The following is a 72,089-nucleotide window of genomic DNA, read 5'->3' as shown; positions in this document are numbered from 1 at the left end:
ATATAGCTCTAGAAGAAACATTTTTGCAAAAATTGGAGTATCCCCATGAAATTTACCAATATGATAGTAATAGATATAAAATCTCAGATCCCAAAATTTGAATCTGATCCGATAAATAGAACACAAGTTACAGTCAATATAAATCGGTTCAAACGCTGCCGGCAGCGCTGCTTGCTGCCTACTACTGCCATCATCAAATCAACAGAGCACACGCATACACACACAGACGCAACGCTACATGAACTGTATGTGTATGCGTGCCGTGCTTTGCTTAGAAAATGATGGAAGAAGAAAAACTTGTGGTAAAAAGAGAAATAATATTTTGTTTGTGTATTGATGAATTGAGTTGCAGGGAAAGAAATTTCAAAAAGGAAAAATATTATTGCCAAGTATACTGCAAGGGTATATAAACTTCGGCATAGCCGAAGTTAGCTTCTTTGATATTTTATATATATTTTTTGTTAACCTATCTTTATGTACTATTGTTTTTTATTATTTTTATCTTTAATTAAAATGTTATCCCTATCGTCTATTGCTTCTATTGTATATGGGCCTAAATACTTAGGTTCTAACTTATGGCCCGTATAATTTCTTAATAAAACTTTATCTCCTATTTCTAATTCAATATTGTTTACTTTTCTATCATATACCTCTTTATTTTTAGCTTTATGCAGTTCAAACATATTTCTGGCTCTTTTATAGGCCTGTTCTAATCTAAATATTGATTCCTTATCATAATCTTCTATGTTATAAAGTGGGTTTATCCTGTCTATACTATTAAATTGTTAGGTAAATTTGACGTTTGACCAAGTACCAACTCATATGGACAAAATTCATGTGCCATAGACGGTGTTGTATTGAAACAACATACATCCCACATCCTACATCCCAGTCAGTTCTGTGAACTGAAATGTATGATCGTGAAAACTCGTTAAGTTTTCGGTGGCTTCGCTCCACAGTGCCTACAGTCTGGTTATGATTTGCAGTTCTGTTCCCATGTCCATAATGAACGTCTTCATTGGATCGTACCGCAGAATAAAATCTTCAAATATAGCTTTTTGCAAATATGATGAATTAACGATTATAACTGACTTCCTACTCCTTCCTATTCTGCCATAAAGTTACTAAAATGACTTCTACTTGATTTTATATTATATTTGACAAATTACTAGTATCGCCCAATGCTTAACACTTTCGGTTTCGGGATATCCACCCACTCCTGATGGGAATTCCTATACTACTATTACGATTTTACTAATTATATGGTGTAAACTTTAAGGACCAACTAATTCTACCTTTCAGTTTAAGCCAATGTGGCATTTGCTTCACTCTTTTGACACTTCGGTGATAGCTGAAGTTTGATGTTGTCTCTTTATGAACATTTTGCAATACCTGCTCTTTTTCTATGGTGTCTTTTACTGCACAATTCCTATACTACTATTACGATTTTACTAATTATATGGTGTAAACTTTAAGGACCAACTAATTCTACCTTTCAGTTTAAGCCAATGTGGCATTTGCTTCACTCTTTTGACACTTCGCTGATAGCTGAAGTTTGATGTTGTCTCTTTATGAACATTTTGCAATACCTGCTCTTTTTCTATGGTGTCTTTTACTGCACAATGAACAGACCATTTCATTAGTGCGTACTATATTGCCTGAATAGTTCAAGCATCTTGTTCTTATTCTGTTTAAATGTTGTCTCTTTATGAACATTTTGCAATACCTTGTGCAAAGATGTATTTTTTTGCCGTTTCATACCTTTCCGAAAGTGACAAACCTTGAAGCTTATAGCACCGATGTGCCTTATGCCCGGCGGATAGTTCGGATATTTATCTTCGAATACCGCAACCGACGTTTTTTGTAACGGTTTTATATTTTCTTTTTTCACAAGACACTTAGCGAGCAATATCTTTGCTCTAAGTACTCCATTACATTGGATAGCAATTGTATCTGGATTTTTATACCCTTGCAAAAAGGGTATATTAATTTTGGTCAGAAGTGTGCAACGCATAGAAGGAAGCAATACCGACCATATAAAGTATATATATTCTTGATCAGCACGACGAGACGAGTTCAAATAGCCATGTCCGTCCGTCCGTCCGTCCGTCTGTCCGTCCGTCCGTCTGGATCAACGCAAACTCCTCCCAGACCGTAAGAGCTACAGAGCTGAAATTTTGCACGTAGGCTTGTATATACTGCAGGCGTTGTATATCTCGGATTTAGCCGGATCGGATCACTATATCATATAGCTCCCATACAAATGACAAAGTCACGAACAGTGACTTTTCTTAATAACTTCGTTATTTTCTAAGCTATTGTCGTGAAATTTAATATTGGTGAGTTAATTACACATATAAACGACTATGCCAAATTTGATCAAGATCGGGTGACTATATCATATAGCTCCCATAGCAACGATCTTTCGAAAACAGTGACTTTTGTCAATAACTTCGTTACTTTTGACGCAATTGTCATAAAAATTTACATTTCTCAGTTTAGCATATCTATTAATGACTGTGCCAAATTTGATTAAGATCGGACGACTATATCATATAGCTCCCATAGGAACAATCGGTGGTGAAAAGTGACTTTGATCAATAACTTCGTTATTTCCTAAGCCGTTCTTTCGCAAGCATTAGACCTTTTGACTTTGACGTGGTCAAAGTTAGCCCCGGCCCTCTGGTTTTTCTTATTTGACTCTCATATAATTGTCAAATTTTCGAAGTATGTGTTGACTCAACACAGAAGTGCGGACAACTATCTTTAAACACTGCAACGTCCATGCCATCAGATAGCAATTGTATCTTCCTGGATTCCTAATCTGACTCTCATAAAATTGTAGAGCCTCTCTATCAAATTTTCGAAGTATGTGCTGAGCGAGTATTACGTCAACTTCATCGGACGAATTTGCTTTAATATTAATTAAGTGTATTGACTCAAAAATTATGTCAATCGCTCCGTTTACACTCTTTGCGGATTCATTGATCATCGGTAAATCAACGACTCGACTTAATTGTTCGGAAAATTCCCTCCGATTAATTTCATACCGCTTGGTTAAAAGTTCCCAAGCGGTACTATATTTGTCAGCTGAACCTGACAGTAAATGAGCTACCATGCTCCTTTCTTCGTCTTTTAACGCGGATTTTAAATAATTGCAGACTTAAGAGTCAGACTTAAATCCTCTCTTTTTCCAAATAATTCCGCAAATAATTCCACAAACAGGGACCATTCTCTAGGTTCTCCTTAAAATATGGGTACCTGTATTTTCGGCAATACCGGTATTTCGCCTCTCACGGTTATATTCGCAATTTCACAATTTTCTTTATTGCTCATTTTCATTTCTAGCATTGACAATGAATTTCGGACAACGAATTCTACATCATCATGTTAATACTTAGCATGCCTGTACCTTCTCCCATAAATTATTTATTTTATTAATATATATTATCCTTGTCCTATTGCCTGTCTACTACCTCCAAATATTCCTGGAGTTGTCGCGACTGTCCTTCGCTATCATCCAACTTTTCAAACATCCTTCTATCTGCTTCACTGGTTTCCGAATCGCCAGTGCCCTGCCTGCTTGACTCTCCTTTGGCTAGTAATATGGCTGCCATATCTAAACCTTCCTCCATTCCATCTGTGAAATAGAGGTGTTCGGTTACTCCACTCTTTAGCATTTGGCTATGGTAACTAATCCATTGCTTCTGTATTCGTTAAGAATTTTGCTAGTTCACTTACTAGCATCTAACGAATATAGAATACAGAATCTTCAATCTTTTATGCAATTCGTACTGCTTCGCTTACAACTTTTCAGTTTTGGTAGTGAACATTTTAACTGGTGTAGGTATGTGATATGGATGTGATATATATTGATATATACATGTCGGGGCGCCAAGACTTTGTTTGTTCCACTCATGTTTCTTTTGTATTTTCCACTTTAGACTTTTCACTTTAGACTTTTCACTTTAGACTTTTCACTTTAGACTTTTCACTTTAGACTTTTCACTTTAGAATTTTCACTTTAGACTTTTTACTTTCACTTTTTATTAGTATCTGTTTTGGCTAGTTCCCAGGGGGTTTGTGAACTGAGCTCTCTATCCCGAGGTCCCCCTTTATATAGGACCTGACCTGAAGACAGATTTGTTTATAAACATGTTACTAAAGCAAAGATGCTTGTCATCCTACAACGTCAACATTCCAGGTGTCAGTCTGTAAACTAACTAGTAGGCTTTGACTTATTAGTCACTTAATCAACACTATCCGACATACACAATAAATTGATTTTTTATAATATGTATTTACTTATATGAATTTTTATACCCTTGCAGAGGGTATTATAAAATTGGTCAGATGTTCGTAACGCACAGAAGGAGACGTTTCCGACCCCATAAAGTATATATATTCTTGATCAGCATGAGAAGCTGAGTTGATATAGCCATGTCCGTCCGTCCGTCCGTCTGTGCGTATGCGTTTTACTCAGCCGTCTTAAGAGCTATCGGGCTGAAATTTTTTTTTCGGGGTTTTTTATTACCCGGGAAAAATAAAGTATGAAAAGCATCATGATCGGACCACTATATCATATAGCTCTAGAAGAACTAGAAGAAACATTTTCATAACAATTGGAGTATGCTATGAAATTTACATATTGGATATAAAACCCCAGATCCCAAAATTTGAATGTGATCGGATAAATATAACACAAGTTACTGTCAATATAATAATTGGCTCTGCTCCCACCTCTGCCGGAAGCGCTGCTTGCTGTCTACTACGTCTTTCGTCATCAACAGAGTACATGCATACACACACAGACGCAACGCTACATAAACTGTATGTGTATGCGTGCGTTGCTTTGCTTTTGGAATGAGGGAAGAAGAAGAACAAATAGTAAAATAGAGAGTAAAATTGTTTTGTTTGTATATTGATGAATTGAGTTGCAGAAAACAAACATGTAAAATTATTATTACCAAGGACCGCAAAGCTATATAAACTTCGGCATAGTCGATGTTAGCTTCTTTTATATTTATACCCTTGCAGAGGGTATTATAAAATTGGTCAGAAGTGTGCAACGCATAGAAGGAAGCATCTCCGACCATATAGAGTATATATATTCTTGATCAGCACGAGGAGGCGAGTTCAAATAGCCATGTCCGTGCGTCCGTGCGTCCGTCCGTCTGGATCGACGCGAACTCCTCCTAGACCGTAGGAGCTAAAGAGCTGAAATTTTGCATGTAGGTTTGTTTATACTGCACAGTTTATATGTCTCGGATTCAGCAGGATCGGATCACTATATCATATAGCTCCCATACAAACGTCAAAGTCACGAAAAGTGACTTCTCTCAATAACTTCGTTATTTTCTGAGCTATTGTCGTGAAATTTAATATTGGTGAGTTAATTACACATAAAACGACTATGCCAAATTTGATCAAGATCGGGTGACTATATCATATAGCTCCCATATGAACGATCTTTCGAAAACAGTGACTTTTGTCAATAACTTCGTTACTTGTGACGCAATTGTCATAAAAATTTATATTTCTCAGTTTAGCATTGCTATTAATGACTGTGACGGTGGTGAACAGTGACTTTGATCACTATCTTCGTTATTTCCTAAGCCATTTTTTCGCAAACATTAGACCTTTTACACAAAAAACTTGCAAGGGTGTACAAACTTTGACGCGGTCAAAGTTAGTCCCGGCCCTCTGGTTTTGTATATATTTATATATATATTCTTATTTTTCTTCGTGTCTGCTGTCTGCTCTCTCGGTCTGCTGCTTCCACAGTAAACACTAGTTATCAATAACTTCTCCTCTGCTGTCTGCTCTCTCTTTTCCTCTCGAGTCACCACGGTTCTCGATCTGCTCTCAGCTTCAGCCGCCGACTTTTTTGCCTAAACTGCGCCAAAATTCTTAGTGCATAGGATCGATCGGTCGAAAACAGTGACTTTGGTCAATACCTTCGTTACTTTTAGAGCAATTGCCATAAAAATTTATATTTCTCAGTTTAGCATTGCTATTAATGACTGTGCCAAATTGCCATAGGAACAATCGTTGGTGAACAGTGACTTTGATCACTATCTTCGTTATTTCCTAAGCCGTTTTTTCGCAAACATTAGACCTTTTACACAAAAAACTTGCAAGGGTGTACAAACTTTGACGCGGTCAAAGTTAGTCCCGGCCCTCTGGTTTCTTCGTGGCCTCTGTCTGCTCTCTCGGTCTGTCTGATTCCACAGTAAACATTAGTTATCATCCACTTCGTGTCTGCTATCTGGTCTCTCGGTCTGCTGCTTCCACAGTAAACTCTAGTTATCAATAACTTCGCGTCTGCTGTCTGCTCTCTCTTTTCCTCTCGAGTCACCACGGTTCTCGATCTGCTCTCAGCTTCAGCCGCCGACTTTTTTGCCTAAACTGCGCCAAAATTCTTAGTGCATAGGATCGATCGGTCGAAAACAGTGACTTTGGTCAATACCTTCGTTACTTTTAGAGCAATTGCCATAAAAATTTATATTTCTCAGTTTAGCATTGCTATTAATGACTGTGCCAAATTGCCATAGGAACAATCGTTGGTGAACAGTGACTTTGATCACTATCTTCGTTATTTCCTAAGCCGTTTTTTCGCAAACATTAGACCTTTTACACAAAAAACTTGCAAGGGTGTACAAACTTTGACGCGGTCAAAGTTAGTCCCGGCCCTCTGGTTTCTTCGTGGCCTCTGTCTGCTCTCTCGGTCTGTCTGATTCCACAGTAAACATTAGTTATCATCCACTTCGTGTCTGCTATCTGGTCTCTCGGTCTGCTGCTTCCACAGTAAACTCTAGTTATCAATAACTTCGCGTCTGCTGTCTGCTCTCTCTTTTCCTCTCGAGTCACCACGGTTCTCGATCTGCTCTCAGCTTCAGCCGCCGACTTTTTTGCCTAAACTGCGCCAAAATTCTTAGTGCATAGGATCGATCGGTCGAAAACAGTGACTTTGGTCAATACCTTCGTTACTTTTAGAGCAATTGCCATAAAAATTTATATTTCTCAGTTTAGCATTGCTATTAATGACTGTGCCAAATTGCCATAGGAACAATCGTTGGTGAACAGTGACTTTGATCACTATCTTCGTTATTTCCTAAGCCGTTTTTTCGCAAACATTGAACCTTTTACACAAAAAACTTGCAAGGGTGTACAAACTTTGACGCGGTCAAAGTTAGTCCCGGCCCTCTGGTTTCTTCGTGGCCTCTGTCTGCTCTCTCGGTCTGTCTGATTCCACAGTAAACATTAGTTATCATCCACTTCGTGTCTGCTATCTGGTCTCTCGGTCTGCTGCTTCCACAGTAAACTCTAGTTATCAATAACTTCGCGTCTGCTGTCTGCTCTCTCTTTTCCCCTCGAGTCACCACGGTTCTCGATCTGCTCTCAGCTTCAGCTTCTTCAATATCTCGGTTGAGCCCCCAGTATCTATCAGTATCAGTATCAACAAAAATAACAAAAATAACATAACAAAAATCCATAAATATACTTAACTTTAAAAAAAAAATTAATCACAAAATTTAGAGAATCGAGAACTTGAAACGCACCTTCCTTGATCAGCTACGATACGTTTTGGTATCACGAATTGGGCAATGCCAGCTTTTAAGGCCTTAACGCAGCTTTCTGTGTCTATTTTAAGGGTGTGATAAAGGTGTACAAATTTCGTGAAGCCATCAATCTGAACGATGACATATTCTTTTAGGTCGCTTTTACCGCTCAACTTTCGGGAAATGTCTATGTAAACAGTGAGCCAAGAGATGTTCACCTTCGCGATTGGAGGGAGCTCAGCTTGTATTTTCCCAGAAGGCGACTTGGAAGTCCTACAAGTTATGCAATTGTTTACAAACTTGCGAACATATTTATTAAATGTAGATTTTGTTTTTTTGTTTTTTAATTTTATTTTACTTCTTCGTTTACAACTAAATGCTTAGTTTCATGTTATGAAACCAATAATTTTGGTGAACCTTGTCAAGAGTTTTCTGCCAACCAAGGTGCATAACTGACTCGTGTACCTGGTTTACCACGGACCATCTAAATGTTCGTGGCACTACCGGTAGACAACGTGTTCTGCTGTTTCTTTGAATCTTCCGATGTAAAATACCTTTCCTTAAATCATAGGATTTAATTAAATCATCTTGTTGCTCGTTGGAATTGAGCTTACGAACTATTTCTACAATCTCTGGATCTAATTTCTGTTCCGTAAGAAGCCATTCACTTAAAATCTCAGCTAAGTTTACTCGCTTCTCGGTGATTTTTTCTAACACGAGTTGTGGCTTAGAAGGAACTAGATTCCTGGAATACGGAGAACAACTTGGGCGGATAATGTTACATCTAAGTAACTCTCTTAACCTCTCACGCACTATCTCTCTCTCTTCTGGACTGAGCCTATACGGCCGAGGTTGCACAGTTTTGTTGGGGTCAATTAGTCGAATCCTTATTTCACCTGTATTAACTCGTGTGTTTAAGATCCCTTTAGAAAATGCAGAGGTATAATTTTTAATTAAATTTATAAATTTGCTTTTATCAGCATCAGCCATTTCAGTATCAATTTCACTGAATCCATATCACTGATGCCAGTTCCTGTGGATATGGTGCAATACTCCTACACCGTATTAATGGTAGTCCTCATGTGGTGGAATATTTTAGCAAAACAACTTCGCCCTCTGAGGCTAGATATCACTCATACGAGTTGGAAACATTGGCTATTGTTGCTTATGTAAAACACTTTAGTCAAGATTAATTGGACAATCAATACCGGCACAAATATTTACGGACTTGGATTTTACAAATTTAAACGCATTTGGTGAAAGCACAACATTGTAACCCTGATTAAGGAGTTAACGTCCAATGATAACATCGTTCTTCAAGTCCTCATCTCAAACAACGTGAAATAATATTTCTATCATGTTATCATTAATGGTAACCTGACTGAGAATTTGAATAGTACTATAAATACCGGCATCGCCGATACTTTTTAGCATTACTTTATTATTCATGCGCTTCCCGGACAATCAGCCACTTATCTTTTCTCTTATCAAGGAACACTCGGCACCAGAGTCGAAGAAAATTAGGTAGCTCTCACCTCGATGTAACATGACTCCTGTTGGCTCACAAGGGGAACTTCAGGTATGCGAATCACCGATTTGGATGAATTTTGGATATGTTGTAGAATACCCCGTCATTTGAAGCTGTGTGAAATATTTCGGCGCACTATTCTATATTTTCCTAATAAATCGGCTTTAAAGTTATAGCTTTGGTGACTTATAAGTAAAACGCCGAGTGGTCTACAAGCAGCTCGACGGTGTAAGGGGTAGAGGTCCTGCCTAAAATCGACGGAACTCTGGTTCAACCCCCGCCCGAAACTAGTTAGTTTGGTTTTTCATTTTTTTTTTTGCTTTTTCAATAATTATTTTTGTCTAATAGCGAAATAGGTCTTTTGATGATATTCTGCCATAAAGTTACTAAAATGACTTCTACTTGATTTTATATTATATTTGACAAATTACTAGTATCGCCCAATGCTTAACACTTTCGGTTTCGGGATATCCACCCACTCCTGATGGGAATTCCTATACTACTATTACGATTTTACTAATTATATGGTGTAAACTTTAAGGACCAACTAATTCTACCTTTCAGTTTAAGCCAATGTGGCATTTGCTTCACTCTTTTGACACTTCGGTGATAGCTGAAGTTTGATGTTGTCTCTTTATGAACATTTTGCAATACCTGCTCTTTTTCTATGGTGTCTTTTACTGCACAATTCCTATACTACTATTACGATTTTACTAATTATATGGTGTAAACTTTAAGGACCAACTAATTCTACCTTTCAGTTTAAGCCAATGTGGCATTTGCTTCACTCTTTTGACACTTCGCTGATAGCTGAAGTTTGATGTTGTCTCTTTATGAACATTTTGCAATACCTGCTCTTTTTCTATGGTGTCTTTTACTGCACAATGAACAGACCATTTCATTAGTGCGTACTATATTGCCTGAATAGTTCAAGCATCTTGTTCTTATTCTGTTTAAATGTTGTCTCTTTATGAACATTTTGCAATACCTTGTGCAAAGATGTATTTTTTTGCCGTTTCATACCTTTCCGAAAGTGACAAACCTTGAAGCTTATAGCACCGATGTGCCTTATGCCCGGCGGATAGTTCGGATATTTATCTTCGAATACCGCAACCGACGTTTTTTGTAACGGTTTTATATTTTCTTTTTTCACAAGACACTTAGCGAGCAATATCTTTGCTCTAAGTACTCCATTACATTGGATAGCAATTGTATCTGGATTTTTATACCCTTGCAAAAAGGGTATATTAATTTTGGTCAGAAGTGTGCAACGCATAGAAGGAAGCAATACCGACCATATAAAGTATATATATTCTTGATCAGCACGACGAGACGAGTTCAAATAGCCATGTCCGTCCGTCCGTCCGTCCGTCTGTCCGTCCGTCCGTCTGGATCAACGCAAACTCCTCCCAGACCGTAAGAGCTACAGAGCTGAAATTTTGCACGTAGGCTTGTATATACTGCAGGCGTTGTATATCTCGGATTTAGCCGGATCGGATCACTATATCATATAGCTCCCATACAAATGACAAAGTCACGAACAGTGACTTTTCTTAATAACTTCGTTATTTTCTGAGCTATTGTCGTGAAATTTAATATTGGTGAGTTAATTACACATATAAACGACTATGCCAAATTTGATCAAGATCGGGTGACTATATCATATAGCTCCCATAGCAACGATCTTTCGAAAACAGTGACTTTTGTCAATAACTTCGTTACTTTTAACGCAAATGTCATAAAAATTTATATTTCTCAGTTTAGCATATCTATTAATGACTGTGCCAAATTTGATTAAGATCGGACGACTATATCATATAGCTCCCATAGGAACAATCGGTGGTGAAAAGTGACTTTGATCAATAACTTCGTTATTTCCTAAGCCGTTCTTTCGCAAGCATTAGACCTTTTGACTTTGACGTGGTCAAAGTTAGCCCCGGCCCTCTGGTTTTTTCTTATTTGACTCTCATATAATTGTCAAATTTTCGAAGTATGTGTTGACTCAACACAGAAGTGCGGACAACTATCTTTAAACACTGCAACGTCCATGCCATCAGATAGCAATTGTATCTTCCTGGATTCCTAATCTGACTCTCATAAAATTGTAGAGCCTCTCTATCAAATTTTCGAAGTATGTGCTGAGCGAGTATTACGTCAACTTCATCGGACGAATTTGCTTTAATATTAATTAAGTGTATTGACTCAAAAATTATGTCAATCGCTCCGTTTACACTCTTTGCGGATTCATTGATCATCGGTAAATCAACGACTCGACTTAATTGTTCGGAAAATTCCCTCCGATTAATTTCATACCGCTTGGTTAAAAGTTCCCAAGCGGTACTATATTTGTCAGCTGAACCTGACAGTAAATGAGCTACCATGCTCCTTTCTTCGTCTTTTAACGCGGATTTTAAATAATTGCAGACTTAAGAGTCAGACTTAAATCCTCTCTTTTTCCAAATAATTCCGCAAATAATTCCACAAACAGGGACCATTCTCTAGGTTCTCCTTAAAATATGGGTACCTGTATTTTCGGCAATACCGGTATTTCGCCTCTCACGGTTATATTCGCAATTTCACAATTTTCTTTATTGCTCATTTTCATTTCTAGCATTGACAATGAATTTCGGACAACGAATTCTACATCATCATGTTAATACTTAGCATGCCTGTACCTTCTCCCATAAATTATTTATTTTATTAATATATATTATCCTTGTCCTATTGCCTGTCTACTACCTCCAAATATTCCTGGAGTTGTCGCGACTGTCCTTCGCTATCATCCAACTTTTCAAACATCCTTCTATCTGCTTCACTGGTTTCCGAATCGCCAGTGCCCTGCCTGCTTGACTCTCCTTTGGCTAGTAATATGGCTGCCATATCTAAACCTTCCTCCATTCCATCTGTGAAATAGAGGTGTTCGGTTACTCCACTCTTTAGCATTTGGCTATGGTAACTAATCCATTGCTTCTGTATTCGTTAAGAATTTTGCTAGTTCACTTACTAGCATCTAACGAATATAGAATACAGAATCTTCAATCTTTTATGCAATTCGTACTGCTTCGCTTACAACTTTTCAGTTTTGGTAGTGAACATTTTAACTGGTGTAGGTATGTGATATGGATGTGATATATATTGATATATACATGTCGGGGCGCCAAGACTTTTGTTTGTTCCACTCATGTTTCTTTTGTATTTTCCACTTTAGACTTTTCACTTTAGACTTTTCACTTTAGACTTTTCACTTTAGACTTTTCACTTTAGACTTTTCACTTTAGAATTTTCACTTTAGACTTTTTACTTTCACTTTTTATTAGTATCTGTTTTGGCTAGTTCCCAGGGGGTTTGTGAACTGAGCTCTCTATCCCGAGGTCCCCCTTTATATAGGACCTGACCTGAAGACAGATTTGTTTATAAACATGTTACTAAAGCAAAGATGCTTGTCATCCTACAACGTCAACATTCCAGGTGTCAGTCTGTAAACTAACTAGTAGGCTTTGACTTATTAGTCACTTAATCAACACTATCCGACATACACAATAAATTGATTTTTTATAATATGTATTTACTTATATGAATTTTTATACCCTTGCAGAGGGTATTATAAAATTGGTCAGATGTTCGTAACGCACAGAAGGAGACGTTTCCGACCCCATAAAGTATATATATTCTTGATCAGCATGAGAAGCTGAGTTGATATAGCCATGTCCGTCCGTCCGTCCGTATGTGCGTATGCGTTTTACTCAGCCGTCTTAAGAGCTATCGGGCTGAAATTTTTTCTTCGGGGTTTTTTATTACCCGGGAAAAATAAAGTATGAAAAGCATCATGATCGGACCACTATATCATATAGCTCTAGAAGAACTAGAAGAAACATTTTCATAACAATTGGAGTATGCTATGAAATTTACATATTGGATATAAAACCCCAGATCCCAAAATTTGAATGTGATCGGATAAATATAACACAAGTTACTGTCAATATAATAATTGGCTCTGCTCCCAGCTCTGCCGGAAGCGCTGCTTGCTGTCTACTACGTCTTTCGTCATCAACAGAGTACATGCATACACACACAGACGCAACGCTACATAAACTGTATGTGTATGCGTGCGTTGCTTTGCTTTTGGAATGAGGGAAGAAGAAGAACAAATAGTAAAATAGAGAGTAAAATTGTTTTGTTTGTATATTGATGAATTGAGTTGCAGAAAACAAACATGTAAAATTATTATTACCAAGGACCGCAAAGCTATATAAACTTCGGCATAGTCGATGTTAGCTTCTTTTATATTTATACCCTTGCAGAGGGTATTATAAAATTGGTCAGAAGTGTGCAACGCATAGAAGGAAGCATCTCCGACCATATAGAGTATATATATTCTTGATCAGCACGAGGAGGCGAGTTCAAATAGCCATGTCCGTGCGTCCGTGCGTCCGTCCGTCTGGATCGACGCGAACTCCTCCTAGACCGTAGGAGCTAAAGAGCTGAAATTTTGCATGTAGGTTTGTTTATACTGCACAGTTTATATGTCTCGGATTCAGCAGGATCGGATCACTATATCATATAGCTCCCATACAAACGTCAAAGTCACGAACAGTGACTTCTCTCAATAACTTCGTTATTTTCTGAGCTATTGGCGTGAAATTTAATATTGGTGAGTTAATTACACATAAAACGACTATGCCAAATTTGATCAAGATCGGGTGACTATATCATATAGCTCCCATATGAACGATCTTTCGAAAACAGTGACTTTTGTCAATAACTTCGTTACTTGTGACGCAATTGTCATAAAAATTTATATTTCTCAGTTTAGCATTGCTATTAATGACTGTGACGGTGGTGAACAGTGACTTTGATCACTATCTTCGTTATTTCCTAAGCCATTTTTTCGCAAACATTAGACCTTTTACACAAAAACTTGCAAGGGTGTACAAACTTTGACGCGGTCAAAGTTAGTCCCGGCCCTCTGGTTTTGTATATATTTATATATATATTCTTATTTTTCTTCGTGTCTGCTGTCTGCTCTCTCGGTCTGCTGCTTCCACAGTAAACACTAGTTATCAATAACTTCTCCTCTGCTGTCTGCTCTCTCTTTTCCTCTCGAGTCACCACGGTTCTCGATCTGCTCTCAGCTTCAGCCGCCGACTTTTTTGCCTAAACTGCGCCAAAATTCTTAGTGCATAGGATCGATCGGTCGAAAACAGTGACTTTGGTCAATACCTTCGTTACTTTTAGAGCAATTGCCATAAAAATTTATATTTCTCAGTTTAGCATTGCTATTAATGACTGTGCCAAATTGCCATAGGAACAATCGTTGGTGAACAGTGACTTTGATCACTATCTTCGTTATTTCCTAAGCCGTTTTTTCGCAAACATTAGACCTTTTACACAAAAAACTTGCAAGGGTGTACAAACTTTGACGCGGTCAAAGTTAGTCCCGGCCCTCTGGTTTCTTCGTGGCCTCTGTCTGCTCTCTCGGTCTGTCTGATTCCACAGTAAACATTAGTTATCATCCACTTCGTGTCTGCTATCTGGTCTCTCGGTCTGCTGCTTCCACAGTAAACTCTAGTTATCAATAACTTCGCGTCTGCTGTCTGCTCTCTCTTTTCCTCTCGAGTCACCACGGTTCTCGATCTGCTCTCAGCTTCAGCCGCCGACTTTTTGCCTAAACTGCGCCAAAATTCTTAGTGCATAGGATCGATCGGTCGAAAACAGTGACTTTGGTCAATACCTTCGTTACTTTTAGAGCAATTGCCATAAAAATTTATATTTCTCAGTTTAGCATTGCTATTAATGACTGTGCCAAATTGCCATAGGAACAATCGTTGGTGAACAGTGACTTTGATCACTATCTTCGTTATTTCCTAAGCCGTTTTTTCGCAAACATTAGACCTTTTACACAAAAAACTTGCAAGGGTGTACAAACTTTGACGCGGTCAAAGTTAGTCCCGGCCCTCTGGTTTCTTCGTGGCCTCTGTCTGCTCTCTCGGTCTGTCTGATTCCACAGTAAACATTAGTTATCATCCACTTCGTGTCTGCTATCTGGTCTCTCGGTCTGCTGCTTCCACAGTAAACTCTAGTTATCAATAACTTCGCGTCTGCTGTCTGCTCTCTCTTTTCCTCTCGAGTCACCACGGTTCTCGATCTGCTCTCAGCTTCAGCCGCCGACTTTTTTGCCTAAACTGCGCCAAAATTCTTAGTGCATAGGATCGATCGGTCGAAAACAGTGACTTTGGTCAATACCTTCGTTACTTTTAGAGCAATTGCCATAAAAATTTATATTTCTCAGTTTAGCATTGCTATTAATGACTGTGCCAAATTGCCATAGGAACAATCGTTGGTGAACAGTGACTTTGATCACTATCTTCGTTATTTCCTAAGCCGTTTTTTCGCAAACATTAGACCTTTTACACAAAAAACTTGCAAGGGTGTACAAACTTTGACGCGGTCAAAGTTAGTCCCGGCCCTCTGGTTTCTTCGTGGCCTCTGTCTGCTCTCTCGGTCTGTCTGATTCCACAGTAAACATTAGTTATCATCCACTTCGTGTCTGCTATCTGGTCTCTCGGTCTGCTGCTTCCACAGTAAACTCTAGTTATCAATAACTTCGCGTCTGCTGTCTGCTCTCTCTTTTCCTCTCGAGTCACCACGGTTCTCGATCTGCTCTCAGCTTCAGCCGCCGACTTTTTTGCCTAAACTGCGCCAAAATTCTTAGTGCATAGGATCGATCGGTCGAAAACAGTGACTTTGGTCAATACCTTCGTTACTTTTAGAGCAATTGCCATAAAAATTTATATTTCTCAGTTTAGCATTGCTATTAATGACTGTGCCAAATTGCCATAGGAACAATCGTTGGTGAACAGTGACTTTGATCACTATCTTCGTTATTTCCTAAGCCGTTTTTTCGCAAACATTGAACCTTTTACACAAAAAACTTGCAAGGGTGTACAAACTTTGACGCGGTCAAAGTTAGTCCCGGCCCTCTGGTTTCTTCGTGGCCTCTGTCTGCTCTCTCGGTCTGTCTGATTCCACAGTAAACATTAGTTATCATCCACTTCGTGTCTGCTATCTGGTCTCTCGGTCTGCTGCTTCCACAGTAAACTCTAGTTATCAATAACTTCGCGTCTGCTGTCTGCTCTCTCTTTTCCCCTCGAGTCACCACGGTTCTCGATCTGCTCTCAGCTTCAGCTTCTTCAATATCTCGGTTGAGCCCCCAGTATCTATCAGTATCAGTATCAACAAAAATAACAAAAATAACATAACAAAAATCCATAAATATACTTAACTTTAAAAAAAAAATTAATCACAAAATTTAGAGAATCGAGAACTTGAAACGCACCTTCCTTGATCAGCTACGATACGTTTTGGTATCACGAATTGGGCAATGCCAGCTTTTAAGGCCTTAACGCAGCTTTCTGTGTCTATTTTAAGGGTGTGATAAAGGTGTACAAATTTCGTGAAGCCATCAATCTGAACGATGACATATTCTTTTAGGTCGCTTTTACCGCTCAACTTTCGGGAAATGTCTATGTAAACAGTGAGCCAAGAGATGTTCACCTTCGCGATTGAAGGGAGCTCAGCTTGTATTTTCCCAGAAGGCGACTTGGAAGTCCTACAAGTTATGCAATTGTTTACAAACTTGCGAACATATTTATTAAATGTAGATTTTGTTTTTTTGTTTTTAATTTTATTTTACTTCTTCGTTTACAACTAAATGCTTAGTTTCATGTTATGAAACCAATAATTTTGGTGAACCTTGTCAAGAGTTTTCTGCCAACCAAGGTGCATAACTGACTCGTGTACCTGGTTTACCACGGACCATCTAAATGTTCGTGGCACTACCGGTAGACAACGTGTTCTGCTGTTTCTTTGAATCTTCCGATGTAAAATACCTTTCCTTAAATCATAGGATTTAATTAAATCATCTTGTTGCTCGTTGGAATTGAGCTTACGAACTATTTCTACAATCTCTGGATCTAATTTCTGTTCCGTAAGAAGCCATTCACTTAAAAATCTCAGCTAAGTTTACTCGCTTCTCGGTGATTTTTTCTAACACGAGTTGTGGCTTAGAAGGAACTAGATTCCTGGAATACGGAGAACAACTTGGGCGGATAATGTTACATCTAAGTAACTCTCTTAACCTCTCACGCACTATCTCTCTCTCTTCTGGACTGAGCCTATACGGCCGAGGTTGCACAGTTTTGTTGGGGTCAATTAGTCGAATCCTTATTTCACCTGTATTAACTCGTGTGTTTAAGATCCCTTTAGAAAATGCAGAGGTATAATTTTTAATTAAATTTATAAATTTGCTTTTATCAGCATCAGCCATTTCAGTATCAATTTCACTGAATCCATATCACTGATGCCAGTTCCTGTGGATATGGTGCAATACTCCTACACCGTATTAATGGTAGTCCTCATGTGGTGGAATATTTTAGCAAAACAACTTCGCCCTCTGAGGCTAGATATCACTCATACGAGTTGGAAACATTGGCTATTGTTGCTTATGTAAAACACTTTAGTCAAGATTAATTGGACAATCAATACCGGCACAAATATTTACGGACTTGGATTTTACAAATTTAAACGCATTTGGTGAAAGCACAACATTGTAACCCTGATTAAGGAGTTAACGTCCAATGATAACATCGTTCTTCAAGTCCTCATCTCAAACAACGTGAAATAATATTTCTATCATGTTATCATTAATGGTAACCTGACTGAGAATTTGAATAGTACTATAAATACCGGCATCGCCGATACTTTTTAGCATTACTTTATTATTCATGCGCTTCCCGGACAATCAGCCACTTATCTTTTCTCTTATCAAGGAACACTCGGCACCAGAGTCGAAGAAAATTAGGTAGCTCTCACCTCGATGTAACATGACTCCTGTTGGCTCACAAGGGGAACTTCAGGTATGCGAATCACCGATTTGGATGAATTTTGGATATGTTGTAGAATACCCCGTCATTTGAAGCTGTGTGAAATATTTCGGCGCACTATTCTATATTTTCCTAATAAATCGGCTTTAAAGTTATAGCTTTGGTGACTTATAAGTAAAACGCCGAGTGGTCTACAAGCAGCTCGACGGTGTAAGGGGTAGAGGTCCTGCCTAAAATCGACGGAACTCTGGTTCAACCCCCGCCCGAAACTAGTTAGTTTGGTTTTTCATTTTTTTTTTTGCTTTTTCAATAATTATTTTTGTCTAATAGCGAAATAGGTCTTTTGATGATTTGTAATTCGAAACATTTTTATGTATGTTAAAATTATTGTAGATGCATATTATTATTATTAACTATTATTAACTTGTACGCTTAAGGTAGTACCAGCTATACGCACGCCATTATGTACTGTATTTTTTAGGTAAGTTTAAAATATGATAAAGAGAATGCAAAACTCCTTAACGCTTATAGAAGAAAATCGAGAAATTTCATCAAAAGAAGACTGCACTAAAGTAAAATCCCCGTCAAAGACGGCGCAATTCCACGTGTCATCTCTGATATTGAAGGGAATGCTCAAGTATGCATGGTTCGCTTCAGATTAGAAAGTGGTTTTCCCAAATTTTTATTTCGTTTGTTTCCTTAAAATTGTTTTAAAGTTGGTATGTTCTTGCACAAAAGCTAATTTAAACATGTTCATAGTCTTGAGAAATATACATACGGGTATCATGTTTTTATGATTTATATCACAACAAAAAATGTGAAGGCAGAAGTTAATTAGTCTATTTTGCGTCTATATTATATATATGTTTTTGTAAAGGCATAAAAAATGAATCCAATCAAAAATCATCAAAAGACCTATATCGCTATTAGACAAAATAATTATTGAAAAAGCAAAAAAAAAAAAATGAAAACCCAAAACTAACTAGTTTTGGGCGGGGGTTGAACCAGAGTTCCGTCGATTTTAGGCAGGACCTCTACCCCTTACACCGTCGAGCTGCTTGTAGACCACTCGGCGTTTTACTTATAAGTCACCAAAGCTATAACTTTAAAGCCGATTTATTAGGAAAATATAGAATAGTGCGCCGAAATATTTCACACAGCTTCAAATGACGGGGTATTCTACAACATATCCAAAATTCATCCAAATCGGTGATTCGCATACCTGAAGTTCAACTTGTCAGACACAAAACACTGGTTTACACTCTTTTGTATTATCGTCATTTCCAGGGCATCGGTTCGCAAAATGCCCGGGTTGGCCACACTTGAAGCAGGTAACACGGGTCTTTTCTCGTTGGGTCTCGGTCTCGGCCTCGGTCTCTTGTCGCGCGTTTTTTCTGCATTCTGCTATTTTGTGTCCAACTTGTCCGCAGAAATGGCACAGAGTGGTTGACATTTTTCGCCTTTTATTGTCAGGACCAGGGCTGATATCACGGCCGGTATCACGTTGCTTTTGAAAGTTTTAAGCCTTCAACTCCGATTGCAGATCACTTCTTGTTTGCACCCTTGAAGTGAATACAATTCGTTCTAAACGGCGGTCCATATTTACCATATGTGCAAACGCAACAGAAACGGCGATCTCCTCTATGTTTTTGTCCTTCCAAGCCGCAGTTAGCGATGAGAACAGGCGGCTAGCATATACTGCCAAGCACTCTTCATTACCCGGACGACTGCTTAACAAATTCAAAACGCTGCTGGTGTTTCATCGCTTTTGTATCGATGAAGGAACAATTCTTTAAACTCGCTCCACTTCATGCCAGGGTAGGAGATTTATGTTAGCCATTGAGATTGTAACATATAACCTGCTACAATTGTACTGCGAGCTGTTGGAAACTGGTTAGACCTATCAGTAGTACGCGCTGGTTTCGGCTCAATTAGTCGGTGAGAAATGGGGGGGATGGGGAAATGGGTAGACTACCGCTCTACTAGTTACAATTTTATTAATGAATTCGCGTACTGACACTATTTATCCTCGGGTTAACGCTTTGTACTTGCAAAAGAAAAAAAAAAATAGAGAAAAGGATGAGAAAAGAAAAGAAATACCGTCGTTTTGTTGGCGCAGCTGCTGAACAATAAAGGGGTCGGAGGTCAGGGACGCCCAAAAAAAAAATTCGCCCACCCTAACATGATCGCTGTACTAAAGCCAACAAAAATTACCCAGCGTCCCTATGCCAAACCAATTTTTAACCTAACTTACTTCGCATGATCCCCCCTTTGTAAACGGCTCAGCCTAAATTCATTTTAAAAACTTATATTTAATAAAAGTAACAAATAAGGCATTTCAAAATTAAAATTATAGATTATGGTATAAATATATATAGGTGTTGAGGAACGGTTGCTGAATTCCTAACTTTAATTTATTTGAATGTAAACGATCTTTCTATTTTATTATTTTTAACTTTAAGTTGCATGGTCACACCGTTTTTGGCTGATGCAATATCAAGCGTGTGGTGAAAACAAAAAATGTATGTTGCGTTAGATAATTGCTTATTGGTCAACAGAAACCATCACAGGGAATAAAATAAAAACCTATTTTATAATACAAAACGAACCAGCAAAGTTAATTTATGCATCACTTGGTCCTTCGAGCCGGATTTGGATTCTGTTGGGATAAGCAATTCTACTCAAGTTTAAGATGGAAAAACTAAAGGCAACACGCACCAAGTTAAAGTCCAACCTCACGCGGCTGCTGACACTTTCGGAGAATCCGCCTGAGAACTGCACAGCGAATGTGGTGGATACTATGATGACCAGACTCGACAACGTGTGGAAGGAGTTTGATCGGTCCACTGATGATAGTTTGTTTTTCAAGAATCGCAAGGGTACGTCGACCCCATAGGTGACTACGGAGACTATGAGACTATGGGAAAATTGGTTAACCCAGTAAAAGCAACTAAGGTCGTGGACTCCAGTGAGGGAGTTAACGAAGTAGTGTCGCAGTTACTACACAACCATCTCCAATTATTAAGGATTTTCTTAGATTTCTCGGAGAACGTTGCGATGAGTTCGAATTAAGCCGCTGCGAACAAGTCGCACAATCAAACGTTAAGAAATATACTCGGATACTGATTTCCACAGACTCAAGAGGGTGTCTTAAATGTGAGTCTAAGGAGCATAATGTATACAACTGTGACCAGTTCTTGGCCCTCTCCGTAGAGAGGCGCTACTCATTTGCTAAGGAGAAACGTTTGTGTTTCAGCGGTTTGCGCCCCTTTCCATCCTTAAGAAGGATTGGACCAGCATAGTCACATCCAGTGTTTACAAATGGAAGTGCCTGAGTGACACGAATGCTGGGTAGATCACCCATCATTTGTTGTGATGTATGATGCCGCTGTCGAAAACAAGCCAAACAGTCGTGTGTGACTTTCCTTATCAAGTTCCTTGCGCGAAATATCCAGAATGTTTGACGTACCATAACAAAGAGTGATGGGACGCCAGGGTGCAGGTTGACCCTGTGTTCGTATTCAAGTATCAGCTTGGTGATGCGATGAGATTTCGGTAGCAAAACTGGATGTTTCGCCTCTGTGGACAATTGCGAGTGGTGCAAGCGTCCTCCAACCCTGAGTAGTCCGTCCTTGTCGATCATTGGCGAGAGTTTAGCCAGCTGAGATCGACTTCGCAATGGTTTATTTGCGAGTAGCAATTGATAGTCATCCTGAAAGCAGGTTTGCGCGTGGCGCAAGCATACAATGCGTGCCGCGGTGATTTCCTCAAACGTAAGACAGTTTGAGCCCTTGTCCCCAAATGGACCCTTCGTGCGCCGTAGAAAGCGAAGGACATAGCCAACCGCGTGAACGAGCGTCAACCATGAAGATACTCGTTGAACAAGATGATCAAGTGGATGATCAGGAGTTGCCTCTACTAATGCAGTCAGACAATTGCTTTTGACTTCCTTTTCTATGTTCTTTTCTGAAATATTCAAACAGACTTGTGAGTTGTTTAACCTTACCATAAACTGATCCACGTCACGTATCCATGACGGGCCATTCCACCACAACTGAAAGTCCTTTAGGTCTGCAGCCATGAGACCTCTGGATGCGCAATCAGCTGGATTTGATTTGGAGTCCACATGACGCCAATAATGCCTTGGAATGGTGTCCAGAATTTCCGAAGTTCGGTTCCCAACAAATGTCTTTAGTCGAGAAGGTGCGTATGATAGCCAATAGAGAACGATTGTGGAATCGCACCATGCAAAAACCGTGACCTTTTGATGTCGAAGTGCCGCCTTTATCGAACGTATGAGTTGACTTAGGAGAAGTGCCGCGCAAAGCTCTAGGCGGGGCAGAGATTGCTGCTTTAGCGGAGCCATCCTAGACTTCGCAGCCATAATCGATGTAGAAATCGAGCCATCCTTGTTGATTACTCTGCTGTACACTACAGCAGCGGATGCCTTCGTAGATGCATCGGAGAATCCATGCAATTCAATGTTGTCGGTGTCGTTGACAACCAACCGGGTTATTTGAATGTGTTGTAGCATATCCAAATCTGCTCGCCATTTGAGCCAAGTATCCGATAGTTGCTTAGGGAGTTTGTCATCACATCCCAAATTGAGAAGCCATAATTGTTGATAGAGTATTTTGAATTCGACCACAATTGGTGCCAAAAGCACCGATAAAACTTGTCGTTTTGTACAATCGACATTTCCTTTTAGACCAACATTATAAGACAATGTATCAAGACCAAGTTGCAGTAAAGTCCAAGAACCTTGACTGGAGATGATTGTGTAGAATCAGTTCCTTCTGTTGGTATGCGAGGTGTGTTTGATACCCATTTCCTAAGCTCCAATTTAGCACAGGACATAAGTTGAATAAGTTCCTTTCGATTTTGTATCAGTTCCTCCTCACTGTTTGACCCAGTGAGCACATCGTCGACATAAAAATCCTCTTGTAAGATTCTTGCAGCATTCGGGAATTCCTGCTGATGATCAGTAGCCAGTTGCTCTAATACCCTAACAGCCAGGAATGTGCACATGAGGTGCCATAAGTGACGGTGCATAGTTGATAGTGTTTGATTGGATCCGATGGCCTTTCTCTCCAGACAATTCTCTGGAAGTCGCGGTGTTTGTTGTTCACCCAAATCTGCCGAAACATCTTGACTATGTCGGCTGAGAATACAAATTTATACATCCGAAAGCGCAAGCAGACAGCAAAGAGATCGCGTTGAATGCTAGGCCCTGTAAAGAGATAATCGTTAAGTGATTTGCCTTTGGTGTCGCAAAATGATCCTTCGAAAACTACTCTCAGTTTCCGTGCCAAAACCCGGTGATGTGGTAGATAAAACCGTTGGTCATTATTGACTTCATCTGGTGGCAGTTCGCGCATATGCCCCAAATCGAAGTATTCCCCCATAAAGTTGACATATTTTGCTCTTAGATTTGCATCTTGTTGTAAGCGTCGTTCCACCGATTGGAAACGATTAAGAGCTCCTTGTAGAGTATCCCCCAATTCAGGATTAGTGACCTTGAATGGAAGTTCCACGATGTACTTCCCCTTTTCATCTCGAGTGTGCGTAGCGAGAAAGTGTTTCTCCACCTGCTCATCATCAGGTTCCAATTTGGTTGTGGAACTGATGTCCTCTAGCTCCCAAAACCTCTGGAGCGAAGCGTTAACATCGATGTATGATGTCAAAGCGAAAGCGTTGTTAGCTTGGGGCATCGTTATAGAGCTGATGACCCATCCGAAAACCGATGATATTGCAATGAGTTTGCCCGTATTGTCATACAACTTTTTCCCTGTGATTGTAGACCAAACGTGTTCACCGCCCAAAAGAACATCAATTGGAGCGCTTGTGGTGAATTCCGAGTCAGCGAGTTGAAGATCGCTAAAGACATCAGTGTTTCCAGTGTTGATGTGATTTTGCCAAGAACATGAGCCTGTACCATTAAGTGATTGTTTGAATACCTTGACTTTATCTGAAGCGTGCTTCCCCTTGTGGTGTCAGCCTGAACCGAAGAGATTCCTGTGACCAAAATGGATGATGCCGACCGTGGCAATCCAAGTGCTTGTATGCATCGTTCTGATACATATGAAAGTTCCGACCCAGTATCTAGTAAGATACGACATGTAATGTAGTCTCCATTTACCTTTTGAACATAAACCGTTGCAGTAGGCAATATGCTTCGATTTAAACCTTTTCCTGTTTTCAATTTTGCAGAGCTTTGTGAACAAACCGTTGCTGGTGCACTCCCATTATGAGCCACTAGACTTGTTGTAGAAAAATCGTGATGAGAAGCGTTTGGACTACGCTGATTCTCCCTTTTTCCTTGTTGCAAGTTCCTTAAAGCCATTGAGTTACCTGGATCATGGATCAGAGAATGGTGCTTACCTTTACAATATTTGCATGAGAATGATGATGGACAGTTTTTGACCATATGCCCTGATTTCAGGCAATTATAACATAAAGACTTTTCCCTGATGAACATACGACGTTCTGCAAGTGTTAAATCCGTGAATTGTTGACAGCCATACAACTTATGATCCGTCGCCTGACATTTGGTGCAGCTGCCAGCTTGAACTGCAACCATCGAATGTGTGACCCGTTTTGTGTGTGTGATTTGCGCCGGCATTTTGCCTCCAAACGCAATCTCCCGTTTGCTGAGTTCTAATTCCTCACAACGATCATCTAAGAACTTGAAGAATTCCTCCAGTGTGGGCGCCTCGTTGCCCATGCTGCGCTCAATCCACCTGCGCCGTGTATCAGCGTCAAGCTTTCCAATACCAGATATTGTATCCAGCAGTCCCGTCCTGTATGATTGATCGCATCCAGACCGCGAACAATCTCATTTGTGCCATCTGATACCTTGCGTAAGATGGACACATCAATTTTGTTTGTCGTTGGTAGACCCATAAATTTCTCCAAAAATGAGTTCACAATATGGCGTGGCCTATTGTATCTTTCCTTTAAGCGTTCCCAAGCAGTGTTGTAAGCCGTGTCAGTTATCGCCAGGTGCCGCACCAAGTTGGCAGCATCATCGACGAGCAGTGTTTTTAAATGATGGACTTTTGAGTGTTGGCTAACTCCCTTTTGTTGTGTATCGTGCTCTCATAGATATCTTGAAAAGCTGGCCACTCTGTGTAGAGTCCAGCGAACCGTTTTATTTGAATTTTTGGCAATTCGCCGCCATGCACGAATGCCGTCGTGCCGTTTCTCGAAGTCGAACCAGAAGCAGCCATCTCATTGCGAGCGGGCATCGACAAGTGAACTGCTCTGATTTGCAGCTAACTGTTCAAAGAGTTGTTGTTGTTGTTGCAGCAGATGAACGATGTCGTCGTTATATGCGTGCAGACCCATGGCGCCATCGCCGTCGCCAGACAATGATGCTTGTTGTTGAACTAGCCGTTTTTTTCCCAGAAGTAAAGAATATGCCTTCAAGTACTTCTCTTCGTAGGTCACGTGATCGATCTCTGAATCCACCCACCCGTCGACCCACCAATGCCTTTAGTTCTTCCATTTTACAGAACTATTCCAGAGTAATAATCCTCCAAACTTTCCAATAGATCCAAGAAATTCGAACGAAAAGCACTTTATTCGATCGAAAACCGATTCCCTTACTCGGCTCGAATGACCAAATTATGATTTGATCTAGCAGTGGACTGTACCTTGAAATTAAGTTGGATAACTTCACTTTGTATTTCTTCGCTACTGAATCAGTTGAGCGCCAATTTATTACTAAACCAAAGAGAAAAAGCGCTGTCGCAGCAGCGCACAAATATGTGTGTGTGTACAATGCTTATGTATGTGTCGATTCTTACAACCACATCTGACTTATCGATAAACGCAATCCGTTCCTGAACACCCACAGTAGCCTTGATTGCCGAAACTAAGCAACTAAAGGAAGTCCAATCTATAGAATCACAGAGTTATTTAGCACTTTCTGCGGTAAATCTACAGCCGCGAGGAAAACCAAGGAGTGTGTGTTTTCCCACAGCTCTAGTTTTGGCATTAAATTCAAAGGGATCATACACCACTTGTCGTGTTCTCTTTGATAGTGGATCAGAACTATCATACATATCGGAGCATTGCATGCGATCACTGGGCCTCTTACGCTTACCATCTCGAATACTTGTCTCAGGAATTTCGTCAATCAAGGCCGATACTACAAGAGGGGTCAGCGCAGTACATTTGAAATCAAGGTTCTCGAAGCATACACTAGATATTACAGCTCATGTCTTAGGTAAGATAACCACTCTATTGCCAAAGGATGAAGTCGACCCGGCCGTTTTGAAAGTTTTCGATGGGTTAGAACTGGCTGATCAACCGGAAACCAGCGCTAAGCATGTGGACATTTTGGGTAGCGACTACGTGTGGTCCGTATTCACAGGAGAGAAGGTATTAGATAAGCATGGAAACATAATTGCAATATCCACAATATTCGGGTGGGTGGTCACCTCAATTGCAGCTAAACAAGGATCAACTACAGCATCTCTGTTATCAACGATCGAAATAAATACATCGCTCCAAAGGTTTTGAGAATTGGAAGAATTAAGTGGCAGTTTGCCGCCCACTGCTGATGACTTAAAGGTCGAGAATCATTTTCGCTCTACACACTTTCGTGACTCAAATGGGAGGTATAGTGTTGAGCTTCCATTTAAGAACTCGGATGTTAAGTTTGCAGATACTCTTCAGGGAGCAACATCACGATTTTATTCAGTAAAACGTCGACTTCAGAAAGATAAAAGGTTAAAGGAAGAGTATACCAAGTTCATGCGCGAATACATCGCTTTGGGACACATGCGAATCCTTGATGAGTCAGAGAAGACGAGTGCACCGAAAGAACACATGTTCTATATGCCTCACCATCCGGTTATTGGTACGAAATTGAGAATTGTATTTGATGGATCTTATAAAGATAAGAGTAGCAGATCACTAAACAATGAGTTACTAGTGGGCCCAAGTATTCAGCGTAACCTAATGGATGTGTGTTTACGCTTTCGACTTTATAAGTTTGTGTTTTGCGCAGACATCATTAATATGTTTAGGCAAATATGGATTTCTCAAAATCACCGAAATTATCAACGAATTGTATGGAGAGAAAACCCAACTGAAGAGATGCAACATTTCCAGCTTTGTACTGTAACTTATGGAACAGCCTGTGCACCGTTTTTAGCTGTACGTGTGTTAGAACAACTTGCCATCGAACTAAAGCATAAATATCCAACAGTTGCCAAGATTCTATTGGAAGATTTCTATGTGGACGACCAACTTATACGTAACAAGGATGAACTTATTCATCTATCAGCTGGAGCTTGGGAAATGGGTATCCAATACCTACGGAATCGGCCCTTTAGAAGAAGCAGCAGCGACAAGTGTGACTGGAGATGCCTCCTCCGTCAAGGTATTAGGAATACATTGGGAACCAAAGTCTGACATCTTCACATATGGTATAAGGTTGAGCGAATGCACAGAAAGTTCAAAAAGACAAGTTGTTTGATCTGCCCAGTTGCAGATGGTACAAAACTCCAATGCTCAATAGCATGTGGAGTGGAGTGAGGAAAATTAAGTCTTCTCCTCTTCGAATTCCAGAAAGAAGTCATTTTTATATTTCGTTTTCATGAGTTAGAAGCTCTTCATGAGCCATGTAACAGAAGCTTTTAGAACATGTTAATGTAAATACAGTGGTAGAAATTCCGATAATCTTAAACAAATAATATAAGAAATTTTAATATATACAAATCTAAGTTAACAATGACGTCTCCTCCAACACAAGTATTATCAGACGTATCACGCATATTTGACCCGCTTGGTCTACTGGCGCCGGTCATTGTTCAATTCAAGATCCTTTTCCAAGAGCTCTGGCTTCTTAATCTTGATTGGGATTCACCGCTTCCAACTAAGCTGGCAGACCGATGGCGTAAGCATCGCGAAGACATTAACAACATAAGGCAGTTAAAGATACGGCGTCATATTCAATAAAGGCATCAATAAAAGCATACGCAGCAGTCGTATACTCTCGGATCGTGAACCAGGATGGCAGCATAGAGGTTTCACTGATTGCGGCGAAAACATGGGTCGCTCCACTTTAGCAGCAATGATTCCTTCGTTTGGAATTATGTGGCGCACTTCTGCTAAGTCGGCTGATCGCATCAATTAAATTAGCTTGGAAGGATCTAGAAAGCACCGTATATGCTTGGTGTGATTCGACAATTGTGTTGGCATGGCTGAATCACTTGCCAGCTAGTTTAAAGACGTTCATTGGAAATCGTACTGCCGAAATATTGGAAGTAATACCAAGGGACTCGTGGCGCCATGTTAATATCAAGCAGAACCCTGCAGATTGCGCTTCTAGAGGAATGCTGGCTGAGGACTTACTCCCGTTTACTCTCTGATGGAAGGGTCCCGATTGGCTGGCTGAGACACATCTTAACTTAGGTAACGAAGATGATATACAAATCTCTAACTTAATTTTAGATGACGAGTACCAAAAGGAGTTGAAGGGTACAGTATTAGATACTCTCGCGGAAACCATGAACGAGTCATCTCCCCTCGAAGAACTTATTGGTCATGTTTCTTCCTGGCCAAGACTTGTGCGCATTGTGGCAAACATTTTACGATTCATCCGACACATGAAAAACCCCCAAGAAAGGTCAGACACTTTCGCCGTAACCTGTGACGAGTACAAGGCAGCCAGGAACCTATGTTTGCAGCAAGCTCAAGACGAATGGCATAAAGAACGAAAAGCGCTACGAAATGAAGGATGCGTACCAAAAGGCTCTAAGCTGTGTACCCTGACGCCGATTCTAGATGACAGTGGGCTTCTACGTGTAGGAGGTCGCCTCAATAATTCAGAGTTATCATATTCAGCCAAGCATCCGCTCATCTTGCCGAGGAAGCATCGCATATCTCACCTGATTTTAGAACACGAGCATCAACATAATCTACACCCAGGAGTTTCGGCCCTCTTTATCATAGTTCGTCAACGTTTCTCGATAATGGGAGCCAGAAATCTGATTCGTAAAGTTACTCACAACTGTATGAAGTGCTTCAGACAGCGAGCACATACCAGCAACCAACTAAAGGCCGCACTACCGGCAGTGAGAGTTCGGCAAGCATTTCCGTTCGAAAATACAGGCTGTGATTATGCTGGCCCAATCATGATGAAGACACATAAAGGAAGGACCGCTCGAAAGGGAAAGGGATACATATGTCTCTTCGTATGCATGGCAACCTCAGCTTTACACTTGGAGCTGGCAACAGATCTTAGCACTGATACAGTTTTTGCTGCTCTTAGACGTTTCATTTCAATCAACAATTAGTTCAATCTCAGCTGCACAATAACAAGATATCAGAGGCGTTATCGATCGAAGGCATCAACTGGAAGTTCATACCGCCACATGCGCCTCACTGGGAGGCAAATGGGAATCGGCTTTGCGCTCTGTGAAGCTTCATTTACACCGAGTAATCGGCCACGCCGTTCTTACATTCGAACAAATGCATACGTTGTTAACACAGGTGGAAGATGAGGTGGTGATCAACTCACGGCCTCTTTGTGTCACTTCTGATACAGACGTTGGATATCTTTCGCCCGCTCACATGCTGATCGGTCGTCCTTACACCACAGTGCCAGATGGAGATTTGGACCAAGTGCCGGCAAACCGATTGGATTACTGGTAGCAATCTCAGGCCATGTTGCAAGGCTTTTGGAAAAGGTGGCATCTTGAATACCTTACGTCGTTGCAGCAGAGGCCAAAATGGTTAATGAAATCGGCAAACCCGAAGCCTGATGATCTCGTGGTAAGGGACTCTCATACTCCTCCGGCTTCATGGATCCTGGCCCGCATCCCGGTCTAGTACGAGCCCTTAAGTTAAAGACAGCTACAGGAGAGATGACCCGTCCCATAACCAAGGTGGCTCCCCTGCCAGTTTCAGAAACATTGTTTCAGGGAACGGCGGTATGTTGAGGAACGGTTGCTGAATTCTTAAACTTTAATTTATTTGAATGTAAACGATCTTTCTATTTTATTATTTTTAACTTTAAGTTGCATGGTCACACCGTTTTTGGCTGATGCAATATCAAGCGTGTGGTGAAAACAAAAAATGTATGTTCAGTTAGTTAATTGCTTATTGGTCAACAGAAACCACCACAGGGAATAAAATAAAAACCTATTTTATAGTACAAAACGAACCAGCAAAGTTAATTTATGCATCATCAATAGGTATGACAAAATTTATATGAAAAGCATATTAAAATTCAAAGAAAGAAACAAATTTTTTTTGTGCATAAGTTAAACTTCTGATGACCAAAATTCAATTTTACATGTTATTTAAACGAGAGCAACGAAAACTGCTTTAACTCTCTCTTTACTCCACTTGGTCAATCATATACCAAAAACAAAAAAATGATATTAAAACAAAAGAGTACTGACTTAAGTGACCACTTTCTGGTGACCGCTGTAAGTAATTGTGTAAAAAAATAGGGAGAGTGTATGTTATTGGCTCGAGAGAGAATTAAATCATGCTAAGCTTTCGCCAGTGGCGTGCCAAAAAAAAGGGGGTGAACCAAAATGTTCAAATTTTCACAAAAAAAGTTCACTCATGACCAAAAAAATTACATTTGAAATTATAAAAGTAAAGTAAAAAAATTACAAAAAAATTAACTTGGCTTTAATGTACCCCAAAGACTCAGAATTTTACAATTTAAAAGTTAGCTTTAAGGCAAAAGTATTAGAGAAAACAAATTAAAGGCATAAATTATTTTCGCCCAACATTAGTTTAACCCATGCAATATTAGGGCCGAAGATATTTAGTTTCTTGGCTGAAGGCTATGCAGCGAATAAAACAACCAAAACCGAGCGCCAGACAAGCGGCTACACATATAAAAGCTCCGCTGGTTGATAGTTATTACAAAAAAGCTTTTACTTATCAGAGTTTGCTTGCGGGGGGAGTCTCTCCTTTAGCCTAGAGAATCATATACTCTTCTTTTGTTTTACTCTTTCATGCCCGTCTCAGATCTTTTCTGACCAATACTCTGCATTTGCTGCTCCAGGGGCTTCGGTCCGTTTTGACGGCTTGTCCCTCATAGGCCTTTCCTTAGTCGGCTGACCGGCTTAGACCATTGCATCTAGTCTGTGAACTTGGTGCTAATTCTATATATAAAACAAAACTTTCTTACTACACACATTAAAAGGCGCCTTTTTTTCTATTTACCATTTGATTTGGCGCCGAATTAAAAGAATATGCCCATATGCCTAAAAGACAAACATTTTTCCTAAATATTGCTTCATTTACTCATACTAATTATGCGCGTTTATAGCGCTGTACTTATATTTATTTTGAAATAAAACACTATCACTCACTGAAGGAAGAAAACTGCTTCGAATTCACAATTCAAATTTCACAATCGGACTTTTTCCGAAAAAAAAATCCGCACTAGTTGAAGATGATTTGGAAAAGAAAAGTCATTCCCATGGGGGCCGACATACTTGGCTAAATCTCTATCCCTTAGTCCTCTTTGGACCCCTCTCTTCGCCTCGATTACCCCTAAACTTCCCTGATCCCAACTCTAGAGGAGCCTAGGGGGCGCCACAAAAAAACCCAAGAGAAGGTAATCGGATTGAAAAATTCAAAGAAAATTTTCTGAACCAAAAATGAATCTCAAAATCGCAGTTCCTATTTTTTCCCAAATTTTACAATGTTAGTCCAAATTCTGTTAGTTAGCATAACGCTAACTAACAATACAAGCAGCGCAAGCAGTGCAAGAAGTGAAAGCAGCGAACGTATGTGAAACCTATATTGCTCGCTTTTAGGGATAAAACGTTTATATATCGTTTTAGGTATAAAGAAGAAAAATCATTCCTACTCTCTTTTTCGTTTTCTTTCTAAATACAAACGGTTACAAGCGCTACTACAAAACCCCCCACTAAAATCACACTTACCTAATGGAAAGGGTGATACTCGCTTGAAACCGGGTAAAAAAAAAAATTATTGCTTAATATCTTTTGCATGGAATTTGCCTACCAAATGGCCTTGTAGATTCTCTAACTCATAGTACGCGTTGCCGAGCTTGCGTCTCACTCTCGCCCTCACGAACGGTGGCGCTAACTTGGAGTTAAATCCTTTTGAGAAATTACTTTGCTGGAAGTTCCTACGAAATACATCTTGTCCCACTGAAAAAGACCCCTCGCGACTACGTAAATTATACAGATTCTCATTCCGCTCATGCTGTTTTCGTGACTCCTCTTTAGCTTTAGTTCCCATTATTTCGAAAGAGTCGTCCCTAGTAAACCTTACAGCCCGATCCTCTAACAATTCTTAGTTCCGTAGCACTTGGTAAAAGGACTCGTCGGTTACCATATGCTGACCAAATGTCATCCTATAGGGTGTTGTGTTTATCGCCGAATGAATAGTAGACCTCAAGGCACAAGCGATACTACTTAACTTTCGTCCCAATAAGACTGGCTTGGAAGCCTTCACTGCTGCCAATACCGACCGGTTTACTTTCTCCGACACGTTAGCCTGCGGAGCATATGCAGCCGTATATGTGTGACGCACTTTATACCTATGCAACAGCTCATTAAAATGGTGTGCTCTAAATTGGGGCCCATTATCGGATACTATAATCTCAGGTACCCCAAAACAATGAAAAAGATCCTCTTCTAGAAACTGGGTAACCACTTCCGCGGTAAACTTTTTTACCCTCTTTAGGTACGCGGGTAAGGACCCAACAAATCCACATACAGATTCTCGAAGAATCTTGACGTTTCACCCGAATTGCCTAATGGTGGCCTTAACGTATAATTCGGGTGTTTAGTGGCTTTACAAACATCACATCTGTTTATAAACTCTTTAACTTCTGACACTAGATTTGGTCAGTAATAGTAGCGCCTGAGTTTTTCCAATGTCTTATTAATAAAACTGTAACTGAGTAGTTTCTTTGTGCCTGGTTTGTGCCTCAGTTTTTTTGACATAAACGCAATGGGTACTTCGTCCTTATCCTCTGTTAACTGGGTTAGCACACCGCCAACTCCTGTATGACTGACGTCACAGTTTATGGAGAAAGGTTTTCTAAAATCGGGACTATGTAAAACTGGTGCCTTGCTTAAACGTGTTTTCAAGTCCTCAAATGCTGACTGAGCTTCTGATGTCCATATGAATTTACGCTTATGCTTTAAAGTATCGGTAATTGGAGATAGAGGTGGGAAACTATCGATAGTCGGCACCATCGATAGCGGCGATAGTTTTTTACCAAACCATCGATAGTGCCTCGATAGTGCCTTCGATAGTGCCTCGATAGTGACCTACATAAAACAACTAAAATTAATTTTTCAAATACATAGTTTAATGTTTTTAATTATTTATATGTATATATATATGTTTTAAGTCGCTTATTCGGTGGTTTCCGAGGAAGTAAGCCAAAGATTTTGGTCTAAAAATAACAAAATGTTCACATTCTCCTCCTTTAGACGTGTTCTGCGGTCTGATACTATTTGCCCTGCCTTGCTGAATACCCGCTCTGACTGGACAGAAGTGGCCGGAATGCAAAAGTATTTTAACATCAACGTTTTTATTGCAGGAAAGTCCGTCTGGTTAACCTAAGAAAAATATTAATGAGAACAAATTAATTTTTGGATATTGATATTTAAAATTTTATAATTTACTTTCATCCATAATAGGGGATCAACATCTTGTTGGCTTAAGGGCCTTTCCAAATACTGCCTCTTCGCAATGATAGCATCCGATCGCGTGTTTCTAGCCATGGAACGGGCTTTGTTCCCAATGTAGTCGAAAAGCGGGTCCTTATTTGTTGAGATGGGTTCCACATTTGTGTCATTTGAACTATCTTTGTTCATTAAAGCCGTCAACTCGTTTTCGAAACAATGTGCAGCTTGTTCGGCATTTGACATATGTTGAAACCCAATCTTTTTAAATCGGGGATCTAAAATTGTCGCCATTCTCGTCGCAGTTTTTTTTTCATATGGCGATAAACGTTTTACGATTGAATCTAATAAAACAGTGACCATTTTTTGTCCAACTTCAGTGTGCACATCCGAAGAAATAGTATGCGTTTTACGAATAAGTACATCTGTCAAGGGAATTATAAGCGAAATCGTAGCATATTTCCCACCAGATATTCTTTTGCTAACTTCTTCAAATACTGTAAGAATTTTTTCCAAGTCCTTCAAAACATCAATTTCCTCCGCTTGAAATGGGAGTGGTGCATTGGATGTAGACAATAGTACTACTGCAATTTCATCATGGGTCGCCAGTATTCGTTGAATCATATAAAAGAAACTATTCCATCTAGTTGGAGTTTCTTGTAAAAGTGAATACCCAAACTTTTCTTGCGCCATCTTAAACTTTTCATTAGCAATAGTGTTTTTTTTGAAAAATTTTACAATTGCTTTACAATTTGAAATTATTGCCATTGTTTTTTCGTCATCGTCGAAATTTAGACCGTCTTGAACAACCAAATTTAACGTGTGAGCAAAGCAGGGAATGTTACGAATTTTTAACAGCTCGCAAGCTTCGATCATGGAGCTGGCATTGTCCGTGACAATACACTCAGTTTTGTCAAACAAACCCCAAGAATTTAAAACTTCTTGCAAAGTATTCGCAATATTTTGAGCTGAATGGTTCGTGGCATCCAATAGCTTTCTTGTTGCCAATGAAGCTGTTTTAAGAGTGAACTCATGAATAAAGTGGCTAGTCACTTTAAAAAAACTTATGTTGGCACGTGACGACCATATGTCACACGTAACAGCAACACTAGAAACTTCTTCTAGAATGGTTGAAAGCTTTGCCGAAGTTTCTTTAAATAAATCCATCATCCATTTGTATATGACGGCGACTTGGCAGCTTGTACCTGGCATCCACAATTTTGCTGTACTTGATGAATCCACGATCCTCTACTATGCTATCCAAGGCGACCATCTCCGCTAAAGTTTTATCAACAATGTTTTTTCGCGATGAGTTGGAATCGTACAGGACAGAGTTTTTAATGTATGAATCTAAAGATCTCATACTTGATCGGCAGTTGCTGCTGGTGGATAATATGCTGTCGCCCTGATCTCCATAATTAGCGGAGTTCCTTTCATCGTCCCTTAAACTAGGATGAAACCGTTTCAGGTGATCCCGCAAGTTGGACGTATTTTCGGTTGCTTTGAAATTGCTTCAACTACTCTTATTTTTATTACCCACTTGGAGAAAGCGATCCATTTCTTTAAAATTATGTTTTTGTTTTGTAATTGAAAGCAAGAAAATTTTTCACCAGCCAAGCGACGCCACTTTTTCAAAACGCGGAATTTATTTCACAACTATTGGTGACACTATCGAGGCACTATCGATACACTATCGGTACTGCATGACCATCGATAGTGAGTCGACTCGATAGTGCTCAACCATCGATAGTGTCGATAGTGCCATCGATAGTTTCCCACCTCTAGCGCAGAATGCTCGTTAGTCAAAGAGAGCATAGCACACAAACTGTCTGGGAAAAGAACAAATAACGTAATATCATTTAGTGGAATTGGTAATGTTAGTGTAGTTTCGTCAATTCAAATCACAAGTAATGTAATGATAAATGGAAATTGTATCGATGTAGTATTTCATGTAGTCCAAGATAATAATATGAAAAATAATATTGTAATTGGTCGCGAAATTTTAGCACAAGGATACTCTGCTATAGTATCAACAGAAGGTGTGGAAATAATTAAAGACAAAACAGTTAACGTTTGTTCTGTAAAAAGTTACGAACATGATTTTAATAACTTAGCAACATAAGCACAGGGAGAAGATAAAAATCAATTGTTAAGATTGTTAAGAAAGCATTCAAAATCATTCATTCGCGGAACTCCTTTAACTCGCGTAACTACTGGTGTAATGTCAATTCAACACCAAGACTGTGCAAAGACGCCCTTACAGATTCAGTCCCAGTGAAAGAGAATTACTCCGGTCAAAAGTTCAAGAGCTAATAGATTATAATGTAATAAGGCCGAGCAGTTTACCTTATGCCAGTCCAGCACTTTTGGTAAAAAAGAAAAACGGATCTGTAAGACTCTGTGTCGATTATAGGGAATTAAATAGAAATACCATTGCAGATAAGTTTCCCCTACCATTAATTTCAGATCAGATAGCTAGATTGCGTGGAGCAAGATACTTTACTTGCTTGGACATGGCTTGCGGGTATTATCAGGTCCCAGAACTCCATTGAGTACACTGCATTCGTCACTCCCGACGGACAATTTAAGTTTTTAGCGATGCCGTTTGGTCTAAAGAACGCACCGTCGGTTTTTCAAAGAGCAGTGATGAAAGCAGTGTGTGATTTGGCATTTTCGTACGTTATCATCTATATGGATGATATAATGATCGTGGCGTCAACTAAGGAAGAAGCTATTGAAAGATTAGAGATCGTCTTGAATATTTTGACTAAGGCAGGCTTTTCGTTTAATGTAGAAAAATGCTAATTTTTGAGGGATTCTGTTCAGTATCTAGGATACGAAGTACAGGCGGGTGAGATTGGTCCAAATTTGCGTAAAATTGAAGCATTAAGCGCATTGCCACCACCCAGGTCAATTACAACATTGAGGCAATTTATAGGATTGGCTTCGTATTTTCGCCAATTTGTACCAGGATTCTCCCAGCTATTGAAACCTCTTTACTCTCTTACATCTATTAAAATTAATTTTGATTGGACGAATGAACATGAGAAGCTTCGCAAACAGATTATTGATATCCTTACAAGCAAACCAGTCTTGGTAATATTCGATCCTAAATACCCCATAGAACTGCATACAGATGCAAGTGCCATTGGCTATGGAGCCATACTTTTGCATCGAATTGAAAATAAACCGTATGTGGTTGAATATTTCAGTAAAACTACTAGTGTGTGTGAATCGAAATTCACGTCTTATGAGTTAGAAACACTCGCGGTAGTTAATGCAGTAAAACACTTTAGACATTATCTACATGGTAATAGGTTTGTCATTTTTACTGATTGTAATTCGTTAAAGGCTTCTAGAACAAAAATTGAGCTATCACCTAGAGTGTATCGCTGGTGGGCATTCCTTCAAGCATTCGATTTTGATATTCAATATCACGAAGGCAAACGTATGGCCCATGTAGATTTTCTGTCAAGGAATCCCTTGCCTGATAAAAAAAAAGAGAATCAATATAAAGTTGTAGAAAAACATGTACAGTTGAAGGAAATTTCTGAAAATTGGATTCAAGCCGAACAACAACGTGATCAGGATATTTTGCAAACAATTAACAAGTTGAGTGAGGGTGAACTTTCTAAAGATTTAGCTGCAACTTATGATATGAGAGCTAATGTGCTTTACAGAAAAATTCAAAGAAATTGTAGGACTCGTTGTTTGCCAGTCATTCCTAGAAACTTTAGATGGTGTGTAATAAACCAAGTACATGAATCGATCTTACACTTAGGTTAGGAAAAGACCCTAGATAAAGTATACGAACATTACTAGTTTACGGGAATGTCGAAGGACGTTCGAAAGTTTGTAGAGAATTGCATCACTTGTAGGGTGACAAAATCAGCGTCCGGAAAAGTCCAAGTGGAACTGCATTCGATTCCGAAGATTAGCATACCTTGGCACACGTTGCATATAGATATCACTGGAAAACTAAGTGGGAAGAACGATCGTAAAGAGTAAGTCATTGTTCAAATCGATGGTTTTACAAAATATGTTTATTTGTACCACACTTATAAGCTTGACGCAGTTAGTTGTATTGACGCATTAACGTCATCGATTCCGCTTTTGGAGTACCTGCTCGATTAGTGGCTGATCAAGGCAGAAGTTTTACGGGATCGAAATTTTTCGAATTCTGTGCTTCTCAGAAAATTCAGCTTCACCTGATAGCGACAGGTGCTAGCCGGGCAAATGGACAGGTCGAAAGAGTGATGAGCACTTTAAAAAATCTATTAACTATCGTTGAATCCAGTGAACGTTCATGGCAAGATGCTATAGGGGACGTTCAATTAGCATTAAACTGTTACAGTTACAAAATCGAGTCCGTTAGAATTATTAATCGGTAAGAGTGCTCGACCATTAGGATTAGTTCCCATTGATGATGATGGGAGAGCGATAGACTTAAATGAACAAAGAAATAAGGCTACAAGAAATATGGATAATGCAGCAAGCTATGACAAACTTCGATTTGATAAAGACAAGGCAAAAGTAGTCAGATTCAATAAGGGAGATTATTGTCTGATCAAAAAAAGGGAGCGACAACAGACTAAGTTGGACCCTAAGTTTCGTGGACCTTTTATGGTCATAGAAGTATTAGAAGTATGTACATGTCAAGTAAAAGACAGTATAAGTACCCACATGATAGTTTACGGAGAATGCCAGAGGTGCAGGTACCAAGCGAGCTGGATATCGACGGAGATGAGTATGATTCATCTGGTGAAACGGGTGAAGCGGGTAAAACAAACCGTAATGGCACAGTTGGAAGAGACTGTGGTGAAACGAGTGAAACAGACCGTATGGCACAGTTGGAATAGACTGTGGTGAAACGGGTGAAACAGACCGTATGGAAACAGTTGGAAAGGACTGTTATGAAGAGACGGGTGAAACAGACTGTATGAAAACAGTTGGAAAAGACTGTGATAAAGAGACGGGTGAAACAGACCGTATGGACTAGTGAATGAGGCACTAGGGGAATAATGTTTTTAGAAAGAGTGTTGTTGTCTTGGATTCTTGAAACGTAAATGAGAACATAAAAAAAGAGAATGTTTGTAAAACTAAAATCGAAAATGTTGTTTGATAAGAATGAAAATGTGGAGGTTATAAAATAAGAAAATATTGAAAACATTGTAATGTTTAATGAATTGTAAAAGAAATATGAACAAACAAATGTTAAAATAGGCAAGTAGAAAAATATGAAATAAGAATTTTTAGTTACGAAATATGTTATAGCAAATATGAGAGTTTTTGAATTAACATTAAACTGGATTTGTCAAACTGCATAAAACAGAATGTTTGTGGTTCAGTTAGTTAAAACAAAGATGTGAAAATGATGTTTTGTAAAAGTGGTTTATATTCCTGCTACACGAGGACGTGTAATTTATCAGGATGACGGTGTCGGAGATTGTAAAGGTGGTTTATACTCCTGCTACACGAGGACGTGTAATTTGTCAGGATGACCGTGTCTGAGATTGAATTAGGCATTTCTAATAATTTGAATTGTGCGCCTACTGATCAGTGTTAAGTAATGAATATCTTGACTGATTTATAACTGTTTAACACTAGACATGTGCGATGACAGCAAAGGCTGTCATCGAGTGTGGCTCGGTGTGCGGTTGAGAGAATTCAGTCTCTTTTTCCTTCTGGAAGTCAACCGTAAAGCACGTCGAGACTCGCTGCACAAAATTAGTGAAAAAATGGAATCCAACAACGGAATCAACGATTCAGGAAACCCTGAATTCTTCTCTTCGCCGATATATATATATAAATCGATGTATACATATGTATGTAAGTCAGTAGAAATTATTTGTGTTGTGTGCAATTGTTTTACTTTTTTTTGTGATTTTTTGTGTTTTCTACATTTTTATTTTACTGCTCCAGAGCTTTACTATTTGACTAACGATTATTGTTTTACATTAATTAAAAATTTGACAATAAATCCATATGAAAGATGAATAATAAAAGAAGAAGACCAACACAAAATCATGGTTACTCCAAATTCAGTAAATTTTGCAGAATCCATTTAAAAAATTTTCTCGAATTTTATTCTGCAAAACATTAAAATACAAAATTTCAGCGTATATGATAATTATATGATTTACAATCGGAATGTCATGGAAAACTGACTGAATTCAAATATACGGGGAAACGGAAATCGAAACAACTTTAATAAATATAATTTTTGAAACAAAAAACAAAAAAAATAAATAAAATCTACATACACGGCAAATCATGCTTTAAATACATTAAACGGAAAGAAAATTCTATAAATTCATTAAAATTCTGGACTCTTCTCAGAAGTTGATCCTTTAAATGTCCTCTAAATCAGACATGTTTTTGTATTAGGAAACGCCTTTCATTAACAAAAGACCCATCAGCTAAAAGTTGTAAAATGCATTTTATATACAAAAATTCATAGGGAAGTGGTAAGATGAGGCGTAAGCATTAATAAGAGTTTGGCGGTAAGTTTCAAAAACTTTTAAAAATTCTGAATATATCTACTATAAAGGTGTATTTTTACACAATTGCACACACGCTTTTTCTGCTTTATGATTTGGGTCTATGTTTATACAAGGTGTAAAATAAAAACACCTGTTACCTCAAAAGTGAGTTGCATTGAACAGAAACAGCTGTTGAGTATATAAAAATTTGTTATACTTTTTAAAGATTTATCAAGTGAGATTTATATATACATACTACCAACTGTACTGAAAATTTGAAAACACAGTTAAAACTTTCAGTACCTACCTATACTTAAATCTGATTATGACAGTTTAAACTAAAATAAATTTTACTACTTAGTATAGACAGAATCCTTTTAAAAAAATTAAGTAATTTCATCAAGTTTATTAAAAAATAACTTACATTTTAACATTTGTTGAGAAATTTTCATCATTTATATATATAAAAGGAAGTCGTATTAGTTACGCCACTTATAACTCGAGATCTGCTGAACCGATCTTCGTGGTTATTGATCCCTTCGGATTTGTTTCATATGCAGAGAGATGCATCATTGACAATCAAACGGATCAATGGCTGAAGGATGGCATAATTGAAATATCAGAGTCTGAGTATACAAGCCCAGTCGTGCTTGTTAAAAAACAGGACGGATCAAATCGGTTATGCATCGATTACAAACGTATTAATAATGTAATCATTAGAGATAATTTTCCACTTCCCTTTATAGAAGATCAGTTAGACAGGCTTCAAAATGAACGTATTTTCAGTTCCATAGATTTAAAAAATTGTTTTTTTCATGTTAGCATTGAAAAAGGGAGCCGCAAGTATACCTCTTTGTAACACATAATGGACAATTCCAGTTTCTTCGAGTTCCATTTGGTCTTTCGAACTCTCCCAGCGTCTTTCAACGGCATGTCAATGCTATATTCAGAGATCTAACCAGGAAAGGAGTAGCCATACATATGTTGATGATATAATAATACCAGCAAAAACTGAAGACGAAGCTGTAGCCAATTTAAAAGAAGTACTCAAACAATGCGAAGAATATGGGCTTGTGATTAATTTCAAAAAATGTCAGTTCCTTAAAACGAAAATTGAGTATTTAGGACACGTAATTGAGAACCAAAGTATAAGTCCATCCACATCGAAAACGCTAGCCGTGTCGTCGTTTCCTATTCCGTCTAATCTAAAACAATTACAGGTTTCTTGGGATTAGTTGGATACTTTCGAAAGTTTATATTAAATTTTTCTCTGATTGCAAAGCCTCTAACGGATATGACAACACATGATGCATTGATTATTTTTGGTGAGAAACCTGCGTTTAACAAGTTAAAGAAGCTTATTACAGAGAAGCCAGTTTTGAAAATTTTTCATCAGCTACACGAAACGGAGCTTCATACGGACGCTTCAATCGACGGATTTGGCGCAGTCCTTCTCCAGAATCGCCAGAAAACATGCACTTTCATCCAGTGTATTACATGAGCAAGAAAACGACAGATGCCGAAAAACAGTTCACCAGTTACGAGTTAGAAATCTTAGCTGTTGTAGAAGCATTAAAGAAATTTCGAGTTTATTTACTAGGACTACGCTTCAAACTTGTTACAGATTGCAATGCTCTAGCTAAAACTATTCAGAAAAAGGGTCTGTGCACACGAGTAGCTCGTTGGATTCTCCAAATGCATGAATTTCAATTGACGTCGAACACTGATGCACTCAGTCGTGCACCAATGATGATGATCACCGAAACCAATATGCATAGCAGAATAAAGCATCTGCAAGCTCAGGACGACCAGCTGAAGGCTATTATAGACGTATTGGCAGATAAGACGAATCGCAATAACTATTTTTTAAAGGCTGAGTTCTGCACAAACTTATCTCGGACAACGAACTTAGTGTCGTACCAACGAGTATGCAACGAGAACTAATAAAAGAGGCCCACGATCATGGTAATTTTCCATCAAGAAGACACGAGAGATCATTGGAAAAGAATATTGAATACCTAATCTGGAAGAGAAAATAAAAAGATGTATAAGCTGTTGCATAAGATGTATCGTGACTAACCGCAAGCAAAGAAAACAAGAAGGAGAGCTTCATCCATTATACGTTTACAAATCATTGAATTTATTATCAAAAATTCGTGTTCTGTGAAAAATGTGTTTCGCAAATTACGTCCTTATTATGGTCGACACAACTGACCAACCGAGCAAGCCATAAAGGCAATTGTGGACAAATTTCGCACACATTTACTTTATTGACATTCAACCATCGAATCGTGTACGGAGAGTGCGCACATAAGAGAATATTGCAGCTGTAGCGGCCAGTGTCAATGAAGATCATGAATTGTCCATTCGTCGGCATTCTCAGCAATTGGGACTGTGTCCTTCGACACATGGAAGATTTGCGCAATGATTTAGGTTTAAAACCCTATAAAATTCAATTGGTTCAAGAATTGAAGCCGAATGACTTGCCACAACGTCGAATTTTTGCTGAATGGGCATGGAACAGCTCGATGAAGATCCGCTGTTTACCGTCGAATAATCTTCAGCGATGAAGCACATTTCTGGCTCAACGGATACGTCAATAAACAAAACTGTCGTATCTGGTGTGATGAGCAGCCAAGAGCCATTCAAGAACTGCCTATGCATCCAGAAAAAAACACTGTTTGGTGCGGTTTATGGGCTGGCGTATCATTGGACCATTTTATTCAAAGACGATAACGGTCGCCACGTCACCGTCAATGGACAGCGTTATCGTTCGATGATAACAGACTTTTTTTTTGCCCAAAATGAGAGATAATGATCTGGTTGATATGTGGTTTCAACAAGACGGTGCAACATGCCACACAGCACGTGAGACAATGGACCTATTGAAAGATGAGTTCGGTGAACAATTAATCTCTCGTTTTGGACCCATCAGTGGCCACCGCGGTCATGTGACATTACACCACTGGATTATTTTTTGTGGATATGTAAAGTCATTGGTTTACCAGGACAAACCAGCGTCAATTGGTGCATTGGAAGACAATATCAGTCGTGTTATTGGCGAAATTCCCTTAGACATGCTCGAAAAAATGGTGCAAAATTGGACCTTCCGTGTTGATCACTTGAAACGCAGTCGCGCCAACATTTACATGAAGTCATTTTAAAAAACTAATTGGCAGAGATTGTTTTATCATCTCAAATAAAATTTAACAATAATATTCAAATTTGTGTGTTTCATTTCAATTTTAAAAAACCAAACGTTTTAAAGCAACAACGTTTGTTTGTTGTTCATCTATGTAACGGGTGACATAGATGAACAACAAACAAACTAATGACCTAACATATCGATTTTTTATGACCTCTGGAATCAACGCATAAACAGTATAAACATATCCTGGCAGTCATCGATAGTTTCAACAAGTTTTGTTGGCTGTACCAACAAAGTCGACTTCAAAAGATGCAGTTTTACGACTACAGGAGCACAGCAAGGTTTTTGGCAATCCATCCCAAATAATATCGGACAAAGGATCAGCTTTTTCTTCGGAGGAATTCGACTAGGAATTTGTATTGCAAAAGCGAAGGCATAAAACATCATCTCATCACGACGGGACTTCCTCGAGCGAACGGCCAAGTAGAGAGGCTAAATACAACAATCATCGCAGTCCTTTCTAAACTCTCAAGCGACGATCCAAGAAAACGGTACAAATTTGTAAATAATGTCCAGCAAGTCATCAATTCAACATTTAGTAGAAGTATAAAAACAACTCCTTTTGAGCTGCTTACGGGAACAAAGATGCGATTAAAGTCTGATATCAAAATCAAGGAAATGATAGAAGACGAAATGATTCAACACTTTAATGATGAGCGAGATAAACAACGTAAAGAAGCAAAGCAACTATTCTACAAATTCAAGATGAGAACAAAAACAGGTACAACTTAAGACGAAGCCTAGCATCGAAGTATAAGATAGGCGATTTAGTTGCCATCAAAAGAACCCAACTTGGCCTGGGTTAAAGCTAAAGCCGAATATCTTGGTCCATACCGGATCATAAGGTAAAATTCAACGACACCTACGACGTGGCAAAAAGACTCAGTATTCAGCGAAGGCCCAAGGCAGACGAGCACTTGCGCTGAGTATATGAAACCATGGGTACCATACGACGACGACGACGATGCATTCGGGCGAATGAAGTGTAGGATGGCCGATTTGTGGGAATGGTCTGGCAATCCTATTCAGCCAGCCCTAGTTCAGTCAGCTGGCTCAAAGAAGCGCAAGACAATCTGGCAAGCCGGTTAGACAGAGAAGCATTAAGAAAACGAAGTTAAAGACTAAAAGACGACATTTTAAGACGAAAAGCCGAAAGTGTAAGACGTACACACGACGAAAACGCGAAATAAATTAAACAATTAATTATAATTATATCTACTATTAACTAAAAATCAATACTTATCTTAACATTAAATAAAACTAAAATAAAACTATAACCGGGACTGTGTTTATTTGTAAAACAATACCTTAGTTCCACATATATAATGTTGTACAATCAGAGCGACGACGTGCAACAGAAAACAAAGTAAAAACCAACTTATTTAACAAACAATACATATATTACATTAAAACAATGTGGATCAATCAATTGATATGATATATTCATCTTTTTACGCTCATTAACTTCAATCGAAAAGAATACAGTGGCACCCAAAACTAGGCGCACTCTCACCACCAAAATACATAGTCAAACAACAAAAACCAACAACTACTCAAATTCTAAAAACTAAAAACAAAACCATCAAAGAAAGAAGTAAAAAAAAAGAAGAGAAAATCTAATGTTTAAATTTAAGCCATGTAAAAGAGAAAAATGAGAAAAAACCAACTGAAATTTGTGTGTCAAAAACAACAAAAATAAGAAAAACAACAAAAAACCAACAAAGAAACATAAAAGTTAGCATTAAAAACAAGGCGTCGAATGGAAGTGATCGATATAGATACATTAAAAGTAAACAAAACAAAATAAAAACCATTACACTTACATTATAAAGGAAGAAAGCGCCAACTAAGTTAAATTTATTGTTTTAAAAAAAACAAGGTAACAAATTTAGGCTGAAAGTTTGAACACAAAACACAAAAAATATCAAAGAAGCTAACATCGGCTATGCCGAAGTTTATATACCCTTGCAGTCCTTGGTAATAATAATTTTACATGTTCAAAAATTTCAAAAAAATTTTCAGCCCGATAGCTCTTAAGACGGCTGAGTAAAACGCATACGCACGGACGGACGGACAGACGGACAGTCGGACATGGCTATATCGACTCAGCTTCTCATGCTGATCAAGAATATATATACTTTATGGGGTCGGAAACGTCTCCTTCTGTGCGTTACAAACATCTGACCAATTTTATAATACCCTCTGCAAGGGTATAAAAACGGATGAAATTCTATAAAATGTTAAAAAAAGAGAAGAAATTTTCTTTTAATTTAGTTTTCTAATTTTAATCGCTGTAATGCTGTTAATTTATTTTAATAAGCCCAAGCCTTTTAAATTATGTTGTGAGAAAGAAAAACAAAACAAAATAAAAATTATTTATATAAATTTAACATAATAAAAACACATAAAAAAACAAAATATGCAAACAAGAAAAGCAAGAAAAACTCAAACTCTTTAGTTTTTTATTAGTTGCAAACTAAAAACAAATCAAAACTGGCATAGACCAAAACATGCAAATTGGAGCCACGAAATGTTTACAAACACCTTATTACATTTTTTTATGATAACTTTATAATATTATTAACTGTTTTCTTCTTATTATTTAATGTCTTCGAATCAGGGCTACCTTAAAATTTGAGAAGAAGTTGACAAGTTATTAACTGTAAGCAATTAAGTAGCCCTAACTAATTTCTTTTTCATATTTTTTTTTCGTCGAATTTCTTCATTATCACAAATATTAATTACAAATAACAGACAGCAAAAACAACATACCTACATAAAAAAATAGTCAGTTGTCTGAGCATTATATAAAAAACAAATCATTACTAAAATTATATATATATATATATTGAACCGATATATCACAATATATATATATAAATCGATGTATACATATGTATGTAAGTCAGTAGAAATTATTTGTGTTGTGTGCAATTGTTTTACTTTTTTTTTGTGATTTTTTGTGTTTTCTACATTTTTATTTTACTGCTCCAGAGCTTTACTATTTGACTAACGATTATTGTTTTACATAATTAATAAAACTTTAACAATAAATCCATATGAAAGATGAATAATAAAAGAAGAAGACCAACACAAAATCATGGTTACTCCAAATTCCGTAAATTTTGCAGAATCCATTTAAAAAAATTTTCTCGAATTTTATTCTGCAAAACATTAAAATACAAAAATTTCAGCGTATATGAAAATTATATGATTTACAATCGAATGTCATGGAAAACTGACTGAATTCAAAATATACGGGAAACGGAATTCGAAACAATTTTAATAAATATAATTTTTGGAACAAAAAACAAAAAAAATAAATAAAATCTACATACAAGGCACATCATGCTTTAAATACATTAAACGGAAAGAAAATTCTATAAATTCATTAAAATTCTAAACTCTTCTCAGAAGTTGATCCTTTAAATGTCCTCTAAATCAGACATGTTTTTGTATTAGGAAACGCCTTTCATTAACAAAAAGACCCATCAGCTAAAAGTTGTAAAATGCATTTTATATACAAAAATTCATAGGGAAGTGTAAGATGAGGCGTAAGCATTAATAAGAGTTTGGCGGTAAGTTTCAAAAACTTTTAAAAATTTCTGAATATATCTACTATATAAAGGTGTGTTTTTTACACAATTGCACACACGCTTTTTCTGTTTTATGATTTGGGGTCTATGTTTATACAAGGTGTAAAATAAAAACACCTGTTACCTCAAAAGTGAGTTGCATTGAACAGAAACAGCTGTTGAGTGAGATAAAAATTTGTTTTACATTTTTTAAATGATTTATCAAGTGACATTTATATATACATACTACCAACTGTACTGAAAATTTGAAAACACAGTTAAAACTTTCAGTACCTACCTATACTTAAATCTGATTATGACAGTTTAAACTAAAATAAATTTTACTACTTATTATAGACAGAATCCTTTTAAGAAAATTAAGTAATTTCATCAAAGTTTATTAAAAAATAACTTACATTTTGGACTACGCTGGACCCGTAAATATTTCGCCCTCAAAGGAAGAGGACGTGTATCCCAGAAGGGATATATTGTTGTGTTCGTATGTCTAGTGACGAAGGCCATTCATTTGGAACCAGTTGGAGTTCTGACCTCAGATGCGTTTATAGGAGCATTTAACCGTTTCATTGTCAGACGTGGCCTATGCACGTTTATGGTGACTGCGGTACTAATTTTGTTGGAGCCACAGTACATTACAAAACATATTGCGCCAACAATATTGAGAAATATAACACTAAATATATAGTGTATGCTACTACTTGTAGCAGGCTCTCTCTTTCTCACTCTCTCTGAGCACCCGGCATGTATCTCGGAGAGCGAATGATTGTGGGATCAGCGAGAGTCATGAGAGATAGCATGCGTGGCAGTCTAAGGGAAACGGTTGAACATAGCGGTTGCGTAATTATTATTGTTAAGATTTAAACAAACTTATAAAAATAACACTTTTGGACCTTGACGTGCGACTATGTTGACAGTCTCTTTGCAAATGATTTACGGCCTCTTAAACACGCTCTCCCTCAACTTAAACAATGATCCTATACTCTGCTCTCTCTACTAGTACTATTAGAATAATCATTGGCCACTACGTGTTTATCTCTTCTCTTCTATCGCTTTGGATTGCTCTCTCTCAATGCCATTTCCCACATACATACATATAAAAACAGCTGTTTTTTGCGCTCGATACCCGGAAAAATAAAAGTAGACAACAACAACAGTAGACAAAAACAGCGAAACGTCCAAGTGAGAACTATTTACTGAGATGGTAGATTCATGTGGCAAATGGCCTGGAACATAGCAGAGAAGCTAAAAATTGGCTAAGCTACAAAGCAAAGTTGGCCAGTTAAAATTTGGTAGTAACTGGTAGAAAGCAATCGATGCAAGATCGTCTTCTTGAACATTTCGATTTGGTGGCTGTCGAAAATTGAAAGGATGAGCAAAAGCTTTTGTGTGTAGTGAGCGAGTAGTGACTGATTGGATATCATTAAAAAGAATTTTGTTAAGCAATTGCGGCTCAGATTGAAATACATAAATTGTTGCGAAACAGACGGAAACGGAAACAAATAAAGATTTTTGTTGGCCAATTTCTCGGCCATATAATAAACTGCTACTCGGTTGGATTCGATGATTCAACTTCCCTTGCCACATTCTTCCCGAAACAGATTAGACGACGTTATGTAGTTTTACATTTATTTATGCGTCCGTCGCATTCGAGTTCTCTTGTTACAGTGATTTCATGAATTCTTATATGCTACGAGTGAGAGAGAGTAATTCAAAGTGAAGTGTAAAGGGAAACGCAAGAAGAGAGCCAACAGTGATGCTAGATTGAACTCTCCTTGAGCTTGCGATATATCGATAGTTTAGCTATTTAACCCAATGGTTAATATTTCGGAATAATTAAATTAATGAGTTTCAATTCAGGAGTTCTCCTCCAACATGCTCCCCCTGTTGAAAGAACCAACTTTCAAATAAATGATTCTGGAAGCGGAGCGATCTTGTGAATTGGCCTTTTGAAGATTCCTTTTGCAGTCCTAAGTTCGACCACTCGAATTTTGTCATCAGGTCCGGCATTTACAGACACTATTCTTGCTAAAGGCCAATGTTGAGCCGGCACGTTGTCTTCGTGTACTATAACTAGTTGTCCCAACGCCACATTTGGTTTTCCGTAAATCCATTTGCTGCGTTGTTGTAAGTTATGAACATAATCCCGTGCCCACAGTGTCCAGAATTGTTGTTTCAAATAGGTCACTCGCTGCCATCTATCCAGATACCGAAGTTCCGTTCCGGGAGGGTCCGTGGAATGGTAAAGTAATGATTCTGGTACTGACGTTAATTCGGTTCCAATCAGCAAATGCCCAGGAGTGAGAGCATTGAAATCGTTGGGGTCATCTGAAGTGGGTGCTATTGGCCTTGAATTAAGGATAGCTTCCACATCTGAGAACACAGTGAGTAGTTCCTCGAAAGTAAGAGATGCGTTTGAAATATTCTTCAGAGCCAGTGTCTTCGCTGATTTTACTGACGCTTCCCAGAGGCCGCCAAAGTGTGGAGCTCTAGGGGGAATAAAGCAAAAGTTAAATCCTTTAATTGAACTATATGTTTTTATGTGACCTATGACGTCTGAGGTAAACAATTTTGACTTAAACTCAGCTAGCCTTGTAGCAGCGCCAACAAAATTTGTGGCGTTGTCGCAAACCATGCGCAATGGTACCCCACGGCGCGCTACAAATCTACGTATACAAAGCAGAAATGCATTTGTTGACAACTCGGAGACTAATTCAATATGAATTGCCTTTGAAGCAAAACATACAAAAATTGCCGCATATGTTTTGTACGGCGGCCTTCCGCGAATCCGGTAAGACGTGAAAAAAGGGCCGCAAAAATCTACTCCTGTTACTAGGAATGGTCTTTCAGCTCGTAGTCGATCGGCAGGTAGATTGCCCATCAGTTGAGTTATGAGGCGAGGTTTAAAGTGAAAGCAGCGGATGCAGCTTCGCACAACTTTTCTAATCAACGCTCGTGCGTTGATTACCCAAATTCGTTCTCTCAAAAGAGATAAAATAAACTTTGGGCCAGCATGAAGATTTTTGTTGTGCAAGAATTCGATGTATAGCTTGGTAAAACGATGATTTTGTGGTAGCAGGGCCTGATGCTTGGCGTTGAATGGAAGGTCTCCGTTTTCAAGACGTCCTCCGACTCTCATTACACATACTGCAGTTTGTCCAAATGTCATTGTGTGCATGAATGGTGTCAAACGCTGTAGACACGGTGTTAAGGTTTGTTTGTTTTTTAGTAAAGATATTTCATCAGCATAACATTCTTGTTGTATTAGTGCAACAATTTTCCAAAACGATTGATACATTTCTGTCTCAGTAATGCGAATATCGGCTATCGATGATGAACTTAGAGTGCGATCAGGCTTCACTTTGTTCACGCTGCGATAGAGGTATGAAACAATTCGAACAATTCGAATATACGATGAAGAATTATTTATGATCATATTTAGAATAGATTGTGAATTAGCGTTGTCTGCTCTGCTACATAGAAGTGCTGACTTGGTTCTTACCTCGATAGGCGGCGGAAGGGGTTCCTTAAGAATTGGCCATTCGGCCTTAGACAATTTTAAAAATGTTGGCCCTGTTATCCACATGCTTGTTTGCAGCTCTGATGTCCGACAACCACGAGAAACGATGTCTGCTGGATTCTTAGTAGAAGGGACGTGCTTCCATATTATTTCTTCCGTGTGTTGTTGTAACTCTGATACTCTATTTGCTACAAAACAATTTAGTGTTGATGCATGAAGTTTCAGCCATTGCAGAACAATTTTTGAATCGGTCCAAAAGTATACCTTGTCGATGTATAATTTTAATGTCCTTTCGAATTTGCGCCAAGTCCGACTGAGCAACAATGCTCCGCACAGTTCTAACTTAGGCAATGACTGTGTCTTGGTAGGTGCTATCTTTGATTTCGCAACGAGTAAAGTGACTTTGACTCCACTCGGGAATTCTGATCGAACATAAAGACAGCATCCGTACGCTCTTTCGGATGCGTCAGCGAATCCGTGTATTTCGCATCGATACGTTTTTGATGTGTTTACATATCGTGGTATTTGTAGATTTGATAAGTCTTTAATATCCTGTAAAAGTTCTTTCCATCTTTCCTTAATTCGACCATCGACAGGCTCATCCCAATCTAGGCCCTTGAGTGTCAAGTCTTGCATAAGAATTTTGCACCGAACAATGACCGGACTTATGAATCCCAGCAAGTCAAACATTCTTGCTACTACTGAAAGAATTGACCGTTTGGTAAATGGTTCTCGGTGGTCACAAATGTATCGAAATGTAAAGATGTCGCTGCTGGGCATCCACGTCATCCCCAGAGTTTTGGTAGTGTCTTGATCTTCCATGGCGATAAATACTTCGTCCTCTGAAGTTTTCGTAATTTCCTTGCAGTTGCTACTAAATTTTGTAAGATGCAATCCAGCCTGTGCTAAGATGTCTACTGTATCATTTTTAATGTGTTGAAGCTCGGTTACGCTATCAGCTCCGGTTAGCAAGTCATCCACATATAAGTCGTTGCGTAATGTTTTAGCTCCTATAGGATGATCATGTGAGTACAAATCGGCAATATGGTGAACACCTCTGATAGCTAAGAAGGGTGCAGCTGACATGCCATATGTCACGGTGTTGAGCTCGTAAGTTTTTAGTTCTTCTGTTTTTGTTGGTCGCCATACAATGCGCTGAAATCTCCGGTCTCTTGGATCTATGACAAATTGGCGATACATCTTGGCTATGTCGCCTGTAAGTGCATACCTGTTCAGACGAAATGATAGAAATGTTATAAAGAGGTCTTGTTGAATTGTGGGGCCAATCATTAACAGCTCATTTAATGATTTTCCCGATGATGTTTTAGCCGAAGCATCAAACACAACTCTAAGTTTCGTAGTAACGCTTTGCGGACGCAACACGCAATGATGAGGTATATAATAATGCGGTTCGTTCTGGCTTGCAACAGGTTTAAGAGACATGTGGCCAAGTTTTACATACTCGTTGATGAAATCTACATATGCTTGTTTTAGTTGATCGTCGCGGTCGAGACGATTTTCTAAGGATTTGAAACGCCGTACTGCGTTGTCGTAGGAGAATCCTAACTTCTCTGGGGGTTCCTTAAATGGAAGTCGAACTTGGAGTCTTCCATCAGATTTTACAACTGCATTTTTACAAAAATGGCTTTCGCATTCCTGTTCTTCTTTGGTTTGCCGGTTACCAACAAACTCACAGTCTTCAATTTCCCAAAATCTTTTAACTAGCTGATCAAGTGATGGGTTGACGTGTACCAATAAACATTGTTGTCGAGGCCTTTCGTGTGTGGTTTCCAAATTTCCACCAACTATCCATCCATATTCCGTGTTGATTAAATATGGCATGTTTTCGCCCAAGCCTTGCTGACCATCGAGGATTGCTGCAAACAGCCCATTAGTGTTTATTAAAATGTGTATCTTGTGGGGCTCATTGAAATACGGATCGGCTAGATTGATATCCGTAGGTATAGTCCAATTTGATGTATCGATATGCTCGTGTGGTTGCTGAGCACAAATTTTCTTAATGACGGCAAAGTTGGCGGACCACTTAAATGATGAATGCCTAGAACGTATTGTGGCAAACGCATTGTGTTTAATGCCTTGACTGCTTCCGGTAATGCCGCTGAATTCTTGAGATACGCGAGTCCTATCCAGATTTAGCCGCTTGGCAGTCTCTTCTGTAATAAAATTAAGTTCAGAACATGAATCTAAAAGTGCCCGTACAGTATGTAATTGGCCAGACTTATCCATTATGTGAATCAATGCTGTAGGAAGCATCCCCTTTTTATCAGTGTTTGTTAATAACGAAGTGCTTTGTGAATTAGTTATTGGATTACCAGATTGAATCGATGATGATAGGTTTTTTATCGGTGTGGAGGCGAATTGATGCAATAACGTATGATGAGCCGATCGGCACACCTTGCACCGGGAGAGTGAGGGACAATCCGTTACGCGATGTCCAGTTCGCAGACAGTTAAGACATGCATTGGTCCGTTTGACTGTATCGAACCTTTGCTGTAGCGATAACTCTCCAAATGACTTACAATTACTAACATAGTGCGCCGTCGAATGGCAGTGTAAGCATTGAGAGTTAATATTGAGGAATGCCTTTGACGTTGATGGTCGTTTTCCTCCTAGTGAACTATTGCGCTGACCGAGTTGACCTGTCTGATGACTTTCTAGGAACTGGCAGCGGCGATGAAGAATTGTGCAGAATTCCTCCCACGTTGAAAGCTTGTCGAAGCTTTGCTTTTCGTCGTAGACGCCTTTGGTCTCAGCATCAACCTTCGTAAGAAGTATGTGAATCATGATGTTATTCATTATTTCCTCAGTTGATCCTAGTGTAAGAAGTGATCCGCGTATAGCGGACGCATTATCGATGAGCTTCTGCAAAAGTCTTGCTTCTGGTTGCTTGACTAATGGTAAATTGAACAGACTCGATATACAATCATGGAAGATTAGAACGTCGTTGTCGTAGCGAGCTTCTAATCTTGACCAAGCTTGACTGTAGTTTTGTTCGGTGACTTGGAACGACTGCACGACCTCAAGTGCAGGTCCCGATAAACATTCAAGAAGATAATTGAACTTATCAATTGTTGGCATGTGGTGATCGTTGTGAATTAGATTCAGGAAAGACGATTTGAATCTCTTAAACGCTGAATATTTGCCATCGAAACTGGGTAATTTCAGTTTAGGCAATCGTTGACTGTGAACCACTGTAGGAGACATTGAAGAACTCATAAAACTCATATCCGATGTGTTTACTGGACCCGTTGAACGTTTTCTTTGTAAAAGAGACAATAAATGTACCTTGACCTTTATGTACATTTCATCCAAATTACTGCGCTCTTTATCAATTACGTGCAAATTTTCAATTTGTGTTTGAATATGAGTAATTTGCCTATAATGCGATTCAAGTATTTGAAGTCTGCAGTCTAGTGTATCGGCATCTTCTTGGTCGCTAGTAGCAATGATCTTTTCATGTAAATTTCGAATGTGATTTTCAAACTGAGTCCGCTGGGATCTAAGATTTGTTAGTTTGTCTGTTCCCTTTGAGCTTACGGGAGTATTTGAACCGTCTTTGCCCATAATGCTTCAATAAAAGCCAGCAACACATCCAAGTAGCAGAACCAACGCGAATGTTGATTAGTTATATGTATATACATACATATACTTATGTTCGCAAACTTAACGGGTTTTTGATGTACAGTTGGCGCAGGCACTCACGCTCGTGTGTTTGGGTATGTAGAGAGTGGAATGACAAACGACGAAAATATAACTGTTCGGTTTTCTTTTATTGTACATGTGCGAGTACAGTAATTGTTTGATTGAATACTTGCGGTTTCATTCCAATGACTTTACTGCAGTATGTGGAGAGTTTAAACGTGGTTTTAGATGTCTCAACGGGTGTTTGATGATTGATTGCCTCTTGCAATCTATTATCGGAAACTTGTGGTGGCTTACGAAATTATGAAACGACGAGTCCAACTTAGTTGCGATTGAACAAAAACTTATTTAACAGCAAGTATAAGTCCTGTCACGGTCGCCAAAATGTTGGCCAATTTCTCGGCCATATAATAAACTGCTACTCGGTTGGATTCGATGATTCAACTTCCCTTGCCACATTCTTCCCGAAACAGATTAGACGACGTTATGTAGTTTTACATTTATTTATGCGTCCGTCGCATTCGAGTTCTCTTGTTACAGTGATTTCATGAATTCTTATATGCTACGAGTGAGAGAGAGTAATTCAAAGTGAAGTGTAAAGGGAAACGCAAGAAGAGAGCCAACAATGATGCTAGATTGAACTCTCCTTGAGCTTGCGATATATCGATAGTTTAGCTATTTAACCCAATGGTTAATATTTCGGAATAATTAAATTAATGAGTTTCAATTCAGGAGTTCTCCTCCAACAATTTTCGTCCAATACCTTTATATTCTGAGGAACATAGGCAGTTCCATATATGTATATGAAACTAGTCTTATATAATATTTCATAGAAGGAATACCCGATTCAAAAGCTAACAAAAGTATCAGGCAAGGACAGTCATTCAGCAAAAGAAACAGATTACAATTAATGGAAAGATTTACTTTGGTCGCCCTCAAATGAAAAATATAAACAGAAATCATATTGCGAGGGATGATAGAAAAGCAGAAATATCTAAACAGCCGAGAAAATGATTCAAGTGTGGCGAAGATATGTGATATTGAAGGTCTTCAATGGCCCCTAATGTTCCATGTTTATAGGAAAGAGGATTTTGACTATGAAGTAGCAATTGGAAACGACATTTTAGAATTAGCTGATATAAATTGAAATTAAATTTCATTAAAGAAGTGAAAGAACCAGGCCCGGACTGGGACCCTAAGGGCCCACCGGGCATACAAGTTAAAGGGCCCCCTATACTATATGCTTAAAAAATTTTTGTCGAGGAAAATTAAAGGTACACATTTTTGAGTTTTACATCAAGTATGATCGTTTATGTGAATAAAACGAAACAAACAAACATTTTAATTTGCCTATCTTTTTTCAACAATGCGCTTCTACGTAAGGCGTAATTTTACTAGATTTTAACACTCATCAAACAGTCAAAAGCTTTTCAAGTAAATTGCTCCGTAAGGATAAGTCGTTAATAATTCCTTCATCTTCAATTTGATCCAAGTTTTTTTTTTCAACTCCCATAAGCAAGAAAGTGTCTAAATGCTTTTGCGTCAAACAGCTTCTCAATCTATTTTTGACATATTTTAACTTGGAAAATTATCTTTCGCAACCTACTTGCGTATAAGAAAGTGTCAAAAGAAATTTATAGGCAAGAAACAGCTACGATATGAGGAATCTTTTTCGGGTCGAGGCATAAGAAATCTGCTGCTAGTTTTCCATGCTCCGTAAACCGTGATTTGATTGCACAAATAGTTTTATCAATACTGACATTGTGAACTTCTACCGTAAATTTTTGTTGAGGTTCATCGATTGGTTCATCACGGTTTTTCTCACCCGGTAACCTTTTCTTTTTGTGCGTCGTTTTTTACTAGGAACCTTGTGTATTAGAACCTAGTAAAAATAAAATAAAGTCCTCTGCTAAATAATACTTCTGCGCTTTGGAAGACAATGCCTGAAATTCGAGTGTCTTACAGAGCCTATGAACGACAGGGGCCCCAGCGTCAATCGATTTATTATGGTACAAAAATGATTCTTAGTGGGAACCTCGTACGAACGGCCCTAGTGACTAAAAAATGCTACTCTACTACATGAAATTTCATCAAAAGGGGTCCCCTACCTTGATGCCCACCGGGCATTTACACGGTTGCCCGGTGGGCCAGTCCGGGCCTGGAAAGAACTCATTGGAAAACAGTCCAGCGGAATGGAATATTCTAGTAAAACTTTCGCCTTGGGATTTATTTTTTTAAGATTTTCAATTTGAGATTAAGCACAGAAGTGGTGAAAAATGAAGCAGGTACATCCGTTGAGTCCTATATCATGTGTAATGTTGGAAAATGTATTACACCACAAACTTAAATAAGCTCAAGCTAGCAATGATTTGAATAGAGTAGGCATAGCGGTATTAGAGCATCAGAACATCAGAGAAGATTGCACTATGAAATGCGCTGTTACTTACAAGGATCCCACTAAGGATTTAATGGTAGTCCCATCACTTACAGAAGAGGAATTATTTGTATCCACAAAGAGTCTTTTTAACTAAAAGAACTCAGGAGGAATCAGTAAAATGGCTAGAAGTTAAACACACTAACGTTCCATGCTCCATGGAAAATCATTAAAGTTTTAATGATTATTAAATTAAGTATATATGTATAACTGACCGTTAACGAATTGACGTGAATTTTCGACAAAAAATAAGAAATAGAATCGCATTCATAGGTAATTTTCGACTATTTATTTTTCATATTTCGTTTGACTAACCAGGCGGAGCGGGCGAAGTCGCTCCATGCGACTCATACGCTCTCGGCTCGCCCCCAATTCTAACATCAAACATTGAACGACGACACGAACAATACACTAGCGCTCATCTGCGCTAACACTGGCTTGCTGGAGAGGGCTATTAGGCCTTCAAAAAATCGGCAAGAATGCCAATTTGTGGATCGTTTTTTTGTAGTTCGACCCTTCCGACGTTTTAACGTCGGCGACCCTTGCGACGTTGTGGCCAGCTCTCGGAGGATGTCAAGAACCCAGTGATTGGAATGCTTCATAGTGCTACATTCGAACTACGGAAGTGGGCGAGTAATTGCCCAAAGCTATTAGAGAACATACCAGTTGAGCATTGAGAATCAAGCGGATTGTCACACCTGGAAGGTAATGATACTATTCGCACTTTAGGTGGAATGAGTTCCGTTTTGCTTTGCATGTCGTTCCACCAATAAGCTCACCTACAAAGAGGACAATACTATCAGCAATTGAACGACTGTTTGATCCCAAGGGATGGCTTAGTCCGATAATGATTACTGCCAAAATTCTCATGCACCAACTGTGGAAGGAGAAAATTGGCTGGGATAGCACACTACCGGACACTATTAAGAGAGAATGGGAGAAGTTCATGAAAGAGTTACCAAACATAGTAACAAAATTTATAAGTATTTAAAGGAGAATCTAAGAATTAACCTTAATTATTCGAACACTATTTTTGGTTAGATTCTATGATAACCATCAGTTGGATCCGTGGTGGAGCTGCGAACTGGAAAGTATTTGTGTTCAATCGAAATTAATAAAATCCTGGAATCTCAGACGAAAGGCAATGGAGACACGTCGCCTCAAAAGATAACCCTGCAGATTATCTAAGCCGTGGCATTGATCAGGATTCGCTGTTGGTTGTTGACATTGAAGTCAGAAAGGTGACCTGCCATAAGATATCAGTGGAAGAAATGCCAAGTGTAGCATTTATCAGCAAGTATTCATCGTATACACGACTCGTCTGGATTATATCATATATAAAACGTTGCGTATATAATTGTCGTACATCTGTGGCAGAACGAAGAGGATAGGGATTCTCAATTGTGGAATTAGAAGAGGGCCTACGTGAATTGATTAGGATGGTGCAGAAGGATTGTTTTGACTCTGAATTAAAGGCGCTATCGGTAGGAAGGGTAATAGCAAAGGACAGCATACTACTCTCTCTTAATCCGTATTTTGATTTGAACAAACGTGTTTTACGTCTCGGTTGTTTTAAGATGAAGCCTTAATTTGCAGGTCAGAAAATGGGAATGTTACCATTAGTACGGGTACGCCCTTCTAGAGCATTCTCATCCGTTGGAGTGGACTACGCTGGACCCGTAAATATTTCGCCCTCAAAGGAAGAGGACGTGTATCCCAGAAGGGATATATTGTTGTGTTTGTATGTCTAGTGACGAAGGCCATTCATTTGGAACCAGTTGGAGATCTGACCTCAAATGCGTTTATAGGAGCATTTAACGGTTTCATTGGCAGACGTGGCCTATGCACGTTTATAGTGACTGCGGTACTAATTTTGTTGGAGCCACAGTACATTACGAAACATATTGCGCCAACATTATTGAGAAATATAACACTAAATTATATAGTGTATATGAACTACTTGTAGCAGGCTCTCTCTTTCTCACTCTCTCTCTGAGCGCCCGGCATGTATCTCGGAGAGCGAATGATTATGGGATCAGCGAGAGTCATGAGAGACAGCATGCGTGGCAGTCTAAGGGAAACGGTTGAACATAGCGGTTGCGTAATTATTATTGTTAAGATTTAAACATACTTATAAAAATAACACTTTTGGACCTTGACGTGCGACTAAGTTGACAGTCTCTTTGCAAATGATTTACGGCCTCTTTAACACGCTCTCCCTCAACTTAAACAATGATCCTATGCTCTGCTCTCTCTACTAGTACTATTAGAATAATCATTGGCCACTATTCTAACAAAAGTATCAGGCAAGGACAGTCATTCAGCTAAAGAAACAGATTACAATTAATGGAAAGATTTACTTTGGTCGCAGAAAGCAGAAATATCTAAACAGCCGAGAAAATGATTCAAGTGTGGCGAAGATATGTGATATTGAAGGTCTTCAATGGCCCCTAATGTTCCATGTTTATAGGAAAGAGGATATTGACTATGAAGTAGCAATTGGAAACGACATTTTAGAATTAGCTGATATAAATTGAAATTAAATTTCATTAAAGAAGTGAAAGAACCAGGCCCGGACTGGGACCCTAAGGGCCCACCGGGCATACAAGTTAAAGGGCCCCCTATACTATATGCTTAAAAAATTTTTGTCGATTAAAATTAAAGGTACACATTTTTGAGTTTTACATCAAGTATGATCGTTTATGTGAATAAAACGAAACAAACAAACATTTTAATTTGCCTATCTTTTTTCAACAATGCGCTTCTACGTAAGGCGTAATTTTACTAGATTTTAACACTCATCAAACAGTTAAAAGCTTTTCAAGTAAATTGCTCCGTAAGGATAAGTCGTTAATAATTCGTTCATCTTCAATTTGATCCAAGTTTTTTTTTTCAACTCCCATAAGCAAGAAAGTTTCTAAATGCTTTTGCGTCAAACAGGTTCTCAATCTATTTTTGACATATTTTAACTCGGAAAATTATCTTTTAACCTACTTGCGTATTACAAATGTCAAAAGAAATTTATAGGCAAGAAACAGCTACGATATGAGGAATCTTTTTCGGGTCGAGGCATAAGAAATCTGCTGCTAGTTTTCCATGCTCCGTAAACCGTGATTTGATTGCACAAATAGTTTTGTCAATACTGACATTGTGAACTTCTACCGTAAATTTTTGTTGAGATTCATCGATTGGTTCATCACGGTTTTTCTCACCCGGTGTAAACTCTCTACTTTTTAAAGTAATTAATCCCTTGGGATTGTCTTTATATTTCCGGATTTTATTTATTTTCAAATTAAGTGCACATGCGGTCTTATTGACTATATTCAAGAGAGTGTGCCCGTACCCCGCCTTAGCGTATTATACCCTTTTATTGTGCCCAAATTCGGTTATCGGGGAAATTCACTGAGACGAGGAGCGGGCTTTTTTAAAATATTCCTAATGTTTACATTCGGCCAATCCTGACATTTGATCGACCTCGATCATACAATTCAACAAACATACAATATACATATAAATACTGCTTATCAAATACATATTACAAACAGAAACTTACAGTTTTATCACACGCATGCATCCACGGCTTGAGTCGGGCTGATTCTAAGATACCTTTGTAGGGCAATTGAGTAAGTGACAATCGTCAATATCAGTGACTTCGTAACGGTCATTTGGAAGAACTCGGTTTATCTTATAAGGACCACGGTATTTAGGAGCGAACTTTTTGCACGACCCGGGAGTGACATCTACATTGCGAATGGCAACAAAATCATTGACTCTATAGGATAATGGTGCCCTATGCCTTAAGGCGTACCGCTTTTCATTGCGCTCCTGCGATAATTGAATTTTCGCACTTGCCTCTTGCCTAGTGGCCTCAAGGTTACAGGGGTTTTCTGAACTAAATTTCTCGTCAAGATACTCGGTTAATTCGTCTACTAAGGGGCCTCGCTGATCGCAACCAAACAACAACATTGACGGAGTTTTACCGGTACTACACTGCACTGAGTTATTAATAGCGAACTCCACACGATTAACTAATTTATACCAATCGGCTTGGGCTAAAGGTTCTGACAGCTTTCCCAACATTGGGGTCAACACACGGTTCACACGTTCGACCTGCCCATTGGCTTGAGGGGCAGCAGTCGCTACTTTAATGTGTTCAATATTTCGGTTTTCTACAAACTCAGCAAACTCAAACGACGTAAAACACGTACCTCTGTCGGATATAACTCTTCTTGGTCGGCTATAATAATCAAAATATTTTTCTAACGCGGCGGTTACTTCTTTGGTACTAGTGGAATTTACGGGATACAATTTGACAAACTTTGTAAATGCGTCAATCACTACCAAAAGGTGCTTTCTTTTGATGTAACACTCGGTAAGGGACCTAAGTGGTCAACATGGATAGTATCAAATGGAATCGGACTTTTCGGAATACTATGCAAGGTTCTATTATGTATAGTTCTTGGAACACTATGTAAAATACACGGCAGACAATCTTTTATAAACAACTCAACCTTTGGATTCATTAATGGGAACCAGTACTTTTCTTTCAAATTGTTCACACATTTCTCAACGCCTAAGTGACCTAGTTTCTCGTGACACCTTCTTATTAATTCCCCTTGCATGCGAGCCGGTGCATACAAACACAGTCTTTCCTTAGCATTTCTTTTGTACACTATACCATCTATTAACTCAAATCCAACATCATTGCCTTTTTCTAAATTTTCTCTTAGTTTACGGATATCCGGATCTCTTATTTGTTCTGACTGCAATAAGAAATCAACATCTTGCGGAGACGCACCCACTACACCAACCAGGTTTGCCGACTCATTTCGATCGAGCTGGTCACTTCTTTCGATTTGGTTACTCAATCTCGGATCAACAGAACTTTCATTTAAAGAAACGTAAGGTTTATTTTTAACCAGTTTAACCGACTTCTTTCTAAACATAGCTCACACGGTCTGAAACAACTCTTCGCTAAATGAACACACGGGTTTGTCCCAAACGGTCCTAAATAATTCTTCCCTAAAGGAGCACATGGTTCTATTTTACACGGGTTTATCTCACACGGGTCTATTTTACACGGGCTTTTCTCAAACGGGTCTATCTTACACGGGTTTTTCTCACACAGGTCTATCTCACACGTTTTGTCTCACACGGTTTTATCTCACACGGGTCTATCTCACACGGTTTTGTCTCAAACGGTTTAATCTCACGAGGTTTTATCTCACACGGTTTTATCTCACACGATTCTGAACAACTCTGTTCTAAAACGGCATACGGTCTAATCGAATCTCTACTAAACTCATTTTTCTCTGAGGGGACACACGGTTCTATAAAATCGCTTTCAAACTCAGGCGATTTAACTAACTCACATGAGTTATCATCTTGAATGGCACACAGCTTGGTCAAATCTCTACCAGACTCACACGGTTTAACGCAACTTTCCTCAAAAGTAATATGCGGTTCACAAGGTTCAATTGGGGCACTCTGGTCTCTCTTCACTAATAAATCGCAAGGATCAAAATCACCTTCTACAATATTCTCTAACAACTCGGTTTGCCAACTTAATGCGCCTACATGGCCCATGTTTGAACCGGGTCTGTGAGCAATGGTATAATCAAAGTTTTCCAATTCCAACGACCACCGCACAATGCGGGGATTTATTGATTTTTTACTCAAGGTTTGGACCAATGAATTACAATCAGTAACGATCAAAAATGGTCTGTGTTCTAAATAAACGCGAAATCGGCGCACGGCATATATTATGGCCAAAGTTTCAAGCTCAAAACTGTGATAACGGGACTCGGCGGCTGTCGCCTTTCGGGAATAATAAGAGACTGGATGCATTTTACCATCAGTCTGTCTTTGCATCAAAGAGGCACCAAAGCCATTTGAACTGGCGTCAGTATGCAACTCAGTTTCGTAGTTAGGGTTAAAGATAGCTAATACGGGCGGACTGGATAAGGCGGATATTTCTTAATGTAAGAAATACATTTTTAGCCACCTTGTTTAAGCAACTCAGTTAACGGTTTAGCTATGCGGGAGAAATTCGGAACAAATTTTGCGAAAATAAGAGAATAAGCCTAAGCACGAGTGTAACGCTTTGCTGTTAAGTGGTTCTGGGTATTCTTGAATAGCTTTAAATGTGTATTATTTGGTAAAATTCCCTTTTCACTGACTTCATATCCTAAATAATCTATGCTCTTCTGTAGGAAAATGCTTTTCTTCAAATTGAGCTCTAAATTGTACTGAATAAAACGATCTAACAGTTTTGCTAACAACTTAAGATGCTGATCTACGGTGCGGGTGGCAAGAATAATGTCGTCCATAGATACTACAAGTTCTCGATCTCTAATCATATCACTAAGTATGTTCGATATAAATCTCTGAAATACAGCTGGTCCGTTCTTTTAGACCAAAAGGCATTCTCAGATATTCGAACTGCCCATCGGGTGTAACGAATGCTGTGTATTTATTGAATCCTCTTCCATGCCTACATGGTAAAAGCCACTTTTCAAATCTATGACGGAGAAAACGGTCTTGCTCTCCAGGTATTCTAGGCAATCTTCTATCAAAGGCAATGGAAAATTATCCCTCACAGTCTTCTTATTTAAACCTCGATAATCAACGCACATTCGTATATTGCCATCCTTTTTTCGCACTAGGACGATGGCGGACGCATAGGGGGAGTTGCTTGGTCGGATTACATTATTGGCTAACAACTCACTAACCGTTTTAGAAACGATTCCTCTTCATAATAAGATAACCTTCTAGGACTACTATGAAATGGTGTTGTATCTGTCAGACATATTCTCATCATATATTTAGGCAACCCGTAATTAATTGAAAATCGGTCAATGTAATGCTCATGCACAATGTCTCGGCACTCACGCATCGCGCCTAGTCCAAATTCACTGCCAACAGTAGTATTCCCGGTATCTGACAGCGTTGCACAAACAGTTTTCAACTCTGTTAGCCATTCTCGAAACGGGGATGCATTCGTGTTTACATTAGGGTTATTACAATTATTATCTAGATTAGTGGTGTTATTACTAATGGTATTAAGCTTAGGATATTTAGTAAACAGGGATTCACAGAAGGATTTGTAAACAAAAGCAATGGTACTCTTTAATGATGCGGAATTCTTTTCATACTTTCTTACATTTTCAATCAATGAGAACTTAAGACCTATTTATTCAAGGCGTCGCTACCAAGAAGTAGTTGCGTCGGCATAATATTATCGGGAATAACTAAAAATTGAATTTCATAATATTTTTTGCAAAACAGAACTAAACATTTGACTGTTCCAAAAGTCAGAATAGAGCCACCGCTCAGTCCATGAAAAGAACTTTTAACTAATTTATCGCAATCTAAATGCGGCATCAACGCTCTACTGGCAAAACTTACTGGGCTTCCGGAATCTAATAGGGCAAAAATATTATTAACATCAGTGCATCCCCCTTTACAAGATATTCTTAAACTTACTAATTGAATAAATGACTTATCATCAATGGTGTCCGGGTCTTCACTAGAGCTCATAGCGGCGATCTTGGTTCGCATTGGACAATTCCGGTACTGATGGCCCACTTTGAAGCACCGATAGCAACTTCCTTTTGGTCTCTCCGGGCGTGGGCAGTCAAACATTAAGTGACCAATCTGGCGGCAATTGAAACATCTCTTATCCTTTGCAGCAGGCGTAATGGCCTGCGCACGGTCTGAAGTCTGACGAGCCTGAGGAACGTAGTTTTTGGCTGGTGGCTGAACTGTTTGAAAACGCATCATCTTCTCTCGCAATTCGTTCAGAGAAGTACAATAATACAAAGGAGCTGACAATCCGGTTCGATCTTGTAGTCCGTCAACAATGTATTTGACCACATCGGTGTCTTCAAAATTGCCCTGATGAGCAATATTTCGCATAATGATGAAATACTGCAAGAGTGACTCTCCTTTGCCAATTGAGCGCTTCCTCATCTGGTTAGCAATCTCGTAGTTTGTCATTTGTAGGCCAAATACCTTCACAAGAGCATCCTTCAGCTCGCTCCAGGTTGTAGTCTTTTCATATGTCATGTATGCTTTAGCAGATCCCTCCAGCAGTCGGTTGCCCAACGACCAACATTGGGCATCACTCAGTACATACACTGTTGCTGCTTTCTCCAGCTCACGAATCCATACGTGAATGGACAGATCACCATCACCAGAGAATTTAGGTACAGTAGTTTCGACATCTTTCAAGTTCATGCGGCAATTATATTCCGGTCCGCTTAAGTTCTCCTCCAGCTCCATAACACGTGTTTTTAGCTCCGCCAGATTTTTTACGTGCTGTATACAATTCGATGCTACTAAGAATCGAAGCCAATTCGTCGGTTTCACTCGCTTGTGCGCTTTCACGAACATGCACGTTCGCGTCTGATCCTACAGAGGTCTCACGAGACATCGTCGGCGACTGGTTAGCACCCACTTGATCCTCCGGTGTACTTGGCTGCTCAATGTTTCACACGCCGCGCTGCTCAATAAGAGGCACCGGACCAACATCCACAAGTTGTCCGGCAAGCACATTTGCAGACACTGCTGGGCTGACTGCCTGCTCTTCGGGTACATCACTCTCTCCAGACTGATTCTGTGCCATGACTTGTTTTACCAATGCTCGCAATTGGTAAATTGACGGTTCTTTGTCGCAAGGTACTTCCTTGGCCGCTAGCAACTCAAACAATGCTGTTTTGTTTAATTTAATGATCTCGGTGTATTTCATGAAAATACGTTCTTTATGGCAAACCCCACACCTGATTTGTAAACTCTCTACTTTTTAAAGTAATTAATCCCTTGGGAGCCTATGAACCCTTACAGAGCCTATGAACGACAGGGGCCCAGCGCCAATCGATTTATTATGGTACAAAAATGATTCTTAGTGGGAACCTCGTACGAACGGCCCTAGTGACTAAAAAATGCTACTCTACTACATGAAATTTCATCAAAAGGGGCCCCCTACCTTGAGGGCCCACCGGGCATTTGCACCGTTGCTTGGTGGGCCAGTCCGGGCCTGGAAAGAACTCATTGGAAAACAGTCCAGCGGAATGGAATATTCTAGTAAAACTTTCGCCTTGGGATTTTTTTTTTTAAGATATTCAATTTGAGATTAAGCACAGAAGTGGTGAAAAATGAAGCAGGTAGATCCGTTGAGTCCTATATCATGTGTAATGTTGGAAAATGTATTACACCTAAACTTAAACAAGCTCAAGCTTGCAATCGTTGCAAGATCATTTGCCCGGTTGCCCGGTGGGCCAGTCCGGGCCTGGAAAGAACTCATTGGAAAACAGTCCAGCGGAATGGAATATTCTAGTAAACTTTCGCCTTGGGATTTATTTTTTTAAGATTTTCAATTTGAAATTAAGCACAGATGTGATGAAAAATGATGCAGGTAGAGCATCAGAACATCAGAGAAGATTGCACTATGAAATGCGCTGTTACTTACAAGGATCCCACTAAGGATTTAATGGTAGTCCCATCACTTACAGAAAAGGAATTATATGTACCCACAAAGAGTCATTTTTTAACTAAAAGAACTCAGGAGGAATCAGTAAAAGAGCTAGAAGTTAAATACACTAACGTTCCATGCTCCATGGAAAATCATTAAAGTTTTGATGATTATTAAATTAAGTATATATGTATAACTGACCGTTAACGAATTGACGTGAATTTTTGACAAAAAATAAGAAATAGAATGCGCTGGCATTCATAGGTAATTTTCGACTATTTATTTTTCATATTTCGTTTGACTAACCAGGCGGAGCGGGCGAAGTCGCTCCATGCGACTCATACGCTCTCGGCTCGCCCCCAATTCTAACATCAAACATTGAACGACGACACGAACAATACACTAGCGCTCATCTGCACTAACACTGGCTTCCTAGAGAGGGCTATTAGGCCTTCAAAAATCGGCAAGAATGCCAATTTGTGGATCGTTTTTTTGTAGTTCGACCCTTCCGACGTTTTAACGTCGGCGACCCTGGCGACGTTGTGGCCAGCTCTCCAGCCGTCTCCCACGGCGCTCCGCTCGTGCCACTTGGTTCGTGTTCGGAGCCCCAGCACATACTTCCGGGACCCGGGAAATTTGAAATTCAATAGGAGCGTTCACAAGTCGCCACTTAACTATCAGAGTACTCGTGTACAAAGGGAGTCAAACTTTGAAGTTTCTGACCCGATTTGGCGCTCTTACGAATCCTTCCAATATTTTCTCGAAATTCTTTATTTGGCAATATTTTAATAATTTTATGAAATGCCTCTTTTCACTCTGATGGTAATGAAATCACATCATCAAACGCGGTCGATTTGTTTTTATATCTACGGATGAAACGAAACATAACAAAACATCCTTATTAATCCCTTCCCTTGAGCCTTGTATCGAAAACAACACCAAGTATCGGTTTCTGACATGTGTTCCAATGAAAGATATTTTCCATTCCACATCTTTCGACAATCTTCTTTCCAGAGACAAGAACCGACGTTTAGCAACTTCAAACGAAAGCCCAAGTGCATTGGGGCTCGACTTAAACGACAACGACCCGACGGTAAAATTTTCAAATTATCAGCGAGATGTTTTTCGCACAGCCGAGATTGAATTTTTGAAGGTGGAATCAAATTTTCGGTTGTCCAAAATTATTGCAAGGTCTCGTTAATTGAGCATAAGCCTTTGTTTTGCTAGCTCAAATTGACTGTCCTCTTGTGAACTAATCCCACGTCAGTAGAGAACCGCCCAGATACAACCCTTCCGAAGATAGTCTTCTGCCCTTCCGAAGATAGTCTTCTGGAGGGTTGTAAGGTTGGTAAGGTAAGGGTTATTTCACTTGACCTATTGATAAGGTCGTAAAAGGAATCTGCTCCAATGGGCATGTCTATTTGTTGCGGCTTTTAAAACTGTGGGTCAGCTAATTGCAGATTATTACGTATTTTCTACCCAGTGATATTAACGATTTGAAGTGGCTGATATGACGAAATGGACTTCGGAATTCCGAAATTCAAGGACACTTCACTCGCGACTTTACCACCGTGTGTAGCAATTTCTTGACTTAAACATTGGAATCAGAAATCCAAAGCAAGACGATTGGACACTCTTCTCTAGGTAACTGCAATCGTTGAACCATTTCTTCCAAGTTGGTCATAGAACAACTAACGAGCAAAGCTCTGGTCAGCACGAAATCACGAACGCCAACGAGTGTAGTAGCAAGAATCATATTCTTCGGAGCCGTCACATGCATAACATGTGAGGTGGAAGATTGTTAGTCTTGTGAAGGTGGTGTCAACGTTAAACCACTGTTGACTGTGTGTAAGTGCAGCAACGTATGATGCGACTTGTTGCATGATGCGAAGACAGTTAATACAAAGCGGGGCGGATTTTGCAAAATCAAACCGTTTCACCGAAAACGCTGAAAACGACGTACAACTAGTAATACTAAAAACTATTTCGGAATTGCAATATGAATATTTATTTGCCACAAAACACGAAAAGGTGCACCGTGGAGACTGATCTTGGATCAGACATAACAACGTCTACCGACTGTTTTGTTGACTTTTCAGCCGACATATGTTGATGACGCCGATTTCGTGTGGCCTCGCATTCTTCCACGACGCATAATCGAGCTGCTCTACCCATTTACGTTTTGTTTGTGAATCAACCTTGTTCATAACTAAGTGAATTAAAATTGCATTTAAGATCACTTTTTCGTCTCCAATTGACAAAAGAGAGCCATAAATGGCAGAAACAGCGTCAACTAGACCCCTCAATACTGCAGCTTATCGTAATTGTTTTCGGTGACTTGGAATGCTTTAACAGTTCCCCTGGAGCTTCACTGGAGACACGAGATCAAATAATCAAATTTCTCTATCTTGAGAATTGGCCTGCCATTATGAACAAGGGTTTCGAACAACGAGATAAAACTTTTAAACTCTGAGTACTTCCCACTAAACTTTGGCAGTTGTAAATTCGGAAGACGAGATCGAGTTGGCGGTTGGGATGTCTCCACTCGAGTTTGATATCTCGACGCAGACTCGATATTTGTATTCAACATTTCCAATCTACATTCTAAGTCTATTGCTTGAAACGTATTACTTCTGTCTTTAAATTGGTCACTAACTAGCTCGTCGCTTCTTCGCATCATCGTAATCTTTGGGAATCCTCCCAGATGGGAGGAGCCATTGTTGCAAGATGAATAATTTAATAGGACGAACTCGAACCGATTTTAAATTTATTTACTTAAACAGAACAAAACAAACTTGCTGAGCAACTATGAGCCGATTAGAATTTTATCGCTAACGAACAGAAATTTTTTATTTATATGTATATATTTGTTTTTTTTCGTTAGGTTCTCTGTTTAAAGTATATATATTCTTGATCAGCATGTCGAGACGAGTTCAAATAGCCAGGTCCGTCCGTCCGTCCGACTGGATCAACGCAAACTCCTCCTTGACCGTTGGGGCTGAAATTTTGCATGGAGGTTTCTATATAGTGCAGGGATTGTATATCTCGGGCTTAGCTGGATCAAACCACTATATCATATAGCTCCCATACGAACGGCAATCTTTATTGACTTTTCTCAATAATTTATTTTCGTAATTTTATTTCTGTATGTTACGTAACGTCGCAACTTAGTTATGTTATGTAATTCAACAGAATAAATTTTAAAAATTAAATTAAAGAAAGAAGAAAAAGCGCGCACTCGTTGTTTGTTTGGGAAAGGTGAGAAGCTTGGGAAAGTTGTTTTCGAAGGAGATCACGAGGTCGCCCATCTCGAGATTGCAGTGTAGAGTTTCCACTTATTTTATTTGTGGAATAAATTTATTAAATTTTATTCAGGAAATTTAATTTTTATCTTATTTTTTATTTTTTGAACAGCATGTCAAAGTTTAAGTTTTTGAAAAATTAAAGGATGCGAAAAAGCAGTTCATATGGTCAACTTTAAATTGATTTAAATGATTTAAATGCTAAATGATATTTTTTTCAAAATCTTGATTTCATTTTTTATTCTTTGCGAGTTTAAAAACGTCAGAAAACATGCTTTAAGTAAGACCGTCCAATTCAGTTTTTTATATTAATTTTGGTCAGACTTGTGTAACCCATAGGAGCATATAAACTATATATTTTCTTGATCAGCACGACGACTTCAAATAGCCATGTTCGTCCGTTTGCATGTGGGAAACAGTGACGTTTGTCAGTAATTTCGTTACTTTCTATATTTCTCAGTTTAACAAAGATATTAATGACTGCACTAAATTTGATCAGGATCGCGTGACTATATTATGCAGCTCCCGTAGGAAAAATCGGTGGTAAACAATGACTTTGTTCAAAAACTTCGTTATTTCCAACATCGTTACGTTTGAAGAAATTATAATAAAAATTTATATTTATATAAAAATTTTGATCAGGTTTAGGTCATTTAATCAAATAAAATAAAAACATTGTTTTTAAGTTTATTTATTTTCCGATATATTTCGGTTGCGCAGCGGCAACCGTCTTCAGGGCAACTACAATAAAATACAAGAACATTTAACAATTATGTGACATTTAACAAAAATTTTTTTTTTTTTTTTGGTAACATACATTATTTAACACGTCAGCACCGTTTGACGTGGAGTTACGAACTACTTTTTGTCAAGTAAATGTCTGTATATGTGAGCGCAGTTGTCAGTATCAGTCTTAAAGTTAAGTCGTGTGGCGCTCGGTGTATTGATGATATGTAGCATCTCCATGGTGAACCTTTTGTTTTAGTGCCGCTCTTCATCTAATATTGTCGTCTCTTCGAAATTCGGTGCATGGCCACTAGTTGCACAGTGTGTCATTAGTGCTGTTTTTGGTGTGTCTGTGTAATGCCTCATTTTATAGTCAGATTTGTGTTGGGAAATCCTAGTTTTTAATTTTGATTTTGTCGTCCCTATGTATATCTTATTGCACGGTATATTTCCTTGTCCATTGCATGGTATTTTGTATATCACATTGCTTCTATTAGTCATCTCTATCTTGGATTTTGTTTTGTTGAATACATGTTTGAGGGTATTGTCCGGTTTATGTGCTATTTTTATTCCATCTTTGTCATAACAATCCGAATGTGATAGTCTTTCTGATAATTTGGGTACATAAGTGACCGATATATATGTTTTTTCATTCTTAGTTTTGTCAATAGTGGATTTATGTTTTTTAAATAATGTCCTGATTACGTTATCCGGAAAATCGTTGTCCTTTAAAATATTTAGTAATTCCATCTTCGTTTCTTCATGGTATATTTTATCCGAAATGTTCAGCATCCGTTGGATACAGCTCCTTGGTGTATTTATTATCATCGTCTTGGGGTGTTTTGAGTTAAAATTGATGATTCGTCCTGATGCTGTTGGCTTCCTGTACCATTTTAGTTTTAATTCGTTTCCTCGTCTGATAACCATAGAGTCCAAATACGCCAGTTTTCCATTGTCTTCCAGCTCCATAGTGAATTTTATATTCCTGTCAAATGAATTTAGGGTGTCCGGTGTTTTATCGATGTCATCTTGGTGTATAATTGAAAAAATATCATCTACATATTTCGTCAATAATCTTGGTGGTCTGGTTAGTTTATCCATTGTAGTGTCCAGAAGATTTTCCATAATGATGTCCGCAATCACAGGTGAGGCCGGAGATCCCTTCGGAATTCCTTTTAATTGTATAAATGTTTGGTCCTTGTAGGTAAAATATCTATTCTCTTGGATGCAGAATTTTACTATTTCCATAAATAAAGTTTTTGGTATCTTTGTGTATTCCTGTATTTTAGTCCATTTGTTCCTGATTGTGTCTAATGCTAAATCCGTTGGTATGCTTGGAAATAATGATACCACGTCAAACGAAATTAATTGTTCATCGTCACAAATGTATGTGTTATTTATGCGTTGTTTGAATTCAGTTGCGTTTTTTATGTTATATTTCGAGTCCAATTTAAAATTTGTATAATGTATTTACAAAGTCCATAGGATGGTGAGCCAATTGACGAACAAATTGGTCTCAATGGTGTCCCTTCTTTGTGTATTTTTGGTAGTCCATATATTCTTGGAGAGATCGCCGTAGTTGTCGTCATTCTGTTCTTTTCAATCTTTGAGATAACCCCCATCTTATGTAGTTTGTCCACCAGATTGTTGTTCTTTGTCTGTAATCGTGTTGTTGGGTCTTTCCTGAGGATTCTATAGGTGTTTAGATCCGACAAAATGTCCATCTATGGTCATAATCAATCTTTTTCATTGCTACCGTTTTATTTCCTTTGTCAGATGTTAATATCAAAATATCGTCATGTTGTTTAAGAAATTTGTATGTCCGTTGAGTTATATTTAATATTGCACGATCTGTTGCATTTATCTTTAACCATTAAAGAGAATGCAGTACGCGCTACCTCTTGTTTCTCTTTTCCTTAATTGTCTGAACTATTTCTTCTCTATCGGCAATGTATTTAATGAGAGGGAGCTTCTCGTGTTCTATGGGAAGAGCAAACTTTGGACCCTTTGAAAGTAATGATTTTATATCCGGCGGGAATTCCAATTCTGTCTCATTTACAAACCAATCGT

General features: G+C 38.8%; 2 protein-coding genes across 3 annotated transcripts; both read right to left on the bottom strand.

Annotated features, from left to right (window-relative positions):
• Window positions 1-21,192: 21,192 nt before the first annotated feature.
• LOC124461197 lies at window positions 21,193-25,319 on the bottom strand. The gene is made up of 6 exons (XM_047012751.1): window positions 25,252-25,319; window positions 24,642-24,772; window positions 23,310-23,901; window positions 22,874-23,133; window positions 21,442-22,514; window positions 21,193-21,360 (listed from the first exon to the last, which is right to left on the bottom strand). Exons 1-6 carry the CDS (start codon window positions 25,317-25,319, stop codon window positions 21,193-21,195), a joined length of 2,292 nt encoding a protein of 763 aa, XP_046868707.1.
• Window positions 25,320-33,343: 8,024 nt separating this feature from the next.
• LOC124461195 (E3 SUMO-protein ligase ZBED1-like) lies at window positions 33,344-35,296 on the bottom strand. Of its 2 annotated transcripts, none has more exons than XM_047012749.1 (2): window positions 33,623-35,296; window positions 33,344-33,547 (listed from the first exon to the last, which is right to left on the bottom strand). In XM_047012749.1, exons 1-2 carry the CDS (start codon window positions 34,832-34,834, stop codon window positions 33,350-33,352), a joined length of 1,410 nt encoding a protein of 469 aa, XP_046868705.1. In that variant the 5' UTR covers window positions 34,835-35,296; the 3' UTR covers window positions 33,344-33,349. The 2 variants fall into 2 exon arrangements, with proteins under 2 accessions (XP_046868705.1, XP_046868704.1); XM_047012748.1 differs by having other exon boundaries at window positions 33,344-33,556; window positions 33,623-35,294.
• Window positions 35,297-72,089: the final 36,793 nt, after the last annotated feature.

Source organism: Drosophila willistoni, unplaced genomic scaffold, assembly GCF_018902025.1.
Source record: "Drosophila willistoni isolate 14030-0811.24 unplaced genomic scaffold, UCI_dwil_1.1 Seg257, whole genome shotgun sequence".
Lineage (NCBI taxonomy): Eukaryota > Metazoa > Arthropoda > Insecta > Diptera > Drosophilidae > Drosophila > Drosophila willistoni.
Note: the sequence above shows the minus strand (reverse complement) of the source record. Positions and strands in the feature narration are given on the sequence as shown.

What these genes read in the sequence shown, in the direction of transcription:
- LOC124461197 (XM_047012751.1), bottom strand. Translation starts at nt 25,319, where the DNA reads ATGGGTCTGCACGCATATAACGACGACATCGTTCATCTGCTGCAACAA. An exon ending in CAAGTTCTTAGATGATCGTT is followed by an intron (nt 23,902 to 24,641) that starts GTGAGGAATTAG and finishes TTAATGGTACAG; the next exon opens with GCTCATGTTCTTGGCAAAAT. An exon ending in TGTGCTCACTGGGTCAAACA is followed by an intron (nt 22,515 to 22,873) that starts GTGAGGAGGAAC and finishes AATGGCGAGCAG; the next exon opens with ATTTGGATATGCTACAACAC.
- LOC124461195 (XM_047012748.1), bottom strand. Translation starts at nt 34,834, where the DNA reads ATGCCAGGTACAAGCTGCCAAGTCGCCGTCATATACAAATGGATGATG. An exon ending in ATCCCCTATTATGGATGAAA is followed by an intron (nt 33,557 to 33,622) that starts GTAAATTATAAA and finishes TATTTTTCTTAG; the next exon opens with GTTAACCAGACGGACTTTCC.